The following is a 72,089-nucleotide window of genomic DNA, read 5'->3' as shown; positions in this document are numbered from 1 at the left end:
GTCTGCCAACAGCAAAATGTGTCAAAGGCTTTAGGAAGACTACGCAATGTTCCGTTAACAGCAAATTGCCTCCGATGTGCGTGACATCACAACTGTTTACATTAGATCCGTTTTAGCAGTTACGAGCGGGATCATGCGCATGCGCAGTTGAGTAGTACCTTATCCCGCTTCTGACTACAGAAATGTGGCTGTTGGCTGTGTAAGCAGTCGCAGCAAGCAGCTAGACGCTACCGGGAAAAATTTTACTGGAGCGCCCAAGCTGCCAGATTCTTGCATGCGCAGCAGGCCTAGTTCTAGGAGGAGGGTGAGGGGCAAATTCATACTATTGAGGGAAAAAAACCTTGTTTCACAAAGCAAGTAGCATCCAGCGCACGTTAATCTATCGATTATTTACATGACTTGGAAACGCATCCCTGTCGGTTTTTGAACATTTTTTAACACATTCTAGGTTGATTTCTGGACGAATCGTAAGTTGATTTGTGAATGCATGCATAGTGTACATGATGTCTCTGTACGGGGAAGCCTCGTAGCATGTAGAAACAAACTTTCCTACAGACAAAAGCTGAGCGGAGTCAGGGCGAATGGATGAATGCCGACCGCTTTCTGATTGTGTGGTTGATTGGGTTTGCGAATGATGAGTGTAGTGTTGTTATAATTACCAGCCAAATCCATAGATTCAGACTACAGGAGTGGAAATAAACGAATAACAGGTAAGAAAGATTACGTATTACCTTCTCGGTGTATCGAAGAAAAAGAAATTTTCACAGAAAAGTTTTGGCCAGATCGCCATACCAGCAAGGGCCAGTTGTACAGTCCCCGGCTAGCAGCCGCTTGAAATTCTATTCTGGAAGAAGTGCGGAAAACGCGTTGTACGAACATGTAGCAACGCCTAACCGGAGAATAATCGCGGGAAAACTAAACCCGTGATTCTGGCAGAGTTAGTGGAGTTAACCTGAGAATAAGCTCTGACATTGGCAGGAATAGTTACAGAATTAGTGATAACAAGACTGTTTGTTAGAACGAGGAAGGAGAAGAAACGGTGACATCACACAAATTATGGAACAATATGATGATTCCAAGTTTGAATAAAAATTTCGTACTACTACTTTTCAATCTCATATTTGAGAAACTGGAGCATATGAATGAAGTGTGAAACTATTTGATAATATTAGGCTTTTCACTTGCAGTAGGCCTAATAGGCATTTGATATTGGTACTTCGTTAATTATATTCTGTCATTACAAAAAAGACCATTTGTGCCAGAATAGTCTCGTTTATTTGGTGTGTATTACAATTGTTGCAGTATTAGAAAGACCTATTTTGTTTTATCTAGCAGAGAGTGACGAAACAGGCGTAATCAAATCAGGAAACCACACGAGTCTTGGGTCCTATTTGCATTTACAGCTTTTTCAGTATTAGACAACAACATTTCGACTTTTCATGTAGCAAAACGTTTGACGAAGTTTGATGAGGTAATAGATTCTTTCGCAGAAAGGAAAGCATGCCATGTAAAACTGTAGCAAGATTAGAGTGAAAAAAATTCTAGGTTGTAAGGATTGAAGAAATGTGTATTGTCTTGCTTGTCTCATGTCTTTACTGGGTTTATGTATCCTATATTTAATTTTATGTCACACAAAGCAGCAAGTTGTTAGATGATAGGGAATAAAGAGTGCAAATTTTCTGAAGAATTTTTATTTTTTTTAAAAAAAGAAAAAGAAAATTGGGACAGGATGTCAAACTGGCCGATTGTAAGCAGGAGAGGCACCGCGGGACATTCTAATTTCCAATGTCCCAAATATTGTTTGATGGCATCCATTACAAAATATACATGTTTAAATTCCACAGAGCGAAGTACAGTGACGTGCGATAGAAGACTGCTGTGTGAGGAGGCGAAGCACTGCCCTTTGGCACACATACGACCAAATAACATGTCTTACACTTCCTTGAGCACATATGTTTTATGCATCAGACTCTTCAGAAAGATATGCGCTACAAAATGAACATATTTTTGAAAATTCGATTTTTTTTTTTAAATTTTTGACTTCTTATCTCAAACGCTTGAGGGAGTGGCGGGGTATTGCACCGGTTCGGAAATATCGTAGATCCGGGGATGATGCGCAGAGCAGTCTGAGTTTCAGGGGGAAGTGGGTAGTTTCCACGTGACCCGTGTTTACATTTAGTGATTTTGCTGTTTCCTCTTTGTTTACTGCTCTCACGTCAAATGAAGACAAAACAGATTTCTGATTTCCACCGTTCTGACAGTCAAGCATTAATTGCATTGGAAAACAATGAAGTTATTATTGTCTGTTTACTAAAGAAATTTGCTTTTTTCCGCTGAGACAGACAATATATTTGAAACGAAGTGTTTAATTCCAGAAACTGTTCGCTGCATTTCAAGTGTACGTTTTCAACTTCTAGCACGTATGGCATTATGCCATAATAAAGAACCAAACATGAGATAACACAATACTGGTACTCCAAGAAAATTTTCATCCCAAATTGAAAAGCTAAATATCAGGTCGTGGCCTACTTTATTGGGAATATGGACATACGAATGTGCACTTTAAATGTGCACGTTTTAGTATGGGTCTCGAAATTCCGATGCTCTTTGAGTATCCTCTGATGTCTTGTTTCGTCGATGAAGTAATGTATGATCTTTTAATGTTTTACACATACGAATATACGGGCTCCCTACGACATCGTAGCTGCGCAAGAGTGGTGACCCCTTCATCTGGCACTCTCTGGCAAACTGCGGAAACGAACCTATTTCTAACAGGTCATGGGAAAATATTCCGAATGGTGGTTTGAAAAGCGTTACCATCAAAGTACCATTCTGGCAGTTACAACGGAGCTATGTGCGATAATGTACGATGAATTTCTTAAATCACAGTGCGTTTGATTCTCATTTAAAAATCAACTCTCTGATGACAAGCCATGTAGATGAATTTTGAGCCCAGATGATCAGACATTTATGTCGTTATTAAAAATTTTACGGGCACATTTGTGTATTGTAATACGCGCATAAACGACCAGCATTGTATGTGAAAGCTTAGCTTCTCTTGCAGCATATTAATCTTGCAGACCAATATTATATGTGAAAGCATTGCGTTTCGTATAGCAACACTATGTATATTAATTTAAACCATTAACTTTTTCTGTTTGTGCGTTCGTGCTACTTAACAGTGATGTTGGTAGTGGCTGACTACATCACGTGTCCTAAGCTCTGAATACCCGCTGTCATCGGCTGGCTAGATCACATGACATGAGCTATGACTAGCTTACAAAAGTGCATCGCAATCTCGATTTCAATGCTTTGGAAAGTGACATGCGGTGTTTGGTGGAATTTGAATTTATACTTTTGTAATACGAAAATATGCAGCGTACATGTTGCTGCACATCAAACATCTTTCCAAAACGCAATTTTTTTCCCCCGTGTTTTGTTTTCTAAAGTGCTGGGAAATTCTACTCCCGTGTATAAAACTATAATCATTCAAAGGACTTATAAGTTATACAGTTCCGAGAGAAAATATACTGTCAGGTAACAGGGAAAAAGTATGTTTTCACCTGGGAGAAAGTGTATTTTTAACCGGAAAATCCGGGAATTTTTTTTCCCTGTCCACGTATACACCCGGTAATAGAAACATAAACAAAACTGAAACAATTCCTATTAAACTGTTGTATTAGTTAGCTGTGAAGAACGGAATGTTTAGTAACTGTTTTTCATCTCGTTTATGTGTGTATCACCTGCTCAACATATCAGCTGTATTGTAGATTGTTACCTTTACGCCTTCCATTATTTGTATTCCAACCAGGACATTACAGCATTGCAGTATCATAATCTTTTTCTGTTTGGGGTCATCTTCTTTCTGTGTTTGGAAGTATCTTCTTTCTTCATTTGACTCAAAGATTTTTAAAATGGAGGGTATGTAAAAAGTTTGTCTTTGAGACTGAGATCTTTGTACTGTGTTTACATTTTCTACTGTTATAAGATTCTTCTTTGGTGGTCTGCAGAATGTAGTAAAGACGCTGTACCATATATCATAATAGTCCAAATATCAATACACTTTTTCCACAAAATCCAGCTATGAAAAATTAGGATGTAGCTTATCTTTGTGACCCTACAGATACTAGTAAATTTTCACATCATACAAATCTCAGACTTCGTGCTGCAATCTCACTGCTCACACCTTGCCAGCATGGTACTGATGAAGCTGGCCCACTGCGTTCTAGAAGTATGTGTAACTTGCACCATCGCTGTGTGCCACGGTGCTTTACTCACAATGATGCTCATCAGGTGAGGCTACAATCCTGGTTAGAGTTTTCAGCTGTGGCCATTGGTGCCCCTTCCAAAACTCAAGCTGTGATTCGCTGCTTCAAGTTTACTCTATCAGTGCTGTTGCTAACTCCTTATTGATTGTGCACTTTCTCTCACACCATATATTTATATCAACGTTTCCATCTACATTCGTGCTCTGTAAACCACCATCAAGTATCTGAAATGACTGTCAAGTGCACGGCACCACATATCAAGGTTTCTTGCTATACCATTCTGGTACATAGCATGGAAAAATTACCAATTAAATGACTCTGTGCCAGCTATAATTAGTGTAATCTGGTCTTCCCAATCATTGCAACAGCGATGCATATGGGGCTTTAATGTATTCCTCAATTTGTCACCTAAGTCTGGCACTTGAAACTTTGTAAGTATTTCTTTTGCAAGATAGTTTGTGTCTGTCTTAAAACATCTGCCAGCTCAGCTTTTAATGGCCTCCCATGGATTATACGAACGTATGACCACTGGTGAAGCTCTTCTTCTAATGTGTTCAATATGTACTCACAGTTGTACTTGGTATGGATCCCACACATTTAAGCTATATTGAAGAATGGGTCAAACAAGTGTGTAGACTAACTACATTGTGTACTTATGAGAAAATTTCAAGAGTGAGAGCTGCAAGTGATGATTTTAACTATTATTTTTTTCAGCTGTTATTGTTTTCTTTCCTGCAATAAAACATGAAGGTGAAAAGGTACAAGTCACAGATGTAGTTCATAAAGTAGGTGGGGATAAAGATTGACAAAATATTATGTTGTAATGAGGAGGACTATGACTTGCTCTCCCATAGAAATTAAATTAATAGTTTTTGGTAGAGTCTTCATATCTTTAATTGTTTCAATTCAGTAATATATAAAATGTAACCAGGCACAGTAATTGAAGCTCAATGTTAAGACTGTTTGTACCGAGTTTATTTACATATGTAATAGTTTATAAATGCATGGCAGACAACAGTGACACACACAAAGGCTAAAGAAAACCATTAAAATTGTACCACTAACATCCTCTCTCAGTGTTAATTGCTGGTGTTAAAAAAACCAAATTACAAGATTAAATAACTCCTAACATTTTCGCCAGAAAATCAGCTAATTAGTGTAATTAGCTATCAGATAAATCTCGAAGTCATGGAACATGTCAGTACATGAAATTAAAATGAAAAATAATAACATATAAAAATAAAATGTTTATGAACCCGAAAAAAGTCAAGCCATAAGTTTAAGTTAATGCAGTCAACAATACAACAAGAATCAGCTTAATTTTTCAAGGAACTCTTCAACAGAATAGAAGGAGTGACCCATGAGGAAACTCTCCTCTTTTTAAAAGTGTGTGGATTACTGCTAACATATTTGAATTCTAATGGTAGCTTATTGAAAATGGATGCAGCAGTATACTGCACTCCTTTCTGCACAAGACTTAAGGAAGCATGATCCAAATACAGGTTTGATTTCTGCCAGGTATTAACTGAGTGAAAGCTGCTTATTCTTGGGAATAAGCTAATACTTTTAACAAAAAATGACAGCAAGGAATATATAAATATATATTGAGAGGCCAAGTCAAAATACCCATATAAATATATATTGAGAGGCCAAGTCAAAATACCCAGACTCGTGAACAGGGTCGACAAGAGGTTCATGAACTTACACCACATATTGCCCGAACCACCCTTTCCTGAGCCAGAAATATCATTTTAGAATGTTAAGAGTTACCCCAAAATATAATACCATATGACATAAGCGAATGAAAATAAGCAAAGTAGGCTAATTTTCTTGTCAAATGACCATACACTTCAGATACCATTCAAATAGTAAAAATGGCAGCATTAAGTCTTTGAACAAGATTCTGAATGTGGGCTTTCCACGACAGTTTACTATCTATCTGAACACCTAGAAATTTGAACTGTTCAGTTTCACTAATCATATGCCCATTCTGTGAAATTAAAACGTCAGGTTTTGTTGAATTGTGTGTTACAAAGCGTAAAAATGGAGTCTTACTATGATTTAGGATTAATTTATTTTCTACAAGCCATGAACTTACATCACAAACTGCACTATTTGAAACTGAGCCAATGTTGCACACAACATCCTTTACTACCAAGCTAGTGTCATCAGCAAACAGAAATATTTTAGGGTTACCTGTAGTACTATAGGGATTATCATTTATATAAATCAGGAACAGGAGTGGCCCCAACACTGATCCCTGGTCACCCCCCACTTGACCATACCCAACTCAGACCTCATATCACAGCCATTCTCAACATTGTGAATAATGACCTTTTGCTATCTGTTGCTAAAGTAAGAAGTGAACCAATTGTGAGCTACTCCCTGTATTCCATAATGTTTCGCCTTCTGCAGCAATATTTTGTGATCAACACAATCAAATGCCTTAGTTAAATCAAAAAAAATATGACTAGCATTCAAAACCTTTTCTTTAACCCTTCCAGTACCTCACAGGGAAAAAGGTGTGGATTACTGCTAACATATTTGAATTCTAATGGTAGCTTATTGAAAATGGATGCAGCAGTATACTGCACTCCTTTCTGCACAAGACTTAAGGAAGCATGATCCAAATACAGGTTTGATTTCTGCCAGGTATTAACTGAGTGAAAGCTGCTTATTCTTGGGAATAAGCTAATACTTTTAACAAAAAATGACAGCAAGGAATATATAAATATATATTGAGAGGCCAAGTCAAAATACCCATATAAATATATATTGAGAGGCCAAGTCAAAATACCCAGACTCGTGAACAGGGTCGACAAGAGGTTCATGAACTTACACCACATATTGCCCGAACCACCCTTTCCTGAGCCAGAAATATCATTTTAGAATGTTAAGAGTTACCCCAAAATATAATACCATATGACATAAGCGAATGAAAATAAGCAAAGTAGGCTAATTTTCTTGTCAAATGACCATACACTTCAGATACCATTCAAATAGTAAAAATGGCAGCATTAAGTCTTTGAACAAGATTCTGAATGTGGGCTTTCCACGACAGTTTACTATCTATCTGAACACCTAGAAATTTGAACTGTTCAGTTTCACTAATCATATGCCCATTCTGTGAAATTAAAACGTCAGGTTTTGTTGAATTGTGTGTTACAAAGCGTAAAAATGGAGTCTTACTATGATTTAGGATTAATTTATTTTCTACAAGCCATGAACTTACATCACAAACTGCACTATTTGAAACTGAGCCAATGTTGCACACAACATCCTTTACTACCAAGCTAGTGTCATCAGCAAACAGAAATATTTTAGGGTTACCTGTAGTACTATAGGGATTATCATTTATATAAATCAGGAACAGGAGTGGCCCCAACACTGATCCCTGGTCACCCCCCACTTGACCATACCCAACTCAGACCTCATATCACAGCCATTCTCAACATTGTGAATAATGACCTTTTGCTATCTGTTGCTAAAGTAAGAAGTGAACCAATTGTGAGCTACTCCCTGTATTCCATAATGTTTCGCCTTCTGCAGCAATATTTTGTGATCAACACAATCAAATGCCTTAGTTAAATCAAAAAAAATATGACTAGCATTCAAAACCTTTTCTTTAACCCTTCCAGTACCTCACAGGGAAAAAGGGAATATAACATCTTCAGTTCTTAAACGACTTCTAAAGCCGAACTGTACATTTGATACCAATCGTGTGATGGAAAATGGTCAATTATCCATACATACACAACCTTTTCAGTAACTTTAGCAAACACTGATGGCACAGAAATAGGTCTAAAATTATCTGTATTATCCCTTTCTCCCTTTTTATAAAGCAGCTTTACTACTGAGTTCTTTAATCGTTCAGGAAACTGACTATTCCTAAACGGAAAATTACAAATGTGGCTAAATACAAGGCTAACTTATGCAGCACAGTAGTTCAGTATTCTGCTAGGCACTCCATCATATCCATATGAGTCCTTAATCTAAAGTGATTTGATTACTGTCTCAATCTCCCCCTTATCTGTATCAAAGATGTATTTCAGACATCAATCTCGGAAAGACATTTGTCAAGAGAGTGATATGATTCACTGTAGAAACTAAATGTTTATTTAAATCACAAGTAATGCTCAGAAACTGATTGTTACATACTGTATATATTTGCATATGTATATGTTGTTGTTGTTGTGGTCTTCAGTCCTGCGACTGGTTTGATGCAGCTATCCATGCTACTCTATCCTGTGCAAGCTTCTTCATCTCCCAGTACCTACTGCAGCCTACATCCTTCTGAATTTGCTTAGAGTATTCATCTCTTGGCCACCCTCTACGATTTTTACCCTCCACACTGCCCTCCAGTACTAAATTGGTGATCCCTTGATGCCTCAGAACATGTCCTACCAACCGATCCCTTCTTCTAGTCAAGCTGTTCCACAAATTCCTCTTCTGCCCAATTCTATTCAATACCTCCTCATTAGTTATGTGATCTACCCATCTAATCTTCAGCATTCTTCTGTAGCACCACATTTCGAAAGCTTCTATTCTCTTCTAGTCTAAACTATTTATCGTCCATGTTTCACTTCCATACATGTCTACACTCCATACAAATACTTTCAAAAACGACTTCCTAACACTTAAATCTATACTCGATGTTAACAAATTTCTCTTCTTCAGAGACGGTTTTCTTGCCATTGTCAGTCTACATTTTATATCCTCTCTACTTCGATCATCATCAGTTATTTTGCTCCCCAAATAGCAAAACTCCTTTACTACTTTAAGTGTCTCATTTCCTAATCTAATTCCCTCAGCATCACCCGAATTGATTCGACTACATTCCATTATCCTCGTTTTGCATTTGTTGATGTTTATGTTATACCCTCCTTTCAAGACACTGTCCATTCCGTTCAACTGATCTTCCAAATCCTTTGCTGTTTCTGACAGAATTACAATGTCATCGGTGAACCTCAAAGTTTTTATTTCTTCTCCATGGATTTTAATACCTAATCCTAACTTTTCTTTTGTTTCCTTTACTGCTTGCTCAATATACAGATTGAATAGCATCGGGGAGAGGCTACAACCCTGTCTCACTCTCTTCTCAACCACTGCTTCCCTTTCATGTCCCTCGACTATTATAACTGCCATCTGGTTTCTGTACAAATCGTAAATAGCCTTTCGCTCCCTGTGTTTTACCCCTGCCACATTCCGAATTTGAAAGAGAGTATTCCAGTCAACTTTGTCATAAGCTTGCTCTAAGTCTACAAATGCTAGAAACGTAGGTTTTCTTTTCCTTAATCTTTCTTCTAAGATAAGTCGTAGGGTCGGTATTGCCTCAAGTGTTCCAACATTTCTACAGAATCCAAACTGATCTTTCCCGAGGTCGGCTTCTACCAGTCTTTCCATTTGTCTGTAAAGAATTCGCGTTAGTATTTTGCAGCTATGACTTATTAAACTGATAATTCGGTAATTTTCACATCTGTCAACACCTGCTTTCTTTGGGATTGGAATTATTATATTCTTCTTGAAGCCTGAGGGAATTTCGCGCTGTCTCATACATCTTGCACACCAGATGGTAGAGTTTTTTCAGGACTGGCTCTCCCAAGGCGTTCAGTAAATGGAATGTTGTCTACTCCCGGAGCCTTGTTTCGACTTATGTCTTTCAGTGCTCTGTCAAACTCTGCACACAGTATCATGTCTCCGATTTCATCTTCATCTACCTCCTCCTCCATTTCCATAATATTGTCCTCGAGAACATCGCCCCTGTATAGACCCTCTACATACTCCTTCCACCTTTCTGCTTTCCCTTCTTTGCTTAGAACTGGGTTTCCATCTGAGCTCTTGATATTCATGCAAGTGCTTCTATTTTCTCCAAAGGTATCTTTAATTTTCCTGTAGGCAGTATCTTACTTACCCTAGTGATATGTGCCTCTACATCCTTACATTTGTCCTCTAGCCATCCCTGCTTAGCCATTTTGCACTTCCTGTTGATCTCATTTTTGAGACATTTATATTTCTTTTTGCCTGCTTCATTTACTGCATTTTTGTATTTTCTCCTTTCATCAATTAAATTCAGTATCTCTTCTGTTACCCAAGGTGTTCTACTAGCCCTCGTCTTTTTACCTACTTGATCCTATGCTGCCTTCATTATTTCAATCCTCAGAGCTACCCATTCTTCTTCTACTGTATTTCTTTTCCTCATTCCTGTCAATTGTTCCCATATGCTCTCCCTGAAACTCTGTACAACCTCTGGTTCTTTCAGTTTATTCAGGTCCCATCTCCTTAAATTCCCACCTTTTTGCAGTTTCTTCAGTTTTAATCTACAGTTCATAACCAATAGATTGTGCTCAGAGTCCACATCTGCCCCTGAGTATGTATATATATCTCATTTATCAGTAACAGGAATATTTTTACTATGAACTGACTTTATATCATCGAACTTTTGCTGCTGACCAGTCACTTCCATCACAACTGACCATATGGTTTTTTATCTTATCCTGTGAATTAGCTATTCTATTTAGATACAACATACTCTTTGCCTTCCTAATAACATTTTCAAACACCTTACAGTACTGTTTTTAATGGGCTACTGTAGCTTAATTGTGACTACTTCTAACATTTTGATATAACTCCTGCTTTGTTCTACATGATATCCTTATCCATTAGTCAGCCACCCGGGCTGCCTTTTACCCCATTCAGAATGTTCTAATGGAAAGCAACTCTCAAAGAGCATGAGAAACGTGTTAAGGAAAGCATTATATTTGTCATCTATGTTATTTGCACTATAAATATCCTGCCACTCTTGTTCCTTGACAAGGTTTAAAAAACTCTCTATTGCTGTTGGATTAACTTTCCTACATAGTTTGTAATTACATGTGACATTTGTTTGAGTACAAAAGCCTTTTAGTGTTAAAATTTGTGCGTCATGGTCTGAAAGGCCATTCACCCTTTTACTATCAGAATGCCCATCTAGTAATGAAGAATGAATAAAAATATTGTCCTTTGGCTGTGCAACTGTTCTCTTGCACTCTAGTTGGAAAAAACACAATCTGCATCAGATCTACCAACATCCTTTTAATGCACCATCATATAAAAATTTATATTGAAGTCACCACACATAATTAATTTCTGGTACATCCTATAAAGTGAATCAAGAACCCTCTCTAGCTTGAGCAGAAATGCTCTGAAGTCAGAGTTAGGGGACCTATAAACAACAACAATTAGAAGTTTCGTTTCACTAAATTCAACTGCTCCTCCACAACATGCAAATGTGCTGTGATACATCTATGGACTCAAATGGAATACAGATTTTTACGTACATGGCCACTCCCCCACCCTGCAAGGAACAAAAAGTGGCAGCTTTTGCATACAGGACCTCTTGTCATTCTAAGGATTTCAAATCCTTGTGGATATTTACTAGGATACCCGAGTAATCATCGAAGTAAAGGACTTTGTCCTCATCAAGATTTATGGAAATATTATTCTTGGTGGAATTAGTGTGCATAATTTTTTCCCGAGGACATGCAGCTTTACTGTATGATTATATGATGATGGCGTCCTCTTGGGTAATATATTCCGGAGGTAAAATAGTCCCCCATTCGGATCTCCGGGCGGGGATTACTCAACAGGATGTCGTTATCAGGAGAAAGAAATCTGGCGTTCTACGGATCGGAGCGTGGAATGTCAGATCCCTTAATCAGGCAGGTTGTTGTTGTTGTGGTCTTCAGTCCTGAGACTGGTTTGATGCAGCTCTCCATGCTACTCTATCCTGTGCAAGCTTTTTCATCTCCCAGTACCTACTGCAACCTACATCCTTCTGAATCTGCTTAGTGTATTCATCTCTTGGTCTCCCTCTACGATTTTTACCCTCCACGCTGCCCTCCAATACTAAATTGGTGATCCCTTGACGCCTCAGAACATGTCCTACCAACCGATCCCTTCTTCTGGTCAAGTTGTGCCACAAACTTCTCTTCTCCCCAATCCTATTCAATACTTCCTCATTAGTTATGTGATCTACCCATCTAATCTTCAGCATCCTTCTGTAGGCAGGTAGGTTAGAAAATTTAAAAAGGGAAATGGATAGGTTAAAGTTAGATATAGTGGGAATTAGTGAAGTTCGGTGGCAGGAGGAACAAAACTTTTGGTCAGGTGATTACAGGGTTATAAATACAAAATCAAATAGGGGTAATGCAGAAGTAGGTTTAATAATGAATAAAAAATAGGAGTGCAGGTTAGCTACTACAAACAGCATAGTGAATGCATTATTGTGGCCAAGATAGACACAAAGCCCATGCCTACTACAGTAGTACAAGTTTATATGCTAACTAGCTCTGCAGATGATGAAGAAATAGGTGAAATGTACAACGAGATAAAAGAAATTATTCAGGTAGTGAAGGGAGACGACAATTTAATAGTCATGGGTGACTGGAATTCGTCAGTAGGAAAAGGGAGAGAAGGAAACATAGTAGGTGAATATGGATTGGGGGGGAAGAAATGAAAGAGGAAGCTGCCTGGTAGAATTTTGCACAGAGCATAACTTAATCATAGCTAACACTTGGTTCAAGAATCATAAAAGAAGATTATATACCTGGAAGAATCCTGGAGATACTAAAAGGTATCAGATAGATTACATAATGGTAAGACAGAGATTTAGGAACCAGGTTTTAAATTGTAAGACATTTCCAGGGGCAGATGTGGATTCTGACCACAATCTATTGGTGCAGATTGAAACTGAAGAAACTGCAAAAAGGTGGGAATTTAGGGAGATGGGACCTGGATAAACTGAAAGAACCAGAGGTTGTAGAGAGTTTCAGGGAGAGCATAAGGGAACAATTGACAGGAATGGGGGAAAGAAATACAGTAGAAGATGAATGGGTAGCTCTGAGGGATGAAGTAGTGAAGGCAGCAGACGATCAAGTAGTTAAAAAGACGAGGGCTAATAGAAATCCTTGGGTAACTGAAGAAATATTGAATTTAATTGGTGAAAGGAGAAAATATAAAAATGCAGTAAATGAAGCAGGCAAAAAGGAATACAAACGTCTCAAAAATGAGATCAAGAGGAAGTGCAAAATGGCTAAGCAGGGATGGCTAGAGGACAAACGTAAGGATGTAGAGGCTTGTCTCACTAGGAGTAAGATAGATACTGCCTACAGGAAAATTAAAGAGACCTTTGGAGAGAAGAGAACCACTTGTATGAATATCAAGAGCTCAGAGGGCAACCCAGTTCTAAGCAAAGAAGGGAAGGCAGAAAGGTGGAAGGAGTATATAGAGGGTTTATACAAGGGCAATGTACTTGAGGACAATATTATGGAAATGGAAGAGGATGTAGATGAAGGCAAAATGGGAGATAAGACATTGTGTGAAGAGTTTGACAGAGCACTGAAAGACCTGAGTCGAAACAAGGCCCCGGGAGTAGACAACATTCCATTAGAACTACTGATGGCCTTGGGAGAGCAGTCATGAGAAAACTCTACCATCTGGTGAGCAAGATGTATGAGACAGGCGAAATACCCTCAGACTTCAAGAAGAATATAATAATTCCAATCCCAAGGTAAGCAGGTGTTGACAGATGTGAAAATTACCGAACTATCAGTTTAATAAGTCACAGCTGCAAAATACTAACGCGAATTCTTTACAGACGAATGGAAAAACTGGTAGAAGCGGACCTCGGGGAAGATCAGTTTGGATTCCGTAGAAATGTTGGAACACGTGAGGCAATACTAAACTTACGACTTATCTGACTTAGCTTAGAAGAAAGATTAAGAAAAGGCAAACCTACGTTTCTAGCATTTGTAGACTTAGAGAAAGCTTTTGACAATGTTAACTGGAATACTCTCTTTCAAATTCTGAAGGTGGCAGGGGTAAAATACAGGGAGCGAAAGGCTATTTACAATTTGTACATAAACCAGATGGCAGTTATAAGAGTCGAGGGGCATGAAAGGGAAGCAGTGGTTGGGAAAGGAGTGAGACAGGTTTGTAGCCTCTCCCCGATGTTATTCAATCTGTATATTGAGCAAGGAGTAAAGGAAACAAAAGAAAAATTCGGAGTAGGTATTAAAATTCATGGAGAAGAAGTAAAAACTTTGAGGTTCGCCGATGACATTGTAATTCTGTCAGAGACAGCAAAGGACTTGGAAGAGCTGTTGAACGGAATGGACAGTGTCTTGAAAGGAGGATATAAGATGAACATCAACAAAAGCAAAACGAGGATAATGGAATGTAGTCAAATTAAATCGGGTGATGCTGAGGGAATTAGATTAGGAAATGAGACACTTAAAGTAGTAAAGGAGTTTTGCTATTTAGGGAGTAAAATAACTGATGATGGTCGAAGTAGAGAGGATATAAAATGTAGACTGGCAATGGCAAGGAAATCGTTTCTGAAGAAGAGAAATTTGTTAACATCGAGTATAGATTTAAGTGTCAGGAAGTCGTTTCTGAAAGTATTTGTATGGAGTGTAGCCATGTATGGAAGTGAAACATGGACGATAACTAGTTTGGACATGAAGAGAATAGAAGCTTTCAAAATGTGGTGCTACAGAAGAATGCTGAAGATAAGGTGGGTAGATCACGTAACTAATGAGAAGGTATTGAATAGGATTGGGGAGAAGAGAAGTTTGTGGCACAACTTGACTAGAAGAAGGGATCGGTTGGTAGGACATGTTTTGAGGCATCAAGGGATCACAAATTTAGCATTGGAGGGCAGCGTGGAGGGTAAAAATCGTAGAGGGAGACCAAGAGATGAATACACTAAGCAGATTCAGAAGGATGTAGGTTGCAGTAAGTACTGGGAGATGAAGAAGCTTGCACAGGATAGAGTAGCATGGAGAACTGCATCAAACCAGTCTCAGGACTGAAGACCACAACAACAATTTTAGGAACACAGTGTCAACTGGAATTTTTATGTATTGTTGTCTTTAGTAGATAAGTATTATTCTGTAATTTATGTAAAAAAAGTGATTCCCATCTGCCAGTCTTAAGATCACCATTTCCTACATCTACATCTTCATAATTTATTTATTTACATCCTGAATCTTTGAGGTACATATACTATACCTTAGATGTTGGACAAAATGACATTACATTAATATACTGTTACATTGATTGTATACATTAAATTTATAAATTTTTACATTGTTATGTTGCTATATTGTTACATTACATTTTTATATTGTTATAACCAAAATTAACTTATAATTCAAAATACTGTGTTACTGAGTAAAAACAGTTTTCCAAGAGATATGAAGTTACAGATTTTTTAAAGCTACGGATTTTGTTCATGGCCTTTAAGTTGCTTGGCTGCTTATTAAACAAATTTGAGAACCTAAGTGATATACACCCTTCTTGCACAGTATGGTATAACAATGATGTCTGTGTATGTCACTATTTGTCCTTGTATGGTGTTCACGTACAGATTTATTTTGAATAAATACATTTCCATTTTTTAGCATGCTGTTTTTAGATACATGTCAACTTCTAGTATATAGATACATGATAGGTGTAGAATCCCCCAGTTCTTTAAAGAATGGTTTGCATGATTTTCGGTTGTTAGCATTTTTCATTATCCTCACAATATTTATTTGTTTCCGGAATGTTGTTATGCTATGAGGAGAATTTCCCCAGAATATGATGCCATATCTCAATAGGGAGTGCATGCAAGTGTAATACACTGCTCTAACTGTTTCAGGACTTGTGTTGTTCCATATAATCCTAAACGCATAAGTCATTTTCGATAGTTTGTAATTTAATGATGTGATGTGGGAATTCCATTTAAGATTGTCTTCTAAGTTGATGCCAAGAAATTTTGTTTCAGTGATGCTGTTAATTCTTTGGTTTTCCATAGACATTTTTGGTTTTAATGGGTTTTTATTTTGTTGTGTATGGAAGCGTAAGATGACTGTTTTTCGAGGGTTTATCAGTAATTTATTCCTCATAAACCACACTGTGACATTTTCATTTGTGACTTTAGCATTTAAACTTAGAGCCATTTCATTTTCCCCTTCAATTAATATGCTTGTGTCATCTGCAAATAGCACTGGTTCGGAGTGTTGAACGTGTAAGGGGAAGTTGTTTATGAAAATTAAGAAGAGAAAGGGATCTAAAATTGAGCCTTGTGGTACACTGTGGGTTAATGTGGAAGGTTTCGATTGATAAGCTTGGAGTTCGTTTTTCCCCATATGTTTTATCTCTGTTATCTGAGAGCGATTTTCTAGGTAGGATTTCAGTCACTGGTTTGGCAGGCTTCTTACACCATACCACTCTAACTTTCTTAGGAGAATTTCATGGTCTATTAAATCAAATGCTTTTGTTAATTCCAGGAAAATCCGCGAAACATTTTTGTGACTATCCACTGAATTTAAAATACGATTTATGGGGCTAAAAGTGGTTGTTTCAGTACTGCACTGAGGCCTGAAGCCATGCTGAAATCCTGAGATCATATTTTTTTTTTCAAGAAATAAGTTAATTGTGGCAGAACTAGTTTTTCAATGATTTTTGAAAAACCTGAGAGGGGTGACACAGGCCTTTAGTTGACCATCTGCTGCCGATTGCCCTTTTTGTAAAGGGATACAATTTTTGCAGTTTTTAACTGTTGTGGGAAAATACCACTTGATTGTGAAGAATTGCATATATCTAGCAGTGGTGCGAGTATCTGTTCAGCTGATACTTTTATAATATAGTATGGCACATCGTCAACTCAGGCTGTTTAGTCTGCAATTCACAGAGGGTTCATCAAACCACTTTCAAGCTATTTCTCTACTGTTCCACTCTCGAACAACACACACGTAACATGGACACTTTCCGTATGAGCTCTAATTTCTCTTATTGTATTTTGATGATCGTTTCTGCCTATGTAGACGGGCAGCAACAAAATATTTTCACACACTGAGGAGAAGGTTAATGATTGAAATTTCATGAAAAGATCATGCCTCAATTGAAAAGGCCTTTGTTTTAACGACTGCCACTCTAATTCACATATAATCTCCCATGGCACTCTCTCCTCTATTTTGTGATTGTACAAAATGTTCTGCCCTTCTTTGAACTTTTTCAATGACCTCCGTCAGATCAATATGATGCATATCCCACACTGCACACCAGTACTTTCTAAGTGTTCTGCCAATAAATCAAAGACTTTGGGCTGTGCAGGATAGTCATGCGATCTGCAGCTCCTTGCCACAGTTCGCACAGCTATCCCCATCGGAGTTTCGAGTCCTCCCTCGGGCATGGGTGTGTGTTGTCCTTAGTGTAGGTTAGTTTAATTTAGATTAAGTTGTGTGTAGGTCTAGGGACCAATGACCTTAGCAGTTTAGTCCCATAAGCACTTACCACATATCGACCTGGACAAAAAAAGTCTTTGGTTTGCTTTCTCCACAGCATTATTTGTGTGAACAGTCCAATTTAAGCTATAGGTAATAGTAATCCCTAAGTATTTAGTTGAATTGACAGTCTTTAGATTTATGTGATTTATCATGCAAGGAAAGTGTAGCAGATTCCTTTTAGTACTCATGTGGGTGATTTCACATTTTGCACTGTTTAGAGTCAGATACCTCTTTTAGCACCATGCAAATATCTTTTCTAAATAATTTTGCAATAATTTTTGATCATCTGATGATGACTTTACAGGATATTAAATGACAACATTTTTCTGCAAACAATGTCAGAGGTGTTTTCAGATCATCCCCTAAATTTTTTATGTAGATCAGAAACACCAGAGGGCATATAACATTTCCTCAGGGAACAACAGACATTACTTCTAGTTTACTTGATGTCTTTCCATCAATTACCATGAACTTGACCATTCTGACAGGAAACCATGAATCCAGTTACATAACTGGTACGATACTTGAAAGGCACAAAATTTGATTAGAAGTAGTCTATGAGAAATGGTGTCAAAAGCCTTCTGAAAATCTAAAAATATAAAGCAGATTAATGAATGCAACAAGCGACTAATGTGGAGTACATTTGAATGATGATAATTATTGGTTTAGTAGGTAGTGTAGCTTGTGTGTAAAGCTGCACCAAGCTTGGTACAGGTGGGATTTGTCATAGAGGTTGGTGTGATGTGGTTTGCAGCCTTACATTTGATCTTTCTTCAGAGTCATATACCGTACTGAGTTTCTGAATATTGGTCTTAGTGTTTTGCTTAATATATTTTCCATTGACTAAGATTGAGCTACTTGCTCCACACATCAGCTTGTTGAACAGAATTCCTGAGGGTTCAGGGTGGTACTGTTCAATTATTTGTTATGGAACTGTTATGAGAGAGGTTTATCTAAATATGTGGAGCAACAAAGGAAGAGAAAATGTTGCTGATTTTTCAATGCTATAATGAGCATGCAAGTACAGTTTATGAAGAAGGGTATACAGTAATTGTGCGTGAACTGATTGAAATGACAGTTGAGAGAGTAGGCAGCTGGGTGCAGTCAGAAGTTAGATGTTGGGAGGGGGGGGGGGGGGGGGTTATTGGAAAAGGGTGAGATGGAAAAAGACTTTGTGTGTTCTAGCGTTATAAGGTTTTTTTTGGCTTTTCACATTTAACCAAATATAACATTGATGATGATAATTTATGGCAATGTTTGCCAACAAGATAAAGAATGCAACCTTTTAACACTAGATTGCGTACTCACAGCAGTTCTCCTTGGCCGTTTTTTGGTACGCCTTGGAAAGAGAGAAAAATTAATGAATGATTGACGATGCGTCGGTTCTCGATTGTGTTCAGGAGACGTACAGATTGACTGCGTGAAAATAGTTTCTCAAATAACCTCTTAACCCGGATTGCTTTCACGCAATCAGACTCTTCAATGAAATTACCTAAGGGACCTATTTGAATAATAAAAAAAAATGCAAAACAGTGAAATTTTGTAAAAAAAGTTGTCAGATCAGAAATTGAACACATTAATGGTCTCCCAAATACAATCGAGACACCGCGATAAAGAGCGAACCTGTAACAAAGTTCATTTAAACATAAACATTATTTGTGGTTAATTTAAAGAAAAGAACAAGCATAGATTTTCTGTACAGTGAAGCATCAATATATTCTCAAAGAACAAAGGCGTTAAACTATAAACATTAACAAATTTACAATGAACACAAAACTTACACTTTTATGTTTTTCTCATACGTGGAACAGTCCAACAATCGCTGCTTTTGTATGTGTGATATTTTGTAAAAATTAAATGTCCTGTCGTGCGCGTAAGTATTTTTTATCGTCACAAAGTTTACAAAAGCGTTTTTGTTTTCTTGGTGATAACGTGGTTTTTCACACTAAATGAAATATAACTTGTAGCGGTGCTACACAACACGTCTTAACAAGTCGGCAACCGAACATCAAAGGTAATGAAGTACATGTTAACATATCGGCGACCAGAAGTACAACTAACTATAAAGACTCTAGAATTTTCCTAACAAATTATAAAGTGTTCTTTCTTCTGTTTCGCAGCTTCTTGCTATCAAGTGCTGCGGCAATGATTTTAAATATTTGCGCCCAGCGAGTCATAGTGTACCTTTTAAACGCTGGCTGCGCGTCTTGGTATAGGCGCACGTTATAAACAGATTTCGTTTCTTTACTCTCGCCTTGTCATGCTTTGTATCATTACAAACTACAGCTCGATGGCTGTCCTTTCCTCATATGCAAAATGTCTGAAATCCAATAATATCACAGTGTACTGGTGGAATAGAAGGCTGTGTATTGATCGAGTGGGAGCAGGGAAGGGGATAGGTGGGTGAAGGACAGTGACTATCAATGGTTGAGTCCCAGGAGGCTACAGGAATGTAGGATATATTGCAGGGAGATCTCCCATCTTTGCAATTCAGAAAACTGGTGTTGGTAGGATGGATACTGATGACACAGGCTGTGGAGCAGTGTTTGAAGTGAAGTGAAGTGAAGAACTATAGCACGTTCAGCGACTGGGTGGTCCAAAGTTAGTGGCTATTCATGTGGACAGAGAGCTCGTTGGTTGTTATGCCCATGTGGAGCACAGCACAGCTGTTGCAGCTTACCATGTGGATCATGTAACTGCTTTCATAGGTAGTCTAGTTTTTGATGGGGTAGGTGATGTTTGTGACTGGACTGGAGTAGATGGAGGTGGGATGATATATGGGACAGGACTTTTTTGCAGGTCTATTACATGGATATGAACTTTGAGGGAAGGGGCTGGGAGCAGGGGAGGAGTAGGGACAGACAAGGATATTGTGTATGTTTGGTAGGTGGTGGAATACTACCATGGTAGGTGTGAAAAAGATAGTGGACAGTCATTTCAAGCCACAACTAGAGGTAGCTGAAACCCTGATGAAGAATCTGATTCAGTTGTTCCTTTCCTGGGTGGTACTTAGTTATGAGGGAAATACTCCTTTCAGGCCAGATGGTGGGACTTCAGGAGGTGGTGGGTGACTTGAGAGATAAGGTATGGAAGATATGTTTCAGTACAATTTTGGGAGAGTAATTTTGGTCTTTGAAGGCTTCAGTGAGACCCTTGGTGTATTTTGAGAGGGACTGCTTGTCACTACAGATGTGGTAAGACACAGGTGACTAGGCTGTGTGGAAGGGACTTGTTAGTATGGAATAGGTAGGAGCTGTCAAAGTGGACATATTGCTGGCGGTTGGTAGGTTACATATGGATGAAGTTCATGATGTCAACATAGAGGAAGGTGGCTTGTTGGGTCGAGGAGAACCCAGTGAAGCATATGGGGGAGAAGGCTTTGAGGCTTTGGAGGAATGTGGATAGGATGTCATCATCCTCAAACTGGATTACGAAGATGTCGTCAGTGAATTCGAACCAGGTCAGGGGTTTGGGATTCTGGGTGGTTAGGAAGGATTCCTCTAGATGGCCTATGAATAGGTTAGTGCAGGATGGTGCCATGTGGGTGCCCATTGCCGTATTTCAAATTTGTTTGTTGGTGATGCCTTCAAAGGTGAAGTAATGATGGGTTAATATATAGTTGGTTGTGGTGACCTGGAAAGAGATTGTAGGTTTGGAATCCATGGGACCTTTGGAAAGGTAGTGTTCAATAATGGCAAACCAAAAGGCATTGGGGATATTAGTATAAAGGAAGTGGCATCAATAGTAATGGGCAGGGCATTGTGTGGTAAAGGAACAGGAATTGTGGAGAGTTGTTGGAGGAAATGGTTGGTGTCTTTTTATGGGAGGGAAGGTTGCGAGAGCAGAGAAGGTTGCAGGTAATAGGCAGAAGGTGTTGGTGTATGAAAGCAGAGACTCTCAGTGGCAGCACAGCATCTGGCCACAATGGATGGTTGGGTGTATTGACTTTATGAAGCATTTAGATGGTCGGAGAATGGGGAGTGGTAAGTGTGAGGAAGGAGAGAGAGAGAGAGAGAGGCTCAAGGGAGAGGTTCTGGGATGGGCATAAGGATTTGAAGAGAGACTGGAATTCCTGTTTGATTCAGTGGGGAAACTATGGCAGGGTTTGTTGATGGACAAATCTGAGAGCTGACGGACACATACCAAGTAATTCTTGTGGTTCAAAACAATAGTGGGGGAGCCTTTGTCAGCAGGTAGGATTATAAGATCAAGACACACAGTCTTTTTACTCCTCATGTTTTTACTTGTCTCCTTGTCTGCTCCCTCCTCCCCTTCTCTCTCTGTTTAACCTTCAGACTGCAGCTAACAGCCCAACACTCTCCCCACCACATCCATGTATGCTCCCAAAAGCAGCACTTGACCATCCCCCATCCCTACCCTGCTGTTCCCCCCCTCCCCTCCCCCCTACCACCATGCACATTGTTCGCAGTCTGCCCTCTCAGCGAGAGACAGTGGTCAGGTGTGTGACAGTTTTGTGTGTGTGTTTGTGTGCGTGTGCATCTGTATATTTGTGTTGTTGACTTCAGAGAAAGACCTTTTGGCTCAAAAGCTTACTTATTTAGAAGTTTTTTTGTTGTGCGTGTCTACGATGCAACATCACTACTATATTATTATTGCATCAGATGTAATTTCTGTTCTATCAGCGTATCAGAAGTTGCGGTTTCTGCATGAACTACTTTTCTGTTGCTGTGTAATGTCATGGGCTGCTATTTTCCCATCAGATCTTTTGCTTTTGCTCTGGAACATCATAGGCCGCTGTTTTCTCTTCAAATGTTTTTCTTGTGCTCTGGGACATGGAGGTCACAGTTTTTCTATCTGTAATATTGGGAGTCCCATTTTTTATGTTCTCTATTCTAACCCACATACTTCTTTTATGCTGTGGCTCTGGGTACAAATGAAAGAATTTGTTCTCGATTGTTGATCATCTTGTGAGACAGACAGAAAAGTTGACTTCTTATTACCATTATCGTGACCAATCTTCATAAGTATATGCAGTTTGTGGCTTGCAGGGATCATTGGAAAGAGGATCAGCAACAAGAACCTGCAGTTTCGATCAGGCTCTGTTTGCAAAAATATTTATTTAGCTTCTTAAAATACAATACAATGGTTGCTGGCCATTAGCCAGTGATAATGGTAAGTCTTGCACAATTGAAAGCCCACCCCCTTCGCCCTCAATCCATAATACTGTAGAGCTCTAACTTAGGTAATATTGAAAATCTGACATTTTATTTACAAGCCTTTGAAAATTCATAAAATTCAGCATTGCTTTACAACCTTTCCTTAGGTCCCTACAAAATGACCCTAACAGGTCCTCCACGTACTGCAGGCTCTTCATTATTCCCAAAAACCTGATGACTTGATCATATCCTTCCGGCCAGCAAGAGATCTACCATTGTCGTACTTGACCGATAGGAGTATGTAAGTGAGAGTCTGTGCCAGTTGTGTGACACCTCTATGTACAGCATCTGCCATCGAGATCCCATCCCACTGATACAAGCTGACCTACAGTTGATTCCTTAAAACTTCAGACTCCTCATGAGGACTAAGACCTCAATCCATAGCATTATTTACCCAACTGAAAATACACACCTCCACCTTTTACCTTCTTCCTAAGATCTATAAACCCAGTCACCCTGATCATCCCATAGTTGCTGGCTTCAAAGCACCCACCAAAGGTGTATCTCCCTTAGTTGATCAACACTTGCAACCAGTAGTATGAAGACTTTGCTCCTATATTAAAGACACCAATCATTTCCTAGATCATCTAAAATCTGTGCCTGTCCCATTGTGCCACACATCCTACTTGTTGCCATTGATTCCACCTCCTTTAATACGAACAAGTGCATAGTCTGTCTGCTGCTGAACATTTTCTCAACCAGCACCCACCTGATTCCAAATCTACGATGCCCTTCCTACTCACCTTAATCAGCTTTAACCTTGCACTAATTACTTTACCTTTGAGGGGCAGATACATAAACAGATCAGGGGCATGGCCATGGGAACCAGGATGGCTCTTCCTATGCCAGCCTTTTCATGGGTCACTTGGATGCTTTCCTGGTGTCCACAAGCCTTCAGCCATTGGTTTGGTTTAGATACAGTGATGACATCTTTGCAATATGGACTCATAGCGAGGCTGGCCTGTTAAAGATTCTCCCAATTAAATGTCACATGGTTGTATTCTGAATCCCATGACACTTTCCTTGATGTTGACCTGATCATCACCAAGGATCAGCTGAACACTTCAGTTCAAACTAAGGGGACCTAGACGTCACTTTCATTCACATTAGGGGACTGAAGCATCATGGTTGTTTTTTACACTAGTATTTTTAAAGATAATAACACAAAAAATTTAATAATAATTGAAGTGAAACTTTAACTAAATAATTAGTATATTGTGACCTCTGTGTGACAAAAATTTGAACACTGCTGCATTCAAAATAGTGAGAAGATTTATTTTTCTCTTATATATTGAATCATGTGTGAATTTTATTCTATACTTCACACTATTGAAATTTAAAGTTCAGAACATATTTTGTTCATTTAAGAATGGAACAGGAATATTTACTAATTTCTTGTTGTATGTATTTGGAAAAAAAAAAAATGTTTTTTGGGAATCTGCTCTTTTTTCCTAATAATTTATGAACATATGACATGTTCTAGCTGAAAATATTTCATATATTGTTGAATATTCTTGTTCTCTCTATAAGTTAAACTCCTTACAAACAGATTGATTGATAGGTGTCACTGGATGCAGATATGGACAGGTATGTGATCAGCAGGCTGCACTCCCCACCGTCCTCAATTTTTGTGAATGGAGCCACCACTTCAGTCAAGCAACTCCTAAAATGGATAAGCTATTCCTTGACATTATAACATATGGCCTGTCAACCTGTCACTTATTTTCAGTCAGTGTTTTCCGTATATCCCTTCCCTCACTAATTCTGCAGAGATCCTTATCAGTCTGTACCTTATCAGTGTATCTTATTTCCAATACACTTCTGTAGCACCACATAACAAATTCTTCAATTCTGACCTTTTCTGGTTTTCCCACAGTCCATGTCTCACTACCAGACAATGCTGTGCTCCAAATGTACATTATCAGATATTTATTTCTCAAATTGAGGCCTATGTTTGATACAAGCAGACTTCTTGTGGCCTCCTAGGCACTAGAATGGCTGCAACTTTGTCTTCACTGGATGTTATTACAGCACCAACTCATCTGAAAAGCAGATTTCCTGGGCCACAATATCCAATTATGGTACTGCTGATCCCTCCCAAAAAATCTTAGGAATGCACCTGTTGTCATTCAGTATTTCCTTGTCTTGAAAGTATTAATCAGCTAATTTGACAAGGCTGTTACTTCTTAAATTATGCCCTGAAATGAGGACCATTATGACTGACATTTTGTCCACCACATCTAGAATAGCTCTTCATCTCCCTCTAAATCTCTTCAATATCCTTGACAGACCCTGCACTCCTGCACCCATTTTGCTGCTCTATGGGTCCTACCCTTGTGACCATCTCCACTGTAAGACCTGCCCTCTTTTTACCATCACCTATCCAGTTCTGTTGCTGGCAGAGCACGTACTACCAAAGGGAAAGCCATCTCTGAAATGACACATCTCCTATACCAGCCATTACATGAACACTGTCCAGCTTTTTACATGGGCGTGACGACCACCAAGTTACCAGTTTGTATGAATTGGCATAGACAGAACGTGTATACTGACAACACACAATAACCTGTAGCAGAGCTTGCTCTAAAACATGTCAGTCTTGAACATGGCACCTGTTTCAGCACATGAGCCATCTTTATTTTGCCCCAGACACCATTTTCTCAGAACTCCGCTGATGGGAACTGGCATTACAGCCTGTCCTTGGTTCTTGCATTTCCTAATGAAATTAATTTTTGTTAATTTCTTTGCTTTTAGTATTCATTTCTTCACTCCCTTTTAGTTTTCAGTATCGTTGTTTTCTGACCTGTCTATTCCTCCCGCCCCTAACAAATACTTATCTTTCTTTTCTTTTTAACTTGTGCAGGATGTTTTTGTCAGTTATGTCTGTATTGCATATTGCCTTATCTTCCACCTAACCTCTCAGATTTTCAAATCTCATCTGGTGCAGTCCTCAACAGTCCATCTTACCTTCTTATCCCATCCAGTAAGTCTCCCTTGACCCGGAGTTCCTCTTCCAAACTCTCCACATTTCCTAAACCTCACTAGTTCTTTCAATTTACACCTCTTCCTTCCCCTTCAACTCTTCTGCCAGTAGAATGAGCCACGGGCTCCAAAAGCTTGCACATTTCTATACATTTACATGTGTGGTGTCCTGCCACCACTTGGTGATTTAAGGAACCGTTTGCACTGGAGCACAGACAATATTTAATTTAGTTAACTTAGATTATATGTATCGATTTTTTAAGACAAGAGAATGCAAAATAAAGCAATTAACACCGCTCTCTTGTCACAGCCAGGAGGCATCAACACACTCTTATGTCATTCGTTGTCCTAGAAGGACATAATATTTTGTGCAGCTCCACAGTTAGACATTTCATACGTATTTGCAGAAAAGAGGTGCAGAACTAATAAGTCGCTCACATTTGTGAATGATCTGCAATTATTTATCTATAATTTTACCTAAGTGTCACTTATATCGTAATGTATATGTTAAAATGAATATATGTTTTATTTAATCATATGCTTTTCTTTGTTTTAGTAGTTTTACTCACTCCATTTTCATGATTGAAGTTGAGGTCAGATATGAGACTTTGCCTACAAAAAAAAATACATAATGAGGTCTGGCTACGTTCCGTACATCTTCGGACGTGCGAAGCTCGATAAACTCACGGCGTAAATTTTAATCCCTCAATTACTTATCCAAACAAACATTTATTATTATTACAAATTATTATTATATTTTATTTTATATTTTTTATTTGTTAAAGTGAGTAGATTTTTTAAGCATCCAATGGCATTGCATTTTCAGAATTTGATTATTTTCATTTATATGTTAATTAAGTAATTTGTGACTAAAGTTCAGCCAACATTTTACACATTGTATTACATTTGCTCATAAAGATTATAATATTACTAAAGAATTTCATGTTGTTGTGGTCTTCAGTTCTGAGACTGGTTTGATGCAGCTCTCCATGCTACCCTATCCTGTGTAAGCTTCTTCATCTTCCAGTACTTACTGCAACCCACATCCTTCTGAATCTGCTTAGTGTATTCATCTCTTGGTCTCTCTCTACGATTTTTACCCTCCACGCTGCCCTCCAATGCTAAATTTGTGATTCCTTGATGCCTCAGAACATGTCCTACTAACCAGTCCCTTCATTTTGTCAAGTTGTGCCACATACTCCTCTTCTCCCCAATTCTATTCAATACCTCCTCATTAGTTATGTGATCTACCCATCTAATCTTCAGCATTCTTCTGTAGCACCACATTTCAAAAGCTTCTATTCTCTTCTTGTCCAAACTAGTTATCGGCCTTGTTTCACTTCCATACATGGCTACACTCCATACAAATACTTTCAGAAACGATGTTAACAAATTTCTCTTCTTCAGAGAGGCTTTTCTTGCCATTGTCAGTCTACATTTTATATCTTCTCTACTTTGACCATCATCAGTTATTTTGCTCTCCAAATAGCAAAACTCATTTATTACTTTAAGTGTCTCATTTCCTAATCTAATTCCCTCAGCATCACCCGACTTAATTCAACTACATTCCATTATCCTCGTTTTGCTTTTGTCAATGTTCATCTTATATCCTCCTGTCAAGACACTGTCCATTCCGTTAAACTGCTCTTCCAAGTTCTTTGCTGTCTCTGATAGAATTAAAATGTCATCGGCGAACCTCAAAGTTTTTATTTCTTCTCCATGGATTTTAATACCTACTCCAAATTTTTCTTTTGTTTCCTTTACTGCTTGCTCAATATACAGATTGAATAACATCGGGGACAGGCTACAACCCTGTCTCACTCCCTTCCCAACCACTGCTTCCCTTTCATGCCCCTCGACTATTATAACTGCCATCTGGTTTCTGTACAAATTGTAAATAGCCTTTCACTCCTTGTATTTTACCCCTGCCACCTTTAGAATTTGAAAGAGAGTATTCCAGTTAACATCGTCAAAAGCTTTCTGTAAGTCTACAAATGCTAGAAACGTAGGTTTTCTTCTAAGATAAATCGTAAGGTCAGTATTGCCTCACGTGTTGCAATATTTCTACGGAACACAAACTGATCTTCACCGAGGTCGGCTTCTACTAGTTTTTCCATTTGTCTGTAAAGAATTGGCGTTACTATTTTGCAGCTGTGACTTATTAAACTGATAGTTCGGCAATTTTTACATCTGTCAACACCTGCTTTCTTTGGGATTGGAATTATTATATTCTTCTTGAAGTCTGAGGGTATTTCGCCTGTCTCATACATCTTGCTCACCAGATGGTAGAGTTTTGTTAGGCCTGGCTCTCCCAAGGCTGTGAGTAGTTCTAATGGAATGTTGTCTACTCCCGGGGACTTTTTTCGACTCAGGTCTTTCAGTGCTCTGTCAAACTCTTCACGCAGTATCATATCTCCCATTTCATCTTCATCTACATCCTCTTCCATTTCTATAATATTGCCTTCAAGTACATCACCCTTGTACAGGCCCTCTATATACTCCTTCCACCTTTCTGCTTTCCCTTCTTTGCTTAGAACTGTGTTTCCATCTGAGCTCTTGATATTCATGCAAGTGGTTTTCCTTTCTCCAAAGGTCTCTTTAATTTTCCTGTAGGCAGTATCTATCTTACCCCTAGTGATATGCGCCTCTACATCCTTACATTTGTCCTCTAGCCATCCCTGCTTAGCCATTTTGCACTTCCTGTCGATCTCATTTTTGAGATGTCTGTATTCCTTTTTGCCTGCTTCATTTACTGCATTTTTATATTTTCTCCTTTCATCAATTAAGTTCAATATTTTTTCTGTTACCCAAGGTGTTCTACTAGCCCTCGTCTTTTTACCTACTTGATCCTCTTCTGCCTTCACTACTTCATCCCTCAGAGCTACCCATTGTTCTTCTACTGTACTTCTTTCCCCCATTCCTGTCAATTGTTCCTTTATGCTCTCCCTGAAATTCTGTACAACCTCTGGTTCTTTCAGTTTATCCAGGTCCCATCTCCATAAATTCCCACCTTTTTGCAGTTTCTTCAGTTGTAATCTACAGTTCATAACCAATAGATTGTGGTCAGAGTCCACATCTGCCCCTGGAAATGTCTTACAGTTTAAAACCTGGTTCCTAAATCTCTGTCTTACCATTATATAATCTATCTGATACCTTCTAGTTTCTCAGGGTTCTTCCATGTATACAACCTTCTTTCATGATTCTTGAACCAAGTGTTAGCTATGATTAAGTTATGCTCTGTGCAAAACTCTACCAGGCGGCTTCCTCTTTCATTTCTTAGCCCCAATCCATATTCACCTACTATGTTTCCTTCTCTCCCTTTTCCTACTCTCGAATTCCAGTCACATAACCAGAATTATCAACATCATAAATAATAATGACTGGCTGGTCATGTGCATTATAAATTCCCCCCCCCCCCCCCCCCCTTTCTTTTTTTGCTGAAACCCCCTTCTGTAGCTAAGCACTTTTGTTCCTTTCTTTTTATCTGACTGCAGCTCTTCACATCCATCCCATTGTAGCTCAACAACTAGAATAATCTTCATATTATTGTTTCCCATCTATCTTTTAAAGTATTTTTGTTTTGGTTGTAGCAGCGTTTGACATTCCAGGCAGAAGTCATTGGTCTGATATTGTGCCTCCTCTTTCCAAGTTGTTCTCGCACCCCCGCTCCCCCAACTTGCCCCTGCCCAACCCCTCCAACAAGCATGCACACACACACACACACACACACACACACATACTTGGTTCCAATCAGGGGACTATCCTGTCATCAGATACTGATTAACATAAGGGGAACCTATATTTTGAATATAAAATGGAGACTGCATTATGCAGGGAAAATAAATTGCAGTGGTACTTTGTTGTCTTCCACAATCCTGGAGCCCATCCTGAACGTTGTATCTACCCTGGGTCAGGCATTGGTTTGCCTGTTGGTCCACGGGAGGTATTTCATTTCCCACCTACCACCCATGTCTGGTAGCCATTCCCCGGTCCGCCAACTGGGGACATGCCTTCTAGGGTTTACAGGCCCCTCCAAGTGAAAAAAATGTTTTACTTACCACCTTGAAAAATCAAAAGTTGTCATCAGTGTTTTGTGTGTTTGTGGGTACATGTCTGCTGTTCTGGTACATATCGAAATCCCTATGCAATAGTACCACTACACACGATTAGAGCGGGGATGGGGGGGTGGGGGTGGGGAGATGCCTCACTCTGATAAAGTAAAGTAGCATGCGGTAATTGATTACTGCATTTGAAGAAGAACAATACTGCAACAGTCCACACTGAGCCAATGGAAATGTATGGGACCAATGCATAAGACACAGTAGTTAGGCAGTGTAAATGCTTCCAGTATTGTGAGCAAGTCTGAATCACAAATAACAGTGAAAGCTCCTCTCTTTGTGAAAAACTTGGAATCAATAGATAATTGGAGGCCATGGTGTACAAAGACCAGGTTTTCTTGATCAAGGTAGTAGCAGAAAAAGTAAAAAACAGTATGGATCCGTTTTCAAAAAAATGTACAAAATTTTGAATGTGGTAGCTAACAGTCCACTGAGTCCTGCGACAGATCACACCCATTCAAGTAATCTGTTGAATCAAGGCAGCAGTAGCTGTTGCAGCTGTGTTACATCAATTCAGAGGACATCTTTAGCCACCATATCTTCATGGACAAGAGCTGCAGCCTGTAATTGGAAAAGTGTCATATCTTCATGGATAAGAACTGTGGCCTGTAATTGGAAAAGTGTCATGATAGTCTCTCTGTTGGCAAAAGATTCAAAGCTGGTCCCACATTCAGATCTCTGGGTGGGGATTGCCAAGGGAGAGGTGATAGTGAGAACAAGACTGAATAACCAACGAAAGAATAATGTTCTGTGAGACAAGACAGGGAATGTCAGTTGTTTCATCATGGTAGGGAAGCTAGAAAATGCAAAAAAGGGAAATGCTAAGGCTTAATCCAGATGTAGTTTGTGTCAGTGAAGTGAAATGAAAATAGAATGAGGATTTTCGTTCAGACGAATAAAGAGTAATATCAAGAGCAGGAGAATACAGTATAATGGAAGTAGGATTTATGATGAATAGGAAGATAGGACAGAGAGTGAGTTACTGTGGACAGTTCATTGATAGAGTTGTTCTCATGGTACTTCATGAGAGACCTTTTTTCTTGATTCTTCATGTAGTTTCAGGAATAAGCAGTTTAACATGAACTGTGTCATTATTGAAAAAATGTGGTAATTATCAGTTGAGAGTTGTATGGGTCTGAGGGGAAGTTTGTTTTTTTGTTCTATGAGAGAGTGGGACCATTCTTTCAGTTTGTATGGAGGATACATGGTATAGATTATTCAGCCATTTTTAACCCTTTAACTCCTCTGGACGTGTTAACGTACGCATCTTTGTACCTCTCCCTGTGTGTTCTGAATGTGTATACGCGTGCCACCAGTCATTCTACCTGGTACTCTGAATGTGTCTACGCGTAAACACATTCAAAGCTCACAGGGACGGGTACAAAGGTTAACACGTCCAGAGCAGTTAAAGGGTTAAACAGTCCATAGAATTCTTTGCATCTCAGGAGGTATTCAGTTGTATGTTATGTGGCATAGAACTCTCTCAGTGTTAAACATCAGTTAACTCTTTTTCATACCATATCTTTTCAATATGTGGTGCACAGAGTAACAACCGTCTGGTGCCCTTGTGTAGTGACATAACTAATAATCACATTTTTATGTGTAACAGCTACTCTGTTTTCTTTTCCATTAATACAAATGGCTCTGAGCACTATGGTACTTAACTTCTGAGGTCATCAGTCCCATAGAACTTAGAACTATTTAAACTTAACTAAGCTGAGGACATCACAAACATCCATGCCCGAGGCAGGATTCGAACCTGCGACCGTAGCGGTCGCGCGGTTCCAGACTGTAGCACCTAGAACCGCTTGGCCACTCCAGACTCTGGCCGGCTCCATTACTACAGTAATATACACAACAAATATGTGGTTTTTTTTTTTTTTTCATTAAATTCTGTTTTGATATCTTAGAGTGTGGTAGTTTAATCCGTCCTAGAACACAGCATTTACTGAGATTTTATAATTCATCAGTTGCCAACAGCAGTTTACTAAAATATCTGTTACTTATTGTATTTGTCACATACTGCAATTCCCACTTTCCGTAGCAGTTTACGTAGATTTCTGTTATATTTATCACACAGTGTAACTCCCTGTTTCTGAAACTCTGAAGCTGTACTCATGTTTGTTCATGTGGAATACACTCATTACTGGTAGGTGCCTTCACCATATATGTATTGTTTTTTTACATGTAGCTAATAGCCCTGAAGGTCACAGTGACCATCCCAAATCTTCCATTTACTAACCTTTGGCAATGTAGACATGGGTAGTTGGAAGCGTGTTTTTGTTGTACTAGAGTCATCATTTGTGAAGGTTCATCTTCTTTCTTCATGTATGGAAATATTCTTTCTTGATTCATGATGTAGTTTCAGATACTGGTATTTTAGTTCTGTAATGTGTGAAAAATGTGTAAGTGAGTTGTGTGGTGAGGTTGCATTCTGTTGCTCTGTCAGTGTCCAGTTGAGTTGTTTGAAGTGTGTTCATTGAATAGTATTGATCTGGTTTATCAGTGACATCTTTCTTCATGTAAGGGTTTCTTTCTTGATTCGGTGTGTTGTTTGAGTGAGTAGTGTGTAAAATGATAGTTGTCAAGTTTATGCTGCTTGGTTATAGAGTGCTTCTATCTCTGTGTCTACTTCTGTTTGTGAGAGTGTTTTTGTTGTGCAGAGTAGCTTTTGTTTTGTAGGGACTTGTTTCTTCTTGAGAAAAAATATTCCTTCTTCATTCCTTATGTAATATTATGGGTAATCTGTTTAACTTGTGCAGTGTCATAATTGATAAAAGTATTGAATGTAAATATTGGTTGACAGTTGTATGAGGTTGTATGGAGGATATGTGATAATAGGTTAGTCTGCCATTTCTAATCTGTCCATTGAGTTCTTGATGATTCCTTAGATATATGGTTGTATCTTCTGCAGCATAGGAATTGCTGAGTGGTTAATAGCATGTAGCACTGTTGCGGACATCTTTTCAATACCATATTTACTCGAATATCAGCTGCACTCAAATCTAAGCCGCACCTGAAAAATGAGACTCGAAATCAAGGAAAAAAAAATTTCCCGAATCTTGGTTTGAGTCGTAAGCTTGGCAGTTAAGCTTTACCAGGTAGCCACTGCTATGCGTCAGGCGCTCTGTCCCTATTTATATGGATATCCTTCCTTTTTCACATGCTTCGTCCGGTTTGAATTGATTGCTTATTTTTCTTTGATCTGATATGTGCTTTTCTCTTTGTTATAGGTGTTTATGTCACTTTAAGCTGAAAATGCATTACTGTACTGTGTCATGCATTGTTTGTCGCATTCTGATAATGAGTGTTTACGACTTGTCGCCGCTCGTGGCATGGCTAGCTTTTGTGCGCGCTACCGCCACTAACAATTTAAAAAAAAAAAAAAAAAGGGAGAGGTATTGTCTCATTAGCGAAACAATGGCAAGAGATTGCTATTTGTTGTTACTTACACTGCTGCTTTCTTTGATAATGGTCAACAAGATCCAAATAATAGACTGCGTATGATAGAAGATGTTCTGAACGAGAGTTTAGCGAAAATTTTTCTCCATTTGAAAATCTTTGCAGATGCCTCTTTAGTACATTACATTCTGCACAGAAATTAGAGTCATCTTAGATTTAAAAATTTAGTCAATTGCCGTGCTTCATTTCTGACTGTATCACTATTAGGCATAAGAATAATACGAATATAAAAATGACTTGATATGTATATTCTTCCGCGTTTGCTGTTGTCTCTCTCTAGTTTCGTAGTTTATTAGGCAGACAGGATTTAAATGAGTTAGCAGCAAACACGAAAGAATACGAGGCAAAATGTTTTATTCATATTATTCTTATGGTGAAGAGAATACTGCACGTTCCTATTAGCAACCATCTCTTCTCACAGGTAGGAAAAAATTCAGAGCGTAGAGTTGGCTTATGGCAAACATCCCAAACAGTCTTGCCAATTGAATTTTCGTAGTACGTTGAAATGCTGCTACATTCGAAGATGAACAATACAGAATTTGTATTTACTTCGTTGGATAATGTATGAAAATGCAGTGGTCGAAACTTGAGGCAGAGAAAAAAACTTAAATTTATTTACTGACACAGAGGTTTTGGCGCCAGTATTCATCTTTGTGTCTGCAAAGCATGTCTGTGTAGCGCTACATATATTCGACGGCAGAAGTTAGTTGTGGTAGCACCTACCAACATTTTTCAGAACTTCCACTTACTTTGCACTTGATTCTAAGCAGCAGTTGGTTTTTTGGATTAGAAAAACCAGAAAAAAGTGCGGCTTAGATTCGAGTAAATACGGTATATGACATCCACAATGACAATTTTGTGGTGCTCTTGGTAATAACAAAATTAGAACACACATTTTAAGATTTAATAGTTTTTTGTTTCCTTTTTCATTAATACAGCAATATACATTGAAGAACCAAAGAAACTGGTATACGCATTCATATTCAAATACAGAGATATGTAAAAAGGCAGAATACGGCTCTGCAGTCGGCAATGACTACATCAGACAACAAGTGTCTAGTGCAGTTGTTAGATCGGTTACTGCTGCTACAATGGCAGGTTATCAAGATTTAACGGCTGGTACACAAGCGATGGGACACAGCATTTCCGAGGCAGCGATGAAGTGGGATTTTCCTGTATGACCATTTCACGAGTGTACCGTGAATATCAGGAATCTGGTAAAACTTCAAATTTTCAACCAGAAAAAGATCCTGCAAGAATGGGACCAATGATGACTGAAGAGAATCATTCAACATGACAGAAGTACAACCCTTCTACAAATTGCTGCAGATTTCAATGCTGGGCCATCAACAAGTGTCACTGTGTGAACCATAGGGCTTTTGGACTCGAAGGCCCACTTGTGTACCCTTGATGACTACACCACACAATGCTTTACACCTTGCCTGGGCCCACCAACACTGACATTAATGACTGTAAACATGCTGCCTGGTCAGATAAATCTTTTTTAAAATTGTATAGAGCTGATGGTCATGTACAGGTATGGAGACAGACTCATGAATCCATGGACCCTGTATCTCATCAAGGATCTGTTCAAGCTGGTGGAAGCTCTGTAATAGTGTGAGGCATGTGCAGTTGGAGTCGTATGGAGCCCCTGATATGTCTAGACATGACTCTGTCAGGTGATGTGTATGTAATCATCCTGTCTGATCTTATGCATCCATTTATGTCCATCGAGCCTTCCAATGGGCTTGGGCAGTTGCAGCAAGACAGTGCGACTCCCAACACATCCACAATTGCTACACCGTGGCTCCAGGAACACTCTTTTTGAGTTTAAACACTGCTGCTGCCCACCAAACTCCCCACATGTGAACATTATTGAACATATCTTGGATGCCTTGCAATGTGCTGTTCAGAACAGATCTCTACCTCTTCGTACTCAGGATTCAGGTTGTCAGTTCAGTGCCTCCCAGCACTACTTCAGACATTAGTTGAGTCTATACCATGTCATGTTGCGGCACTTCTGCATGCTCATGGGGGCCCTACACGATATTAAGTAGGTGTACCAGTTTCTTTGGCTCTTCATTGCATATGCAAGAAATATGTATGTTTTTCATTAATTCTGTTATGATATCTCGGTGTCTGATAATTTATACCATCCACGAATGTAGCATTTGTTGATTTATATATATCACCAGTTGTTTATAGCAAGTTTACTTACATTTCTGTCATTTATTACATGCCTGCATCTCCCAGTTTTCATGACTCTGAAGTTGTACTCATGTTTATTCACGTGGAAAAAAAACTCATTGGCAGTTGGTCTCATCACCAAATATGTATTAATTTTAACTTGTTGCTAATGGCTTTGTAGCTCTCAAGGACCATCCCATGTCTTACATTTTGTTTCTTTCATGTCAGTGTACTCATGGGTAGTTGAAAGCATATTTTGTGTTGTACTAGGATCTTTGTTTGTCATCTTCTTTGTTCACATATGGAAATCTTCTTCCGTGATTCATCATGTAATTTGAGGGGATTGGTATTTTTAATTCAGTATTGTGTAAAAAGTTTCTGATTGAACTGTGTGATAAGGTTGCATCGTGTTGATTTATTAGTGTTCAGTTGAGCTGTTGGATGTGTTCCATTTGAATAGTAGTTATCTTGTATCAGGGATGAATGAAAAGTAATGCCTCCACCTTCGTTAATTGGGTTTGGATGGGAATATTTTAATAAATCAAAAGCAGAAATAATCCTTAGAATGTGATCTTTAATTACCAATATTCACTTTTCCACATAATCACCAGTCAATTGGATACATTTCTGCCAACAATGAATAAGTTTTCTGAAGCCATCATGGAAGAAGTCAACACTTTGTTTCCGCAACCACTGTCTCACAGTTCTCTCAACGTCTTCATCAGAAGCATAATGATGTACCCGCAGATCGTCTTTTATTATCAGGAACAGATAGAAGTCAGATGGTGCTAAATTTGGACTGTATGGAGGATGCCGTATGGTGGTGAGATTCAGTCTCTGAAGTTCTGCAGTGGTAGCACATGAGGTGTGTGGTTTGGCATTGTCATGCTGCAGGAAAACATTTCCCTTTCTCTTTCAGACCCGACATACAGTACTCACATTAACACAGTCACCATAAACTGCTTTCATTCTCTGATGCACCTCCTTTGGGATGACACCTTCTGCTGTCAAGAATTCAATGACTGCAGCCGATTTGGAGTGGTGTATGCTAAAAATGCCATGCATGTTTATACTGTTATGCTACGTTCTATTTAAATTGCCATATATCACACAGTATTCACTTTAAAGGTATGAAAAAATTACCACTTATCCATAAAAGTATGTAGAATATTATGGCTTACACAGATTATGATAATTTTTCAAATGAATTTGATTGTGACAGTCCAAATAAAATATTTTTTAAAAAAGTATTATAAATTTGACTTTGATTCCATGTATACAACACTGTGCTTCAATTTAAGAAGGCTAACTACAGTCCATAGAATCTACACACATTTCTGAGTAAAGTGACATGAGGGATATGACATTTGTGTTATTATTTAGAAAGATAATAATTATTTATTTGAAGAGAACATTACAGAATTTCCATGGCTACAATATGACTTAGCATGTGTGTTTAGGAAAACATTCACCATGCAACCCCTTATTACAACCATTACAAACAGTTCCTGACCCTCTTTTCCTTCCCTGACTGGTACACACACAGCATCTTGACTCTTTCTTCTCTGGAAGTTTTCTCAAACCCGGAGCACCATGAGGGTCATCAATTGCATTTTTTTCTTGCAGCCATTCATCTGACAAGGCTTCAATTATCATTACAGTATATACATATCTGGAAACAAATTTCCTTCCCTTATTATGCTCTTTGTATAATATGTAAGAGTTCAGTACCATTCTTAACATTATGTTAAAAGCTACCTTCTTCCAGTAACGAAGAGTTCGCCTCTCATCCAGATACGCATGCAGCATCATGTCGGATGTGTCTATTCCACCAATATACTGGTTGTACTGGTGTATTATTTCTGGCTTTTTTACTGTTTTATTTTTATTTTGGACTTCAATGTCACCAGCACCAACTTTACTTGACAATAAGAGAACGGGGGTATGCTGGGATTTTTTCTCTCCGTACACACATGCTAGTACTGGACCTGACTTACAATACATCCTTTGCCCAATTCCAAATTTCTTTCTAAATTGCTCTGGCAAATATTTCCTGTGTTTTCTTACAGTGCCAGTAATGCATGTACCTAGTTTGTAGAGACTTTTTACAAGTGGTACTGACATGAAAAAGTTGTCCACAAAGATGTGATATCCCTTGTTCAAATAACTACCCAAACGCAGTAACTTCTGAACAACACAGTAACCTAAGCCATGTCTTGCAATCTCAGCCTTACCTTCTTGGCTTTTGCCACCTCTGTATGTATAAAATCCAAGACAGTAGTGCATTGTAGAGTCACACAGCATCCAGAATTTGATTCCTCATTGGTGGTGGTGTTTGTTTGGCAAATACTGTAATAGGGAAGTGTGACATTTAGTGCCAACTAGACTCTCATCAATACTAAGTTGTTCATGAGGTGTGTAATGATGTCTAAATATATTATTGGCATGATGTACCAATGGCTGGTACTTGATACATGGGTCATAATGAGGATGGCCTGGTGCTGGACATTTCTCACTATCCACAAAATGAAAGAATTTCATCAGATGCTTAAATTGGTGGGCAGAAAACATTTTACCAAACCATGGAAATGCCTGTGACGGTTTTGTGCTCCAGTATGATAGCATTGTGGGCCTTTTATTGAGTCCCATATTTAGTAAGCAGGCAATAAAACCTCTTACCTCGGTACTTGTCACATTCTTCCATTTCTTATACGGTTTGGACAATGTAGCAAGTTTAGTTATAAACTGTTTAGCTGAGTGATTCGTATCAGTTACAATAAGCTGCAGCAACGTTCTAGTAAAGAATAGATTGAAATATTCTATCACAGGAGATCCTGCTGGTGGCATATGTTTTGGTCCTGGCCGCTCTTGAAATGGATGTGGTAATGGCTGTAGTGTTTCAGGCACACGTACTTCAGTATATTGTACATCTTCCATTTCGTCTTCACTTTCGTTCACAATATCGTCAAGTACATCATAGCTTTCGCTAAAACACTCTGTATCACTAGTACATTCTAAAAGTTCACAAATTTCTTCATCGGTAAGTCCTCTGCTGTGGCCTGGTGTAGGTTGCATTTTTCACAAAAAATGGAGAAAATAAACAAACTGTAAACACAGAAACACAGAAACAACGATAAATAACAGTACTGCGATAGAGCGTTACCTTGACTTTCAAAGGGTTAAATCGCATTGACTGATGTCTGCACAGGGTTCCATACTTTACACTGTAACAACACAACTGTTCAATGCTAAGGCTTCCCGCCAAATGGAGCTGTAGAGAAGAGGCTACGGTACAAACCAGCACGTGCCACATACCAATGCTGCCAGCTGTTGAAGAGTTACAAAGGCGGAGGCATTACTTTTCAGTCAGCCCTCATATTTAGGGTTATCTTTCTTCATGTAAGATTTCCCATCTCGGTGCGTAGTGTGTAAAATGATTGGGATCATGTTTATGTGGCTATGTTGTAGAATGTATGTATTTCTGTGTCCACATCTGTTCCTGTGATTGTGCATGCTTATAGAGTATGGACATGTTTCTTCATGATGCAAAATTTTCTTTCTTGATTCTTCATGTAACATTGGGGTAATCAGTTTACCTTGTGTAGTGTTGCTATTGAAAAAAAAAGTTTTATAATCTAAATAGCACATAGAGCTCTTCGCAACTCTGGAGATATACAGTTGTACGTTCTCTGCGGTATGACTCTTTCAGAGTTCGAAAGCCATTAGCTTTGTTGCAGATAACAGTGTTTGAATATGTGATGTCCGCAATGACAGCTTTTTTTTTGTGTGGTGACATAGTTAGGATTCACATATTCGGATTTATCAGTTATTGTGTTTTCTTTACCAATAATACAATAATATATGTAAGAAAGATGTATGATTTGCATTAATTCTGTTTTGATATCTCAGTGTGACATAATTTATTCCACCCATGAAACCACTTAATGAGTTATACAAGTCACCAGTTGTTTACAGCAAGTTTATGTATATATTTGTTATATATTATTCTTATAACATTTGCAACTTCCAGATTCACAGGCTCTGAAGCTGTACTTATGTTTGTTGAAGTGGAAAACACTCATCAGTTAAGGTGTCATTACCATATATACATTAATATTAATTTATAGCTAATGGCTTTGCAGCTCTCAGTGACTGTCTCATAACCTTCATTCATGTCTTTTGTCACTGTACTCGAGTGTGGTTGTAAGAATGTTTGTGTTGTGCTCGAGTCATTATTTGTGTAAGTTCATTTTCTTTCTTTATGTCTTGAAATCTTCCTTCTTGATTCTTCATGTAATTTGAGGTACCAGTATTTTAATTCTATATTCTGTAAAAAATTGTAATTGAATTACGTTACTTCTTCAGTGTCCACTTGAACTGTTTGATATGTGGTTATTGAATAGTATTGATCTTCTGTATTAGGGACATCTTTCTTCTTGTAAAGTCTTTTTCTTTGTTGTTTCATCATCTTGTTTGAGTTGTTAATACTTTACAGTAAGCAGGGTGTAAGATGATAGTCACTGAGTTTATGTGGCAAGGTTGTAGTGTGTCTATGGCTGTGTCCGAATGTGTTGGTGTAAGTGTGTTTGTTGTAGAGAGTAACTTTTCGTTTGAAGGTACATATTTCTTCATGAGATAAGACCTTCTCTCTTGATTCTTCTTGTCATATTTGAGTCAGAGCTAAGAAATATGTTTCCAAATGAACTTGATGAAACAACTTGACAATACAAGGTGGAAGATGTTTGTGCTGAAATGACGAGCGTATCTTGTACTGTCTCCCTCATGAAAAGTAGCATAATGTCCAGATTAACCATTTAATCATTTTGGCCTATTTTCATTTTCTTCAGTGTTTCAACAAATTTCTGCAAGTTTACAACATGGTGTTCACAATGTCCCAGTTTCGGTGTTAATAATCCTGCAAGATGATTTGGTGGACTGTTGGTGGGCAAGCAGAATTCACTAACAATGCATGTAAGATGGAACTTTTGCTTACATATGTTCAGGAATCCATAGGGCCTGAGTAGTCAGGTAGCTGGTGGCATTAATTTCTTCACCACTTTGTCTGGTAAACCAGAGTCCTTTAATAACCACCCTCTCTTCATGATTATGGCCTGTGTTGTATCGCAACTGAGCTTCCAGTATGCATCATCTTCTCATAAACGTAGCATATTCAGATTGTAGTCTTCATTGTTCAGAAGCAAAGTGGTATTTCCTTTGCCAGCTGGCAAGACAACCAAGTCAAAATTCTCACACGATAAGCATAAGTCACTTTGTTGTTCGTGGCTAATTAAGATTTCAGTGGTTTAGGTTTTGCCAGTATATAGCTGGCACTTAGTGTGATGTTCTTATCTGCGTCATGTGAGAGATGATGAATGCACTACTCTATTCCATTAATAACATAAAAAATTGCCAGACATCTTGGGGCCGGTGAAAAATTAATGCCATTACTCAATGCTGGCACAGAGGCATTTTCCAGTTCAGGGATGGAGAAATTAACAGCTATTGTATGGGCCTTATCATTCTCCACATCAGTTCCTCTATGAAGTGATAGGTCAAACTTGTTACATTGCATAGACATTGTCTTGCACAAATTATCATGCTGTTGTTCTGTCCATGGGGGCAGGCTTTTAATGTTGAAAGTAAGTAACAGTGCTTGTAGTGAGGTCGGAGCAGCAGTTTCAAATGTGAAAGGAGCCCTCATGTACCACCTGACATCACTGTGTCCCACAATGAGCCAGAGCTGCCTATCTCACCTTCTGCACAACATCATTTTGGCCCTCTCTGATTGGTGGCAGAAACTGCAATTGTGGCTATATAAATAGGAAATTGTGCCAGCCCCAGCAGTCAGTAGTTTTACTCTTGAAGACAATGGCAAAGATAGCCATTGGAAGCTCATTAATTTTATTTGATTTGATGCTGTTTGAAAACCAAAAAGACATGAGACCGCAAAAGTCTTCAAGCACACTTATGTTTCCTCTGCAGTGAGGACATAATGCACAGTGTGAGGCTGCTGGAAAAACTGTGAAAAAAGAAATTACATCTGCTGAGTTCTTTAGCATATTGCAATGCCGCCTGGATAAGGAGGTAATTCCTCACTTTGTTGTAGCTAAGCAACACATCCAAACTGCTGCAGTGGACAGAATTTTGAAGAGGACAAGTCATACCATAGTGAGACAGTGGACTGGTAGACAAGATATGAGCTTGATCCATATACCAGAAAGCTGTTTGATTGACATCAATTTCTGTCATCAGCTTTGTAGCCATTCGATTGGGAGTGCGTGGACATAGCCATGGCATCACAATGGTGTGCCAGTTTGTGCAAGACCGCAAGACAACATCCAAGCAAGTTTGACCACGTGACTCACAGAGGAAATAATGTGAAGAATGATAAGTTTCACAGAATAGTTGTTAATCTCTGCAATCCAGAACTAGTCGACAACTCTGTGGCAGCTCTGGGTAAAGGCCTTAATTTTTCACCAGTCACACAATATCTGTCAGTTTTGGATATTGTTAGCAGAACTGAACAGTGCATCTGGCGTCTATTGCATGACACAGCAGAGGATGTCTCACTAGCTGCCGGGCTGGGTTTAAGCTAGCTCACCAAAAACCAGTGTTAACCTAGAAGATTGTCGTGACTTGTCCTTATTGCGTGAGAATGATGACTTGGTTGTCTTGGTAGCAAACAGAGGAAATGCCACTGTGTTTCGGAACACTGAACCTGAAGGAGCTATACTTATTAGAAGATGGTGCATACTGGGAACTTGGTCACAATCTGACACAGGCCATAGTCATAAAGACAAGGAAGTTATTAAAGGACTGAGTGGTGCAGAAATTAATGCCTTGCGCTGTCAGACCTCCCTGGCCTTATGGACTGCCAGGGAAAGGTTCCTCTTAGCCCCATTGTTAGTGCAATTAGCTTGCCTACCTGGAGACAGTCAAAACATCTTACAGGAATATAAGTGCCAAAACTAGGACATTGTGAACACCATGTTGTAAACTACCAGGCATTTGTTGAAACACTCAAGAAAATAAAAACAGAACAAAATGACATAATGGTTAGTCTGGGCATTGTGTCACTTTTTACGAGGGTGCCAGTAGAAGACATGCTGGATCTTTTGGCCCAACTCTTTCCATTTGGAATCCTCAAGTTGTTATGTTATGTTCTTACAACAACACTTCTTATACCATGATGAATATTATGAAATAATGGATGGCACAGTGATGGACTCACCACTGCCCCTCGCAGTCACGAAATTCTTCATGGAGCACTTTGAGGAGCAGGCTCCAAACTCCGCGGTGTTGTGTCCACCTTGCTTCCCAAGATATGTTGATGATGCCTTACTGATATGGCCCCATGGTGAAAATACATGGCAGAAGTTAATGGATCATACAAATGGTGTTCATCCAAACATTAAATTTGCCATTGAGATGGAGCAGGATGGCAAACTACCGTTCTTGGATGTTTAAACATTGATAATTTTCACTCTTGTAAACTAGAAAATGGTCCTGAAAACGTTAAGACACACAGCAAAATTTATTTCCAATGACAACCACCTACAGTCTGAATTGCACCACTTGAGGCAAATGTTCAGAGAGGATGATTATAGCAAGAGAGACACTACAGATGCTTTCAGATGTCACCAAATATGGATGTCTTGTGAATTGGCAGAAGAAGCCAAGGCAACAGCTTTCCTTACATACTGTGGGCCAACGAGCAGCAAGTTAGGATGTGTACTGCAGAGACATGGATAGAGACCAGTGCTTTGTCCCACCCCCAAAATACGACATATGCTGTGCCTTGTTAAAGAGAACATAGCTCTTCATGTGTCAGGTATGCATGGCGTCCCTTGTGAGTGCAGCAGGATTTATGTAGGTCAATCGATTTGCACAGTTGCAGGGTGTTGTACTGAGCACGAGAGACATATTAAACGGAGGGAGATGAACAAGTCAGCCATATCTGAGCACTGCCTGGAAAACAGACTCAAAATAGGGTTTGAGGACACAAACGTTTTGGCTCATGTGTCAACATACTTGGATTCCTTTATAAAAGAGGTGACTGAGATTAGATTGGACAACAACAATTTCAATAGAGACCAGTGGCACACTGACTAGGGCATGGGGACAGGCTTCAATGTCAGAAGGAAGCTACAGTGGATGACTAACACTTATAGGGAGGTTGGGAACAGCAGTTTCAAACGTGGCACTGGCCCCTCATGCCACCTTACATCACTCAGTCCCATGTCTGGCTGGAGCTGCTATGAGCTACCCAACTCACCTTCAATGCGTGTATCATTTCTCTCCTCTCTGATAGGTGCCAGTGACTGTAATCATGGCTATATAAGTGGAAAAATGTGCCATGCCCAGCTGTCAGTAATTTTACTCCTGGCAATGATGGCAGTGATAATCATTGAACACTTGTGAATTTTTTTTTTTTTAATTGACCCAGCTTGAAAACCGAGAATATTTTATCCATAGATTTGTTTAACATATTTTTCTTCGAGCAACAAGAAACAGAATCTAGCTGTCACAATGTCCTCAAGGGAAAGTCTCTCTGTACTAAAGCACAAACGACACGTTTGCGTAGCATCATGTTGTGAAGTGGCTCTGAGCCTGAGTGGGCTAAGGAGCTGCCACCAGCCATCATATACTATGTGGACAGAGTGTGCTCGTGATACCAAGCCACTGGATGTGTGACAAAGCTGGCATACATCACTGGGTCTACCAGATCCTGTACGACCACGATCAGCATTCAACAAAAACTTGCAATTCCATGCCACCTATGATATGCCGTAGAGTGGTATCGATACTTGATACAACAGATGCTACAACAGAACCAAGACTGTCTTCAGACAATCTGATCCTCAACACACAGAGCTCATAGTTGACATTACGCTTCCTGGAAGCACACAGTTCACACTGATCTCATTAAATGTAAGTTATGACAAGAAGTCCAAATTTTACTGCAGTGGCACAAATTAGTAGTCTTAGGTAACTCTCCCATAAATGTCATAGTGCTTCACTTTACACACTGGAGTGTTTGTTGTTACTACCTCCCCTCCCTGTTTCTCAGTTGTAAACATCATCATGCTGCCACCATGAAAATATATTTTTCCTGTGCTGACTAATAGTATATTTATGATTGTATTTGTTATGGTATTGATATTTTTTGGTGTTAACATTATAGTGTTGTTGTCTAGTATGATTGTGTTTTTATGTTCCATGCTCCTACCTCCTCCCTACCCTTTGCCCACACTTGCTATGGTTATTCAAGGAGATAACAGGAAAAAGGAATGACAGGCAAGCACGGCCAAAAAATATATGGCAGAATAGAATAGAAGAAACATCTCCTTAGACGAGAGAGGCTGGAACCATGTCTACAGACAGAGAGATGGAAATCCTTTGTGTCCTCTACATGGTGAATATATCTGGACTAGATTCAGAAAGTGCTTTTCAGTGATAACCTTCTGTTATCATTATGATGATGTGCTGTTTTACGCATCATATGTGAGTGATATTGTTGTATCAAGGGATGTCTTGGGGTGTTTATATGCTGAGTTTATACTTAGGTTTTTATGTGTAGCAATGTCAAGTAAATAATTGATCACTGTTGTTATGATAAGGATCGCGTGCAGTAATCTCTCATTTTCAATCATTATTCAGTGAGCCATTTTTGTGTTGCAGATGTATTGTGAAGTAAATCTAAATTTGATGTTCACAATAAACTTTTATTTTGGCGGATTACTGGTACAGTGATGTGTGTGGAAAATTGGTGAGTTGGTGCTTGCACTTTCAATTTGTTATGATGTGTCAGTACACCCTGGGTTTCTAATTCACCAGTGTATCTTCCAGTGATTTGTTCTATTACTTCCCATGTTTATCATAGTTCCATTTTATTTCTGTGATTAATAGTTTATTGGAATTTGAAGCAATAATTAGCACTTCAGTCTATCCTTCACATTTGAAAATGTGGAATAAACTTATTTTCTGGTTAGACTCTCTACTGTTAATGTCTTAGCTATCAGGTAATATCAATGGTTTTGTAGGTTGCAGTAAGTGTCACATATCTTCCATTAAAGTTCCCTCATGACTGTCCACCTGTGTGTATTTCTTGTGTAGGACGATTTTTGTTTGCAAGTAAAGAAACGAGTTCAGATATCAACTCTGTGTACAGATGAGGTTGTTGAGTGTGCTATATCGTACAACTACACATACCTGCACTACAGACATGATCAGTGGGTTGCTGTATGATTGGTCCCCATGCCAGCTCCACAATACAGGCCGGATTGTATGTCAACACAGCAGTTGAACAAAACCCACCAGTCAGTTTATGAGTTAAGATTCCATTGGACTCTATGTGAAGTAGCAGCAAGCACCAGCCTCTTCTCCAAACCACTTGCATTGCCACAAGTGATGCTACATGCAGGGCACTACTTGCTTTGCCAGTCAGGTGTCTTCCAGTTTGCCGAAACTGTGCCCAAGTGACCTCCTGGCCACAGAGCTGCCAAATCCAAGTGCAACACCAACCATGGAAGATCACCAAGCACCACAGTGAGCAGCCAGCAGTCATAACCAGAGCCATCACCTCCACCAACCTCGGCCTCAGCTAACACTGTGCTCCTTGGAGGTTATACACTGTTTGAATTAATTTGCTGTCACTGCTAGACATCTGACCTGACTTAGAATCAGCCAAGTGTTGTCTATCTCCACCAGTGAACTACGGTCGAGCTACTGTAAAAAGATCCGTGACAGTTGCAGTGAACTGGGTGCAGCAGTTCTGCAGGCCTACCGCAATCAGTCACATTTTGCAGTTGTGTAAACATCTCTGTGGCAAAGCCTCAGTGTTGCAGGAACTGTATAGAAAGCTATTGTTTTGCAGCTGAGCACTGGTAACAGTATTGTCAGCTGTCATCCATCAGATTATGCTGACATAACTATAAAGTAAACTAAAGTATTTTATGACTCCCATCCAGAAATATTATATATATCAAATGCAAAAAAACTATGCACCGTGAAGGAATTACCTGAATGGGATGAAAACTGGTAGACGTGATGTACATTTGAAGAGGAACAATTGATTACAGTTTCAGAAAAATTGAATAATTCATTCAAAAGAAAGAGCCTCACAAATTGAGCAAATCAGTAACACTTTGGTCTACCTCTGGTCCATATACAAGCTGTAATTTGGTGTGGCATTGATTGGCAAAATTGTTGGATGCCCTCCTGAGGGATATCATGCCATATTATTTGTAGTTAGCACATTAGATTGTCAATATACTGAACTGGTGAGAGGGACCTGCCCACGATGCTCCAAAAGTCCTCAGTTGGGTAGAGATCCAGGGACCTTGCTGGCTAAGGTGCGTATGACAAGCATGAAGACAAGCAATAAAAACTCTCAAAGTGTATAGAAGGGCATTATCTTGCCAAAACATGAGCCCAGGATGGCTTGGCATGATGGGTAATCCAATGGGGCATAGAATGTTGTCGACGTACTGTAAGGGTACCTCAGATCACAACCAAAGGGATAATGCTATGAAATGAAGTGGCACTGCAGACCATCACTTCTGGTTGTCACACCATATAGTGGTTGACAGTCAGGCTGCTATCCCACCACTGTCCCATGCATCTCCAGACACCTCTTGGCTGGTCATTGTGACCTGGGACATTTTGACTGGAATAGAATTGTCTTCAGTGATGAGACCTGCTTTGAATTGAGCCCTGATGACTAGCAAAGAGGTGCCTGGACACGCACTGAATAGCAGTGGAATACCAACCCGACTGTTGCCTGACATATGGCCTAACACACGAGAGTGGTGGTTCATAGAAAGAACCAGTTGGTTGTCATTTGTGGCGCCCTTACAGAACAGTATTACATAGATGGTACTCTACACCCCATTGTCTTGCCCTTCATGCCAAGCCATCGTCAACTTACTTATCACCAGGATAATACCCATCTGCACACGGTGTGTGTTTCTACAGCTTGTTGTCGTGTTTACCAAACCCTATCTTGGGCAACCAGGTATCCAGATCTCTCCTCAGCTTAGAATGTTTGGAGCATTGTGGGCAGGGCCCTCCAATGAGTTTGGAATTTTGATGATGTAAGGTGACAGGTCGATGAAATTCGATACAATATCCCTCAGGAGGACACACAGCAACTCACTCAATCAATGCCAATCCGAATTACAGCTTGCATAAGACCAGTAGTGGACCAACATGTTACTGATTTGCTCAGTTTGTAGAGCACTTTCTCTTGAATATATTGTCACAGAGAAGAAGGTGGAATTAGTTGAATGACAAAAACTAACTTCACTTAACAGATGTTTATTCAGCATTTGCACATACAAGAGTGTAGAGCAAACTGCCTCTAGCCAGAACACATACAGTATATATACAGCTACAGAACATTCCAGTACAATGATTCTTGACATTTGTGGATACTTCTAGAATGTACTCAAACCAAGTATAGAAATTAAAAGTGTACAGTCCAGGTGAGTTTTGAACTCATGACCCTCCATGCAACACTTTAGTATCATAACCACTACATCATGGTGCTACTCAGCTTCTTCTGTGGCACTGATCTTTCCCTACTAGAACAGCATCTCAGTGTAACGTCCTCCTAGTCCAGGAACGAGTCATTGGTCTTGCTTACTGCAACTTCTGATGACTGATGTTCACCCTGGCGGTAATCTTCTTAGAACTTTTTTTGCCACTGCTCTTTGTCACTTTTCCGCTTGTTGCCTGTTGCTGGAGCTTCAAATTTACCCTGGGTTGCAGGATCCTTGTAGGGCTTCATTCGAAGGACATGGACCGTATCTCTGATTTTTTGTCTTCTTGTGTCGGGGTCGAAATCATCAACTTCCTAAGTAACATCAGACAACTGCCTTACAACCTTATAAGGTCCAAAGTAGCGTCTGAGGAGCTTCTCAGAGTGACAAATCTTCTGAACAGGAGTGAAGATCCAGACGAGGTCACCAGGCTGGTAGACAACAGGGCGGTGGCTCGTGTCATACCTTTGGCAATCATTTTCTTGAGCCTGCTGAATGTGGAGGCGAGCTAACTGCTGTGCTTCCTCAGCTCTGGTTAACACCTGGCTGATGTCATCATCGTCCACATCATCAGGATGTAATGGGAAAACAGTGTCCATCGTTGTAGTTGCCTCACACCCATGCACCAGGAAAAATGGCGTAAATCCTGAGGTGTCTTGTTTGGTAGTGTTGTAGGCAAACGTCACGAAAGGTAGCACCTCATCCCAGTTGCTCAGCTCAACATTGATAGCATGTCAGCCAAGGTCTTATTAAGGCATTCAGTAAGCCCGTTAGTTTTTGATGGTAAGCAGTCGTTATATGACGAGTAATGTTGCACCGACAGTTTATCTCTGTCACAAGATTCGATTGAGAAACTTTCCCTCGAACTGTAATTAATGATCTTGGGGCAATGTCTTCCACAATGAATTTGGCTACCTCAAATGCTTCGGCTGTTTTCACAGCTTTTGTAAAGCTATAGCATGTCAGATAATCAGTGCAAACAATAATCCATCTATTGCCACTAGCAGACGTCGGAAATCATCCAAGGAGGTCAATTCCAACACTCTGGAAAGGCGTTTCAGCTGGTGGAAATGGTATGAGATGGCGTGATGATTTCTGAGGAACTGCCTTTCTCCTCCGGCACTCTCAACAGTGTGGCACATAGTGACGGACACTCCTAAATAAACCTGGCCAGAAAAATCTCTTACAGATTCTGTCGTATGTTTTAATAAATCCTAAATGTCCAGCTTCAGGTGTGTCATGGAATTTCTGTAGTACATCTAAGCACATGTGTTTAGAAATCACTGGTAGCCACATCTTTCCAAAGGGATCAAAGTTTTTCTTGCAAAGTAGTCCATTAACTACCTTAAATTGCCCATTCACATCCTGTGACTGATTTAAGTCAAGCATAATTTGAAATGTCTTGGCGTCCTTCTTCTGCTATCTTCATCAAAGTCTTGATGGTCTTGCACAGGGGTTTCTTGAGAGACAGTTGGCATCTTGGTGTTTTCTCCCACCTGTGTACGCTATGGTAGTGTCATACTCTTTAAGACGTAGTGCCCACCTGGCGAGTCATCGTGTTGGCTCCGTAAGACCTGTCAGCCAACAAAGTGAATGAATGATGGTCTGTAACAACTGTGAATAGCCTTCCATAGAGATACTGTAGAAATATGCACATGGCCCAGATCACAGCAAGACATTCCCTTTCTGTACTTGAGTAGTTACTCTCGCCTTTTGTAGGTGTCCTAAAAGCATAGGCTATAACCTTCTCATTTCCATCCAAAATTTGGACCAGACCAGCACCGATCCCATACCCACTGGCATCTATGTGTAGTTCTGAGGTGCTCTCTCATCATACAGACCAAGTACAGGGTCAGTTGTCAGAGCTTTTCGCAGCACATCAAAAGAATCTTGTTGATAAATTCAGCATCAGCTTTTAACAACTCTTGGAGTGGCCTGGCTTTGATACAAAAATCTTTGATAAAATGACGGTAACAAGAACATAATCTGGGAAAGCTTCTCACATCTCTAATACTTTTATGATTAGGAAATTCCATTATAGATCTCACCTTTCCTGGGTCTGGCTGCACACCTTCGTTTGGCACAAGGTGTCCAAGTATTTTGATTTCTTTTGCTCCAAAGAGACACTTTCTTGGATTAAGTTTCAGTCCGTCTTGTGTAAGATACTTCAGAATGGCCCCCAGTCTTTTTATATGTTCATCAAATGTCTCTGAGAACACTATAATATCATCTAAATAACAAAGACACATTGTCCACTTCAGGTGACGTAGAAGATTATCCATCATCTGTTCAAAAGTTGATGGTGCATTACACAAACGAAATGGCATTATCTTAAGCTCATACAGGCCCTCATGGGTGATGAAGGCAGCTTTCTCATGATCAGCCTCATCTACTTTAATTTGGCAGTATTCCAAGTACACGTACATGGTTGAGAAAAACTTAGCCCCCTTCAGACAATCTAGTGTATAGTCAATTTGTGCATGGGGGTAAATGTCCTTTTTAGTTACCTTATTAAGCTTCCTGTAATCAACGCGAAAGTACCAACTGCATCCTTCTTCCTGACAAGGACAACTGGTGATGACCATGGGCTCTGTGGAGGCTGAATGATGTCATTCTTCATCATTTTCTCTATCTTGTCACGAATTATTCGACATTCCCATTGCTGACACATGCCCTACGCTCTCTGGCTTATTGTTTGATGGTCTCCAGTGCTAATCTGGTGCTTCACCATTGATTTGTCTAATTTGCTCTTCACCTGTGGATTGAAGCATTCATAGAGCTCTTGAAGAATGGCAGGTAGCTTTTTCTGTTGTACCTTAGTGAGATCTGGTGAAAGTTGAACTACAAGATCTTGTCTTGTAGTGGTAGCACTAATTTCGCCCACAGACTCAGCATGGAAGGTTTCTATGACACTCAGCTGTTCTTCAATTAACGGCTCAGCGCTTGCTATGCACATGCGTTTTGGAAGGATCTGCAGTTCTCAGTGACAGTTAACTATCCACAATTCATCAAATCCAATCTTAAACAAGACAACATAGGCTGGGATGACCAAGTTAGTCTTCAGCGGTATGCTTCTCTTACATTCCACTACAAGATCTATGGATTGATGCATGTCATGACACGTGACAGCTACCTTTCTGGCACTGACTGCAGGAATGGTCCCTTCATCCAGCGCACAAAGTCTCTACACACTCGGATGTGCATCTTCCTTTCCATAGTATCTCATCTCGTCTAGCATAATCTTCGAGCGACCACAATCTATAATTGCCTGTGAAGCTTTGAAAAAGTCCCATCAGAGAATGGCATCATGACTACACTCTTGTAAGATGATGAATTCTAAGGGCTGTGTATGGCCACTCTTACCCATACGGATAGTACATATTCCTGTAGGTTTTACATATTTCCCATTAGCCACCTTCAGCAGAGATGTTATGTTGTTGAAAAATACAGTTTTCTGCAACTGGCGACAGTACTTCTCCAAAATGACTGAATATGATGCCTCAGAGTGCACAAGAGCTAGGGCTGGCCTTCCATCCATGAGGGTATTGATGTAGTTTCCTATCATTTTTGTAGTGATCGACAGCAGAGGATTTTTCTCTTCAGTGGCCACACCCTTTAGTTTTCCAGGTTGCAGCGGCTAGGTGATTGGCTGGAGCTTCTAAGCAGTGATGGAGACCTTGGTTGGTGAGGGGGAGCTTCCTCTCCAGTGGCTAGCTTGCAGCTATGGTGACCTTCATCGTCCTGCACCCACATCTTCTTGTTCATCTTTGTTATCCCGGAGTTGGTGTCGGCTAAGATTGGTCTTCTGGCATGGGCATCACCAAATACCTGCCGCCTTTCTCCACAATAGCGCACCACATGTCCCGGTCATCCGCAGTGGAAACAGACTGGTTGGTTATCCTGTGTCCTCCAGACATCAGTCTTCCTTGGTGCCCAAACAGGTTCCTCATTCGGCATTGTAGGAACGTAACTCCGCCAGGGTCTCGACTTTTTCACCATTTAATGGGAAATGATGGATGAGAGATTGGGTTCAATGTCTGTTCCACTTCCTCCCTTATGACCTCTTGAAGTGTCTCAGCTTTTTGCTCGATGTGCTATCCAAGTGTCTTCTGGACTACCTCTTTTACTATCTGACAAAGAACGCTTGTGAAATCAGTTGCTTCCTGTTATGACTCGCCGATCATTCAAAGTGCCGCCGCGCAATTACGTGCGTCCTAAACGTGCGGCGCTGTCTGCCATCCATGCATCAGCTGCGCCACCTAAGTGGCCAGCCGAGCAGCTGCTGCTAGACTGGGACTCAGTGCTCATTCGAATGCTAACGTGTACACATGTCTTACTTGTCAACTTACTCTGTGACTTATATGTGTTGTTGTGTTGTTCCGAAATATATGTGTTAAACTTGAAGTTCTAACACTTCCTCTATCACAGACGGTGATATGATGACGTTTGGAAGCCGTTCAAACTTCTTGTGTGTAATTCTTTTTTGATTCATTTTCTTGGTATATTGACACCATTTCATTAAGTCATCTGCTGTTGAAACTTCCTTCAGGAGTAGGATTTGATACATATCCTCAGCAACACCCTTCATGAGATGTGCAACCTTGTCTTCCTCCTTCATTCTAGAATCCAGTATTTTACACAGCTCCAAGATGTCTTGAATGTAGGATGCTATAGTTTGTCCTGGATGCTGTGCCCTGCACTTTAATTTGTCTTCAGCCTTGCACTTCTGTTGTTGTGTGTCACCGAAATACTTGCACAGTTCCACCTGGAATACTTCCCAGCTTGTGAACTTCTCCTTGTTATTCTCATACCACTGCTTGGCAGTGTCCTCCAAGTAGAAAAATATGTTAGCCAAACACATGGTGTCATCACATTTGTTAGATTTGGCTATATGGTCATATACCTTCAGCCACTTGTTTGGATCTTGGCCATAGTCACCAGAGAACCTGGAAGGATATCTCATGTGGTGGCACACAGTTGCTGTCATCATAACATCCTATTCTTCTTCTGTCTCTGGTAAATTGTGATCTGTTGAATGTGACCCGAACTCGGGTTTCTCGCCATGTAAACGGCAGCTCTGTCATGGCCTGATGGGAGACACTGTGTTGTCGATAATTTGCGCTATCACAAGTTCTGATACCCAGTGTCTCTGCCAGAGTAATATCACATAGAAAAAGATGCAATTAGTTGAATAACGAACACTAATTTCACTTAACGAACATTTATTCAGCACTTACACATTCAAGAGCATGGAGCAAAGTGCCTCTGGCCAGAACATATATAGTATCTATACAGCTACAGAACATTCCAATATAATGTTCCTTGACATTTGTGGATACTTCTAGAATGTACTTGAACTAAATATAGAAATTAAAATCGTCCACTGCTGGTAAGTTTTGAACTCATGAACCCTTAATGCAAGAGTTCAGTATCATAACCACTACACCATGATGCTACTCAGCTTCTTCTGTGACAATATCATCCAGTTTTTCTAAAATTGTAATCATTTGTTTGTCTGTACATGTACATCACATCTATTGATTTCTATCCCATTTAGGTAATTCCTTCAAGGTGTGCAGTATTTTTCCTTTTCTGTTAATGTATTTATGCTTCCTTCAGACTTCATTGGTATTGCGTCCCTGCGGACATTTATTTGTGATTTGTATTGCTTGAGAATCATTATTTGCTTGTATGGACTCATTCTGGTCATCAGAGACTGAGTAACAGGAACATGAACTGAAACAAATGCTATTAAGCTATTGTATTAGTTAGCTGTGATGAAGCAAAATTTTGCAAAAGTTTAGCAACTGCTTCTCATCTTGTTTATACGCATATTGCATGCTCAATATCTTACATATATTGTAAGTTCTTACGTTTACTCCTTCCATTGTTGGTATTCCAATCAGGACACTGCAGTATCACAGTCATTGTTTGTGAAGGGACATCTTCCTTTTTCGAGTAGAGGCATCTTTTTTCTTCATTTTATTTAATGGGATGACCCAAGACTGTTTAAAGTGGATGATAAGTAAAAAGATTTTCTTTGAGATTGTATGAGATCTTTGTACTGTTTCAATTTTTAGTTGGTATAAGATTCTACTCTGGTGATACGCAAAATATGGTAAATACTAGTTTCAGCCTTAGTGCTTGTTCCTTAGGTTGTGTTCATGCTACAGTCTCACTGCTCTCAGTTCACCGGCATGGCACTGATGAAACAAACCCACTGAGTTATAGTGACGCTTGTAATACGCAACATCACTGGTGCTACACTGCTCACAATTATTGTCATCAGGCAAGGACATCGAGATGGTTTCCATTTGGAGATGTGGCCATTGCCAACCATTCTGAAACTTGAGCTGTGATTGGCTGCTTCAAGTTCACTCTAAAAGTGCTGTTGCTAGGAGAACTGCTCATTGTTTGTGCTGTTTGTCTTACACTATGCATTTATGTCTACATTTCCATCTAAATCCAAACTCTGTAAACCACTGTCAAGTGTCTGCAAACCACTATCAAGTGCATGGCACCACATATTACGGTTTCTTCCCATTTCTTTCTGGTATGTAACATGGTAAAAATGACTGATTAAATGCCTCTCAACAGGCAGTAATTAATTTAATCTAGTCTTCCAATCACTGGAAGAGGGGTACATAGGGGCTGTAGTGTATTCCTAGATTCATCACTTACTGCTGGTACTTGAAACTTTGTAAATAGTATTTTGTGAGATACTTTGCTTCTGTCTTCAACGATCTGCAGCCCAGGTCTTTTTACACTTCTGTGGGTTAAACAAACATGCGAACACTGGTGATTATGTCCTATATGTATTGATAGTCCTATTTGGTATATATATATATATATATATATATATATATATATATATATATATATATATATACATACATATATATATATATATATATATATATATATATATATATATATATATATATATATGAGATTGGGCAAAACTCAGTATCAGGGCTGTGTGTAAATTGATAATTGGATCCTTCACTTGTCCACTGAACTCATCTCCTGATGTTACTGAAAACTTCACTTGTACATAAATTCCCCAATCATACTGTAATCGTTGTTGGAGGCTCCAACTGTTAATTGGGAAAATTACAGTTTTGTTAGTGGTGATCATGATAAGACATCCTGTGAAACTTTATCCAATGCCTTCTCCAAAAATTGCCTAGAACGGATATTTAGGAACCCCACACTTGATGGAAATATATAGGATCTAATGGCAGTAAATAAACCTGACCTCTTTGAGGGTGTCTACATCAAAATTGGTATCAATGACCATGACACAGTTGTGGCAACAGTAATTACCAAAGTACAAAGGATAACTAAAACAAGCAGAAAGATACATATGTTCAGTAAACTACATAAAACAATTAGTGTCATTCCTCCATGAGAAACTTCAAACTTTCAGAACAGGTCAGGAGCATATAGAGGAACTCTGCCTAAAGTTTAAAAGATTTGTTGACCACATACTGGATAGATATGTACCCCATAGAACAGTTCATAAAGTGATGAAATCTCCTTAGAATACAGTCACTGTAAAGAAACTTCTGAAGAAACAGAGACTACTGCATAACAGGTGAAAGGCAAAGCATAAGGCAGTATAAATGATGATTAATTGAATCCCTCAGCTGCTGACAGAGTACCAGAGCAAAAGCTGAAATGCTTAACTCCGTTTTATTTTATTTTATTTTTTTAACAAAGGAAAGCCAGGGATAATTGCCCCAATTTAATCCTCGTACTGCTCAAAAGTTGAATGAAATTAGTATTAGTGTCTGTGGTGTTGAGAAACAACTGGAATTGTTAAAATTGAACAAAGCTCCAAGCCCCTATGAAATCCCTGACATATTTTATACTGAACATTCTGCTACTTATGCCCCCCTCCCTCCCTTGTAGGGGTGGGGGGGGGGGGGGGGGGGGGGAGCTTATAGCATTGGCCACATTGCACCAATGTTTGTAAGCAAATATGGCAGCCTTCATGAAAATATAATACAGGATCCCAACAATAGGAACAACATGTTTGGTGTCTAGGTTATATCAAAAGTACACTCCTGGAAATGGAAAAAAGAACACATTGACACCGGTGTGTCAGACCCACCATACTTGCTCCGGACACTGCGAGAGGGCTGTACAAGCAATGATCACACGCACGGCACAGCGGACACACCAGGAACCGCGGTGTTTGCCGTCGAATGGCGCTAGCTGCGCAGCATTTGTGCACCGCCGCCGTCAGTGTCAGCCAGTTTGCCGTGGCATACGGAGCTCCATCGCAGTCTCTAACACTGGTAGCATGCTGCGACAGCGTGGACGTGAACCGTATGTGCAGTTGACGGACTTTGAGCGAGGGCGTATAGTGGGCATGCGGGAGGCCGGGTGGACGTACCGCCGAATTGCTCAACGGGTGGGGCGTGAGGTCTCCACAGTACATCGATGTTGTCGCCAGTGGTCGGCGGAAGGTGCACGTGCCCGTCGACCTGGGACTGGACCGCAGCGACGCACGGATGCACGCCAAGACTGTAGGATCCTACGCAGTGCCGTAGGGGACCGCACCTCCACTTCCCAGCAAATTAGGGACACTGTTGCTCCTGGGGTATCGGCGAGGACCATTCGCAACCGTCTCCATGAAGCTGGGCTACGGTCCCGCACACCGTTAGGCCGTCTTCCGCTCACGCCCCAACATCGTGCAGCCCGCCTCCAGTGGTGTCGCGACAGGCGTGAATGGAGGGACGAATGGAGATGTGTCGTCTTCAGCGATGAGAGTCGCTTCTGTCTTGGTGCCAATGATGGTCGTATGCGTGTTTGGCGCCGTGCAGGTGAGCGCCACAATCAGGACTGCATACGACCGAGGCACATAGGGCCAACACCCGGCATCATGGTGTGGGGAGCGATCTCCTACACTGGCCGTACACCACTGGTGATCGTCGAGGGGACACTGAATAGTGCACGGTACATCCAAACCGTCATCGAACCCATCGTTCTACCATTCCTAGACCGGCAAGGGAACTTGCTGTAACGACAGGACAATGCACGTCCGCATGTATCCCGTGCCACCCAACGTGCGCTAGAAGGTGTAAGTCAACTACCCTGGCCAGCAAGATCTCCGGATCTGTCCCCCATTGAGCATGTTTGGGACTGGATGAAGCGTCGTCTCACGCGGTCTGCACGTCCAGCACGAACGCTGGTCCAACTGAGGTGCCAGGTGGAAATGGCATGGCAAGCCGTTCCACAGGACTACATCCAGCATCTCTACGATCGTCTCCATGGGAGAATAGCAGCCTGCATTGCTGCGAAAGGTGGATATACACTGTACTAGTGCCGACATTGTGCATGCTCTGTTGCCTGTGTCTATGTGCCTGTGGTTCTGTCAGTGTGATCATGTGATGTATCTGACCCCAGGAATGTGTCAATAAAGTTTCCCCTTCCTGGGACAATGAATTCATGGTGTTCTTATTTCAATTTCCAGGAGTGTATTTTCATTGCCCTGTGTGCCCAACTTGAGTGAATCCTGCATATAATACATACTCACACAGACACAAGGCAGAACGTGCTCATGCTTTAAGTGTGCAGTGATGGTTTAGTGATTTCAGTGCTCATTAGTATGGTGGGATATGTTGTGATTTCTGTGGCTATCCAAGTGAAGGATTGTGTAGTGCAAAAAATGGCTACTTGTGCGAAGCAATATGTTGTGACCTCAGTTGTCACAAGAGTGACAGATTTTGTAGTGGACTAATGCTTGGTTTGTATGACAGGATGTGTCAATGAATGCAGTGATCACCTGAGAGATGGATAGTTTGCATTGATTTTCAGTGGTTGCTCTTGCATCGGGCATTCTATGGTGATTAAGTGGTTGCCTCTGGAATGGGTATTTTGTGACATTGTGATCATTTCTGTGAATAGTTTCTTGAACCAACATTGCTGTCAGTAACTTGTAACTTGGTGAGCAATTATGTTTTTCATGTGTCAGAACATGTCCTACATTAATTATCCCAATACCATGTACTTTCATCCATCTGAAATTTAAGAGATCTGTATCCGCTGCTCCCTGTTAGCAAGCTAAGATCTCAACTACTTATTTATGACCTACTCCCCTTTATTTCCAGTACTTCAGATGTACCTAGAAGTATTTCATGATCATCTGTGTCAGATGCTTTGCTGAAATATAGGAAAATACCTGTTACATTTTATTCTTTATCTGGGAATTCTAAAACTACTTTGACAAACTTTCCTATAGTAGCTTCTTTTCCCTATCAGATCTGAAACCAAACTGTTCTTTCTACAGAAGTTGATATTTCTTTAAATAATTAATATGTCTATTTTTCATAATAGTTTCTATCATTTTTGAAAATGAAGACAAAAGTTTTGAATCTAGGTTGTAGTTATCTGTATTTTCTTTATCACCCTTTTTTGTGGATAGGAAGAACCTTTGCTTGATTTAAGTAATAGAGAAGCAACTGGATGTGTGTGACCCATTTATAATTCTGTTAGAGGTGCTTCTTTGCTGCTAATACAGTCTCTTGATAGACACACTGGAATCTCATTTAGACCTGTAGACATTTTACTCTTAAATTTATGCACAGTCCCAACAATTTCTTCTCCCATTTCAGTAGCAGCAGTATTACATGAGAGACATAGTTATTTGGAGCTGTGTATTGTATTTAAGTTGTTTTTCTTGCAGTTTGGTTGCTACATTGCTAAAGTAACTGTCTATAAAGGCTTATTTATTAAGTCTCCATTATTTCTGATTTTTTATTTGTCTGTTTTGTCTTTGTTGTGACAGTGTCACAACATTTACAGTGCCGCCACGACAGTACGCGCAAACGGCGATAGAGGCGCTCCGCAACTCGGCTTAGTGCGGGAGCGCCACCTAGCTACGAACGGCACCGCCGCACGTCACGGCACGGCAGTTGAATAAGAGATACTGTGTCGTTATCATGTAACCAGCTATTGTTTCTAAGTGAGTGTGTTTGAATATCCACGCAATTATTGGTGATTAAAGGTTATAACACTTTTAGTGACGAGGATGGGATATTTTCACTGCGTTGTGGATTTGTGTGTTCGTGACGGGGCAAACATGGAACAGCTTATGCAAGCGCTCATTGAACAACAAACACAGCTGACGGCTGCTATTCAGGCACAACAAACACAGCTGACGGCTGCTATTCAGGCGTTGTCAACGTTGCTTACTCATCGTCTGCCTTCCTCTTCTCCGCCTCCATTCCCTCCTTACGACGAGGCCGCTGAAGACTGGGAGGATTATGAGAAGCATTTGCGGCAACACTTCTTGGCTTTCGGCATTGTCGACGCTCCTATGTGTAAGTCGTTATTTCTATCTTGGATTTCCCCACGGATCTATCAGCTGCTATCTCAGTTAGCCCCTCTGCGGGAACCTGCCTCTCTGTCCTTCCAAGAAATGTGTGACTTATTGTCTAACTATTACCGAAAAAACACCCTCGTCGTTGCCGCCCGCGTGGCATTCTACCGGTGTTGTAAACAGCCCCATCAATCTTACTGGGCTTGGGCGGCAGAACTACACGGTCTGAGTAGCAAATGTCAGTTTGTCACGGACACTCATCATGAGTCTTATGCTGATTCAATGGTTAGGGATGCTATTCTACGGCTTGCTCCTGTGCCCTATAACTGCCAAACCCGTCGTTGTTGGAAGTTCTAAGCATCGCTCAATCATTTGAAGTGTCTCACGCTGCTGGCACGCAAATAGACACATGGTGTGATGTAGGTGCTGTACAGTCAACTTTCAACACGGACAATTTGCCTGTTTCACAGGAGAACGAAGATGTGGCGGCGGTTCACTCGCGTAAATAACATCGCGTTGGGCCGCAACGCTCGCAGCGAAAACAGCAACCACAGAAGGAGGTTCGTTCCACACTTCCTTCTTGTCCACGTTGTTTCGTACAGCATGACAGGGCCGCGTGTCCAAAACGTTGGGCCGCGTGTAATTCCTGTAGGAAAAAAGGCCACATTGCTTCTGTGTGTCAGTCCCCTAAAGTTCCTGTTGACGAGGACGAGGCATCGGACATGGGTGTTAACTGTGTGCTTTCTCAAACAAATAAGTTGTTTGCTACTGTTTGTGTTCTGGATAAAGACATTCGCATGCAAGTGGACACTGGCTCTGCAGTAACTCTCATTAATTCTCGCACGTATTTGGAGTTGGGCTCCCCTCCCTTGTTACGCAAAATCTGAGACCTTATAATAAACAGAAAATTCCTATCATTGCCAGTTTGATGCTTCCACTGCCTGCAAGTCTGTTGTTAGGCCCCTCACGTTTTATGTGGTGGATCATGCGGGCACTGAAAACGTGTTCGGTTATGATGCTTTCCAGTTGTTCGGGTTCTCCATTGATGATGATGTGCACCTCATATCTGAGGATATTCCGTATCAACAGCTGGATGGATTGTGTTCTGAATTTTCGCCTGTGTTCTCTGCTGGTCTGGGTCGTGCCAAGGATTTTGAAGCCCACATTACTCTTAAACCTACAGCTCGTCCTAAGTTTTTCCAGGTATGCCCTATTCCGGTGGCGTTGCGTGCAACTGTCAAGGCTGAGATAGACAGGTTAACAGCTTCAGGGATTCTCCTTCCTGTTACCTCCAGCGAATGGGCATCGCCCATCGTGGTGGTTTCTAAACCAAATGGGAGTCTGCGATTGTGTGGTGATTTTAAAGCCACTGTCAACACTCAGAGCCTCATTGACACATATCCTCTTCCCCATCCTGAGGAGTTATTTACCAAGCTCGCTGGGGGCCAGTTCTTTTCCAAACTTGACTTATCGGAGGCGTACCATCAGTTGCCGTTGGATGCTTCTTTGAAGGAATTTCTCGTCATCAACACTCATTGTGGGTTGTATCAGTACCAGTGGTTACCATTTGGCATCGCTAGCACGCCGGCCATTTTTCAGCGGTTTTTGGAACAGCTCACGGCTTCCGTTCCCGGCTGCATAAACTATCTGGATGACATTGTTGTCACGGGGGCCTCCACTGAGGAGCACCTTCGCAATTTGTGTTCCGTGTTTCGGGTTTTGCATTCGGCTGGGTTGAGCTGCAATCTGGACAAGTCACAGTTCTTCCAACCCTCCATTGTGTATCTTGGTTTCCACTTGTCCCGTGAGGGTATACGTCCTCTACGTCAGCACGTTGCGGCCATTCACGCTCTACCCCGGCCGTCTACGGTCGAGGAACTTCAGGCGTTTCTAGGCAACATTGCTTATTATCACAAATTCATTCCATCCGCGGCGGCGGTACCTCATCCTCGGCATCAGCTGTTACGCAAAAACGTCCCTTTCTGTTGGTCTGACGAGTGTGAGCAGGCTTTTGTCCGCCTGAAGGCTCATTTGCAGTCAGCACCTTGTCTTGCCACATTCCGTCCGGGTCAGCACTTGGTTCTGGCGACTGACACGTCACATTATGGCTTAGGGGCTGTTCTCGCCCATCGGTATGAGGATGGGTCGGAACGACCCATCGCCTATGCTTCCAAGACCCTCAACGATGCGAAACGGCATTACTCTCAAATCGGAAAGGAGGCGCTCGCTATCATTTATGCTCTAAAAAAGTTCAGCGTTTTTTTGTATGGTTCTAAGTTTCACCTCATCACCAACCACAAGCCGCTGGTCTCTCTGTTCAGCCCATCAGCGTCGCTTCTGGGTGAGGCAGCTCACCGCCTGCAACGTTGGGCCTTATACTTGTCTTGTTTTCACTATGAGATTCACTATCGCCCCACGACCCAGCACGCCAACGCTGACACATTGTCGCGATTGCCGATGGGCCCCGACCCGGTTTTCTATCGTGATGAACTACTCTGTTTCCACATTGATGAGGAAGAACGTCGTGCGGTCGAGGGTTTTCCTCTTACAGGTTTGCAGGTCGCGTCGGCTACTGCGCGGGACCCGGTCCTGCGTCGGGTGATCAGTTTTGTTCAACGGGGTTGGCCGGACAGGACCAAGGGCCGGGCATCGGATCTCCTTCGCAACTACCATGCCTTGCACCTTTGTCTGTCTGTTCGTGATGGTGTTGTTCTTCTGGCCATGGATGGCGCATCTCTACGGGTCATGGTGCCAGCCTCTCTTCGCAAAGATGTTCTCAAACTGTTGCATGGAGGCCATTGGGGTATTTCTCGGACTAAGTCCCTGGCCCGCAGGCACGTTTATTGGCCCAGTATTGATTCAGACATCGCCCACATGGTTGCTGCGTGTGGTCAGTGTGCTCCACAACTGGCTGCACCTCGTACAATGCCCTCTCCGTGGCCTGATCCAGCACAGCCATGGGAACGGGTGCACACTGACTTTGCCGGCCCCTTCCTCGGTACTTATTGGCTACTGTTGATTGACGCCTTCTCAAAGTTTCCGTTTGTTGTTCGATGTCCGTCGCCCACCACTGCGGCGATGACACTGGCTTTGTCCAAAATCTTTGCGCTAGAAGGTCTTCCATCCACGATCATCACGGACAATGGCCCTCAGTTCTCTTCGCAGGCCTTCCGTGTTTTTTGTATTGGACAAGGGATTCATCATGTTACAGCACCGCCCTTCCATCCGTAATCGAATGGGGAGGTCGAGCGCCTTGTCTGCACTTTCAAAAGCCAGATGAAAAAATTCCTTAGAAATTGCAGCAGAGCGTCATCTGTGGAAACATCACTGAGTTCTTATCGCTTCACGCCTCTGGGTGATCGCAGCCCTGCTGAATTCTTGCATGGCCACCAACCGCGCACTCTACTGCACCTGCTTCACCCTGTCAGGCCTTGTGCTGCGTCCCCTAGTGCAGGAAAATACTTGGTGGGCGCCGACGTGTGTGCACGAGGGTATGGATCTTGCCCTAAATGGATTCCAGGGGTGGTCAAGGCTCTTTGCGGCCGCCGGCTTTGTGAAATACGTACGGACGATGGCATGGTTGTTCACCATTATGACCAGATGCGCCCACGAGTGGTGGCCAAGCCGGTGTCACCGCCCCTTCCTTCGCCTCCACCAGCCCGAGAAGCCAGTCTTGTCGCTGCTGCCGATCTACCGTACGTGTTGCTGCAGCCGAGTACGCCGGAACCAGCCCCAGTTGCGACGCTGCCTTCTCCGGGACCCATCTCGCTGGAGCTCACCCCCAGGTCCACGACACCTATGGATGCTGCTCCGGAGTTTTCACCCATCATCTCGTCCAGGAGGCATGTTCCACACACGAGCTTCCGTCCTGGACATTTTCGACCATACTCTCGTGTCTCTCCGCGGGATCTTCTCAGGGCCTCACAAGAGGCCGTGGATGTCTCTGCACTGTCCATGTCTCCAAGGAAGTAAGTGTTTCTTTTTCAAGGGGGGAAAAGTGTTGTGATAGTGCCACGACATTTACAGTGCCGCCAAGACAGTATGCGCAAACAGTGATAGAGGCGCTCCGCAACTCGGCTGAGCGCGGGAGCGCCACCTAGCTACGAATGGCGCCGATCGCACGTCACGGCACGGCAGTCAAATAAGAGATACTGAGTTGTTGTCATGTAACCAGCTATTGTTTCTAAGTGAGTGTCTTTGAATATCCACGCAATTATTGGTGATTAAAGGTTATAACAGTCTTTATGCTACCAGTTCCCTGTTTTACTATATTCATTATTGCTTTGCTTTTATTGTTGAACATCTATATGGCCTTATCATTTTTTAATTGTTTTTGCATCCTGCAGAAGTTTCCTATATATCATTTTGTATTCGACAAAAAACTGTACGAATGCCGGGTCACTCTCCTTATCTTTGCTAGAGCTGAGATATTTAGGATTCTGGTACCTTTTTTACGGAGTTTTTCTGGTAGATTCTCCAAGAGAATGTTCTATTTTAGGAAATATCTAGTCAAATTTTCTTTTGGATGTATTCATAAACTTGCTGAAATTTTCATTTAAATATGTACCTGAAAATACTTCTGACGTAGTGTATATTTTTATTTTTTGTCACATATGCACACTTTGCTCCAGATATAACAATCCATGTTTGCTGTCTTGGAGCAGACAATGCCACCACCGTTTGATGCCATGGCTCTGAGGTGAAAAAAAAATTTGCTCTCAACTGTTAATCATCTTGCAAGGTAGACAAAAAGTCTACTTCCTTTCTCATATTATGCAAAATGAGTTGTAATCATTCTGAACTGTCTGGACACTGGTAATATTGCTCACAATAGCACTAGTGAGTGTATAGGATCATTTCGTATTTTCTCAAAAATAAAACTCCAAGTAAGATCATCATTTTAGCAACTTTTAATTATCATTGTCTTCACCCATGATCGTAAGTATATGCAGTTTGCAGATCAGAGGGATAATTGGAAAGTGGATCAGCAACAAGAGTGTTTGGTGAAATTTTGATTTAACTTGTTAAAACACAGTATGATGGTTGTGGCCATTAGTCAATCATACTGCCACAAGTTGCACAACGTGTAGCCTGCCCACCCAATCCATAATTCTGTAGAACTCTGGTTTATGTAAGATTGAAGTTTTTACATTTTGTTTAAGTAATGTGCAGCTGGAGTGCAGCCAACATTTTACCTAGCATATAATGTAAGCTCATAAATATTCCAATATTAGTAAAGAAGCAGATGAATTTTATAATCAAAATCATCATCATCATAAATAATAATCATGTTAAAATCTACATCTTTTAAAATGCATAAACTAAATTCTAATGGAACCCTTTTAAAAACATGTATAAGATAGGTCACTGAGGAGTCAGGACCTTGAATTACATTACTGCACTGTAATGTTAATTTTCTATTTTATATTTTGTTGCATGTTACGAAAATTTTCTGGTTGGAGATCAGGTGCAGTTGATGCCAAGTCCAGGTCCAGTATAGAGATACCTCACAATTCAGCAGCAAATAAGGTCAGAGCATATAACTCTTGCTTTCTTGATTAGACTGAATCTGTACCAAGCTTTAGAGTTTTAGGCAATCTTCTAGAGTAAATAGCTGGTAAAAATTTTGATCAATCTTTCTACTAGTACTAAGATTTTTATTTGCTTTCAAAATAGTATTCTTCACAATTTATATCAAAGAAACAATATTTCTGATCTGTTTTTAACACTGATTATTGTTTAGTGTCCTTTGTCTGTGAGATGGTATTTTGTGTGTATATGGGTTAGGCAGGTATTACATTACCATATTTCCTAGTCAAAGTTGATATGTCAAAGAAATTTGATGGTGTAATAGGGAACTTTGTCAAATCTTGAATGTCATCAAATAAATATGATCAAATCTAGTGCCTCGCCATAGAGCATGTAAATGATATTTGCGAAAAGCTATCTACTACCATGTATACCCTAAGAAAACTGACACCTTTTTGTAACATTACCACTCTGAGGCAAATACATTTTGCACTATTTGAATCCCATCTAAGTTATGGCATAGAGGTATGGGGATCCAGCAGTAAAGGTAATATGAAAAGTGTGCTTATCCTACATAAGAAGGCACTTAGAATTATGGGAAAGAAATGTGCCAACTTGGAATTATGGGAAAGAAATGTGCCAGGGAGTTCCGCAGAAATTTGTTTAAAGAATTTAAAATACTAACTGTTCACAGCCTGTATGTACTTAAGATAATCATTATGGCAGTAAACAGCAACAAATCACTTAATAAAGAAATACACGATCACAGCACCAGAGGTAGAGAGAGAGACCCTACAACTTCTCTCATAGAACAACACTTTATGAGAAAAGCCCTGACTATGTAGGCATAAAACTATTGAATTGTTTCCATCCTATTATCTCCAAATTGCCCATTACAGAAATAAAAAAGAAATTAAAATTATGGCTCCTAAACAATCATGTATATTCAGTAGATGAGTTTTTAGATTTAGTACACTCTTGTGATGGAAGACCATCTATCAAAAAATATATGAATCTCAGATCTTATACTGTGTCACAAACTGTAAATATTTGATCTCAGATCTGAATACTGTGTCACAACCTGTAAATTCCTTAATCTATGTATTACAATAGCAAATTGTTTTTATGTATAGTCCATATGTGAAACGTTGTTCTCTCAACTAAATTTAGAAGAAGTTGTGTAGATAATAATGCCAGGCAACAATATGTAGCACTAGTAAGTAAGGCTCTGACTTTTTCAAAAGACTGGGTAAAAAAAACGTTTTTTTGTAATCAGTTGATGTTTGATCAAAATAAATAAATAAAAATAAGGAAATAAATAAATAGATTCGATGATAAAAGTCATTCATTTTCTGTTCACGACAATGTGAAATGTAATGGCTTGTAGTGCTGGAATTGTTACAGCCACTTGCTGTTGGCTGGGGGGGGGGGGGGGGGGTGAGGTGCACAGTGCATGCTATTAACTGTACATTGATGGGCAGGTGGAATATAATATATGCTGCAGGTGACAAATGACCACAATCCATCTACCTTTACATATGGAAACATCCAGGCAAATTTTCAGCAAGTCGGAATAGCGGATGTGATCACACTCTAAAATAAAGAAATTCTTTCTTAGCTTTCTACTATTTTTGAACTCTGGATGTCGCAAGTAAAGATGTGCTTCGTCTGTATTGTACTTTTGATTGATTTTGCAGTTGTTGGAACACTAATTCAATTAATATAATAATTCAAAAATAGAAATAGTTCTTATTGTCCATATAATGTATCAAACATTTATTTACCTTTACATTTTCCTCCTTCATAGTTTTATAAGCCTCTTCACACATTTCTGGAATTATTTTGGTTAATGTGCAATGTGATATTCAGGCGCTGTATTGTAAACTAGAGTACTCTCTTCTGTTTCAAGAAAACCCAGTGTCACATTTTATCTGTCTTCAGCAGTTTTAGCATTTCACAAGACTGTATTCTGTTTTGTAATACTGAGCAAATACTGAAATAAGTTCTCATCCGTTCATAAGTAATTTATATGTAAGACATGAAGTTCTCCACTTACAGCTCTCATAACAAATTTTGGTGAGTGCTTTCACTATCTCAATGTAATAGCTATGGCTTCATCCAAGTATGTTTCCTTTACTGAATTAACAGAGAAACAGGAAGCCACATTGAAGGAATTAGAAAAGGAGATAATTGAATTGGAAAAACCTCGAGAGCTGATTTCCTGAATCTATGGAGTAGCTACCAACAGAAATGAACAAGATCCATGATAGTGTAGGACTAATTTCACTACATAAAGGAAAACACTTGCGTGGAATTTATACTGTGAACGACCACCTTTATTGTACCGCACAAACACAAATGATGCATACGTTAACGCGGGAAACGAACACTCTCGTGTCCTCCAAAGAACCCCTCTCATAAAGAGAATCTCTCAGTGTCTTGTTGACTATCGACTTGTCACTCCCACACAGCCCCCCCCCCCCCCCTCGAAGTGCGGAGCACCCGGTATGGTGGGGTACTTAAACTTCACCTCTCGGCCTGCCCTAGTGCGGGTGTGGGTGCTGCTTGACGATTCCATTGCTGCATTAGGTCCCCTGGTGTGGGGCTCCTGTGGGTCACAGCTGTCTGGTTCTGCGGAAGGTGTGGGTCGTTGCAAGTTGTGTCTGAAGTCGTCTGTGAGACTGTAGTTGGTGCTGTCATTGTCCAAGCGGGTTTTACTCGCTCAATGGACACTTTGGTCGACTTTCCCTGGCAGAGGACATCCATTGTGTGTGTGTCCCGTCCTAGCATTTGGTATGGTCCAGTGTACGGTGGCTGTAACGAATGACGTACCAGGTCTGTGCGACTTGTGTATCAACACTGGATGTGTGCCGTGCTGAGACGTCGGGGCTGCACGTAGCGTCTCTGCGTGCTTCCTCATATGTTGCAAGAGGTGGAGTAGTTGTGTGTCATCTGGGAGAGGAACTGGTGCAAGGAATTCTGCTGGAGCACGGAGTGGTTCTCCATATACCAACTCTGCCGAGGAACAATTGATGTCTGTTGTTAATGCGGTCCATAACCCCAACAAAACCAACGGCAATGCTTGAGTCCATGAGTCCTCGTGGCACATCAGGGCAGCCTTTAAGGTCCGGTGCCACCTTTCCACCAAACCGTTGCTGGCCGGGTGGTAGCTAGTAGTATGGTTTCGTTGGAAGCCGCCGAGTTTTGACAGTTGTTTGAACAGTATTGTCTCGAACTGGCGTCTTTGGTCGGTGGTAACGAAAAATGGGCACCCTAAATGAGCCATCCAAGTTTCCAAGAATGCCCGTGCAGTAGTCTCTGCAGAAATGTCCCTGATTGTTGTAGCCTCTGCCCACCGCGTGCAACGATCCACTGCCGTAAACAAGTACCTGTATCCTTCTGAAGGGGGGAGGGGTCCAACCAAGTCAATGTGTACATACCCAAAACGTGCCGTTGGGTTTGGGAATTGTCCTACTGGAGCGTGAACATGGCGTCCCACTTTGCTACATTGACAATGATAGCAGCTGTGGGCCCACTCCCGTTTATCTTTCTTGATTGAAGGCCACACAAAACGGTCCGTCACTAATTTCACTGAGACATTGGTTCCCGGGTGTGCCAGGTTGTGAATGCTGTTGAATACCTTTCGTCGGAACTGGGGGGTGATGTATGGGCGTGGTCTAACCGTGGAGGTGTCGCACCATACCTTACATGGGCTGCAGGGGACGTCCACAAGTTGTAAATGTAGGCCAGTGGACGGGTCCACCAACAAGGACTGCAGCTGCGCATCTGAAGCCTGAGCCCTTGCCAATTCGGAATAATCCAACATTGGACTTATCCCATTAATACGTGAGAAATAGTCTGCCACAATGTTGTCGGCACCATGGATGTGACGCACATCTGTCGAAAACTGGCATATAAACTCTATATGGCGGGCCTGGCGGGGGGAACATGAATCGCTGACTTTGTAGAAAGCTGCTACGAGAGGTTTGTGTTCGGTGTATATGGTAAATTGCCTGCCCTCAACGAAGGGGCGGAAGTGTCTGACGCTTTCATACATTGCGAGGAGTTTCCTGTCATATGCACTCAAATGAGTTTGACTCATCTGTAGTTTTTGTGAGAAGAAACTTAGTGGCTGCCAATGACCCTTCACTCTCTGGTGCAGTGCTGCCCCGATTGCGACTTGGCTTGCGTCCACTACTATGGCTAGCTGAGCTCCTGGTGCAGGGTGTGCAAGCCCCACTGCATTGTGAAGGCTGTTTTGCAGTGCCTTGAAAGCCGAGTCCATCTCGGGTGTCCATGGGAGTGGGCGCTTGCCAATTTTGTTGTGTCCAGCCAAGGCATTGTTCAGTGGCGTCTGGATTGCTGCTGTTCCGGGGAGGTGGCGACGATAGAAATTTATCATCCCTAGGAATCGTCGGAGATCGTGGTAGGTTTGAGGCCCTGGTAGGGTACGCAACAACTCCAGCTTCTCTGGCAGTGGGAAAATGCCCTGAGCTGACACTTTATTACCCAGGAAAGTTACCACGGGTTCCCCAAACACGCACTTGTCCTTGTTAAGTGTTATTCCATGAGTACTAAGCCTGCTTTGCACCTCGCTTACGTGTTTCTGATGGTCTGAAACATTCCCCGAAAACACCAGAATATCGTCTAAATAGGCGAAACAATATGGTAGTCCTTTTAGCACGCTGTCTAGGAACCGTTGCCATGTCTGGGCCGCATTTTTCAGCCCAAATGGCATCACCAAAAATTCAAACAGCCCGAATGGGGTTGTCACTGCAGTCTTTGGTATGTCCTGCTCTGCCATTGGGATCTGATTATAAGCCTTACGGCAATCCAAAACACTGAATATGGTTGCCCCGGCCAGTGAATGGGTGAAATCCTGTATATGTGGCACAGGGTATCTGTCTGGAACAGTTCGGGCATTCAAAACTCGATAATCACCGCATGGGCGCCATGACCCATTCTTTTTACGGGCGAGATGCAGAGGAGAGGACCACGGACTGTTGGATGGCTGTATATTTCCTTCCTGTAGCATCTTGTTGAAAATGGCCTTGGTTTCCCGCAAGCGATCAGGTGCAAGCCTGTGAACACATGAGGAGACTGGTGGGCCTGGAGTTGTACGGATGTGGTGCACCGTCTCATGCTTCGCCCTGCTCTTTCTTGTTCTCTGTTGTGGTTTGGGTCTCACCTTTGTGATTGAAACAGCAGGAGCCTGTTGTTGTGTCGTCAACTGTTTTGATGTCGTTTGAGCCATGTGCCGGTCAGCTTCCTACGTTGCTGTGGTGTCCTCCCAGGTGGGTGCACTGAGGTTATCTACCCTTTGGCATGCATGAGAAGTCAGACATCCTTGTATTCTCGGAATAACAAATTCATTGACAGAATGGACGATTTGTGACTTGCGTAAATCCACGGACAATGCATGTTTTGCCAGGAAATCAGCACCTAGTATAGGTTGGTCGATATCAGCCATAACGAAGGTCCAGTTGCATTTTTCTGGTGGCCCAATGGCCCACTGGCAGTGTTTTCTGTCCATATGTGTGGGTGACTGAATCGTTGACTGCTATCTAGGTTGTCTCTTCAGTGCGTTTGTCTGAAGGGAAAAAATTCACAGGCAGAGTGCTGACATCTGAGCCGGTGTCGACCAAGCACATCCATCCTGTAGAGCGATCAGGAACGAAAAGTCTTTGTGAAGCAGCGTACCTTACAGCTGCGGGAGAAGTCGATCCTCATAACGTAGGCTCATGCTGGAATGGTGGGGTTCCCGTTCCATGTGTCTGTGAGTTTAGGCGCAGTTGCTTGTTGTCACGACCGGTTGCGCCTAAAGCAGGCCGTGGGATGCGTTTGGGTGCGAGCACGGCGCCTTACACTTCGTAGCTTGCACGCCGAAGCGCTGATGGAACCAGCAATAACCGGTGCCGTTGTTTGCGTGACGCGGCAGTCGCGTCGGCTGGCGACGACACGTGTGTGTGTCAGCCACCGCAACGACGCGTGGCTCTAGCCGCTGCAGCTGGGCGGTCAGCTGATCGATGGCAGCGCTGAGAGATCGGAAATCTTCGGTCGCGTCCGGCGCTTGTCATGCGGTCGTGGCAGCACAAGCTGGAGGCGCCGCGTCGACCGGCTCCGGCCGTGTTCGGCTGGTGTCGTTGGCCGAGGTGGTTGCGGCCGTGCAGCAACTCGCTTAATGGCTGGCCCTCATAAGCAATTAAGGTTAAGCCCACCTGCGGAGGTGACTGCTGTTGCCATATGTGCAAAAGTAATGTGTCTGAGAACACGGAAGGGTCCACCATAGCACGTAAATGCCGGTAAAAGTCTGAAGGCGACCTGTCACCGCATTTCTCGTGGTACAGGAGCTGTGTTATCCGCTGATCCACAGGTTTTGTACAACGCGAAATTAAAGCCGTTTTGAGAGTGGCGTAGGCTTGTTGTGGTGGGGGTTGCATAATTATATCAGATACCACTGACGACGCACGTTGGTCCAGATTGCATATCACTAGCTTGAACTGTTCAAAATCGTTGACTATTTGTTGCTGCACAAAAATGTTCTCCATAATAGCGAACCAAATTTCCGGATGCTCGGGAACGAAAGGTGGGGGTCGAATTTGTAACCGCGTCGCGGGTGGGCCACAATCACTGGCGAACGGAAACTGAGAAACTCGTGGGAGCGGTACCGACACGGATGATGAAAACGGGAGCACTTTTGATCTGATATAGGCGTGTCCTGCGCGCTGGTTGTGCGAGGCAATATCCTGTGGCGGCGGCGCGGGACCCGCCGGCACACGCGGCGCGGTTGGAAACGTAACGTCGTGGACGAAGTCGGTTTGAGATGTAGGCGTCCATGGCACTGTGAACTGAGGGTTTTGCTGCGTCGTGTCGAACTCCTTCTTGATATTTTGGATGACGCCGTCGATGTCACGGAAGAGGTTCTGTGCAGACATGTCGATACGAGACGTCGCGGAAAATATCTCAAGAAACTTGTCTACTGTCACACTGCTTCGTTATGGGGTCACCACTTATGTAGGAGTAATTTCACTACATAAAGGAAAACACTTGTGTGGAATTTATACTGTGAACGACCACCTTTATTGTACCGCACAAACACAAATGATACATATGTTAATGCGGGAAACGAACACTCTCGTGTCCTCCAAAGAACCTCGCTCGTAAAGAGAATCTCTCAGTGTCTTG

The 72,089-nt window shown here is 41.0% G+C and overlaps 1 protein-coding gene across 1 annotated transcript; it reads right to left on the bottom strand.

Moving 5' to 3' along the window:
- Positions 1-36,947: 36,947 nt before the first annotated feature.
- Positions 36,948-37,790, bottom strand: LOC126474848 (piggyBac transposable element-derived protein 4-like). The gene has a single exon (XM_050102327.1). The coding sequence runs from the start codon at positions 37,788-37,790 to the stop codon at positions 36,948-36,950; it is 843 nt and encodes a 280-aa protein (XP_049958284.1).
- Positions 37,791-72,089: the final 34,299 nt, after the last annotated feature.

This window comes from Schistocerca serialis, chromosome 4, assembly GCF_023864345.2.
Source record: "Schistocerca serialis cubense isolate TAMUIC-IGC-003099 chromosome 4, iqSchSeri2.2, whole genome shotgun sequence".
NCBI classification, from domain to species: domain Eukaryota; kingdom Metazoa; phylum Arthropoda; class Insecta; order Orthoptera; family Acrididae; genus Schistocerca; species Schistocerca serialis.
This window is presented reverse-complemented; position numbering and strand designations above follow the sequence as displayed.

Excerpts from the sequence above, each read along its gene's own strand:
- LOC126474848 (XM_050102327.1), bottom strand. The coding sequence starts at position 37,790 with ATGCACTACTGTCTTGGATTTTATACATACAGAGGTGGCAAAAGCCAA.